Source organism: Sorghum bicolor, chromosome 1 (assembly GCF_000003195.3).
Source record: "Sorghum bicolor cultivar BTx623 chromosome 1, Sorghum_bicolor_NCBIv3, whole genome shotgun sequence".
Lineage (NCBI taxonomy): Eukaryota > Viridiplantae > Streptophyta > Magnoliopsida > Poales > Poaceae > Sorghum > Sorghum bicolor.
Window position 1 is genome coordinate 66,077,660 of NC_012870.2, and position 68,850 is coordinate 66,146,509.

The window sequence follows — 68,850 nt, forward strand, 5'->3', positions numbered from 1 at the left end:
TTCCCTCATCCTCACCATGATGATATTCGATCAATGCCATCGTGTTGTTTTTGTGTAACCATTGTATGGACATTATGAAAATCTAACGAGCTACAGTGAAACAACTTTATAATGGTTGTCTCGAGACGCATTACCAAAATGAAACATGTGCTATTGTTCCAAATCATGCTAAGGCTTTGTTTAGTTGCCCATCTAAAAAGTTTTTACTCATCGCATCGAATATTTAAATAAAAAATAAACTAATTACATAGTTTGATTGAAAATCACGACATGAATATTTTAAGCCTAATTAGTTTACGATTACCTGCTGTACAGTAACCCACATGTATCAACGACAGATTAATTAGGTTTAATAAATTCGTCTCGTAGTTTCTAGACGAGTTATGTAATTAGTTTTTTATTAGTATCCGAATACCCATTTCAAGATCTTATGAAACATTTGATGTGAAAAAAAAACTTTTCCCTCCCCAACTAAACAAAGCGTAAGCTTATGTTCCATCCATCAAACGAACAATGTAATAAGGCCTTGTTTAGTTCCCAGAAAATTTTGCAAAATTTTTCACATTCCCCGTCACATCGAATCTTTAGACGTATGCATGGAGTATTAAATATAGACGAAAATAAAAACTAATTACACAGTTTGGTCGAAATTGATGAAACGAATCTTTTGAGCCTAGTTAGTCCATGATTGGACAATATTTGTCAAATACAAACGAAAGTGCTACAGTGTCGATTTTGCAAAACTTTTCAGAACTAAGGCCTTGTTTAGATGCACCCAAAATTTCAAAAGTTTACAAGATTTCTCATCGCATCAAATCTTTAAACGTATGCATGAAACATTAAATATAGATAAAAAATAATTAATTACATAATTTGTTCATAATCTGTGAGATGAATACTTTAAACCTAGTTAATATAGGGTTAGACAATTGCGCCTTGTTCGTTTGGGTGATAAGTAATGACAAAAAGTATTGTTGATTAATTTGTAATGTGAGAAAAACACTACTAAATGACTGATAAATTCAACTGATAAACTCAATCAAACTAGCAGTTTAAGAACTTTTGATATCTAGGCCTTGTTTAGTTCAATTTTTTTGCGAAATCGACACCGTAGCACTTTCGTTTGTATTTCACAGATATTATCCAATTATGGACTAACTAGGCTTAAAGATTCGTCTCGTTAATTCTGACCAAACTGTGCAATTAATTTTTATTTTCATCTACATTTAGTGCACTCACAATGCAAGACTCTATCATAGAGTCCAAGACAATTAATTACATATTATTTATAGTATTTTGCTGATGTGGCAGCATATTTATTGAAGAAAGAGGTAGAAAAAATAAGACTCCAAGTCTTATTTAGACTCTAAGTCTATATTATTCGAGGTAATAAATAACTTTAGACTCTACGATAGAGTCTGTATTGTGAGTGCCCTTAATACTTCGTACATGCGTTTAAAAATTATATGTGATGGAGAATCTGTTATATGTAAAGCACTCGTCAGCTCGAGAAGGATTTCTTCTGGCCTTGTTTAGTTCTAAAATTTTTTGCAAAATGAGCACTGTATCACTTTCGTTTGTATTTGATACTCAATGCATACGTTTAAAGATTCGATGTGATGGGGAATCTGAAAAATTTTGCAAACTTTTCTGGGAAGTAAACAAGGCCTCTGTTTCGTGATTCCGACCCAGCAGGCCAGCACGCAGCACAAGTCCCGGTAACCTAAAACCCCAGACTAAACCATCCAACGGTCCAGCGTCACGGTCCCGCTCAGCCAACGGCCAGATGGGCCATCGAGGCCCTTTGTCCTCTCCGATATATTGCTCCAGACCCAAGCCCTAGCGGAGCTAAAACCCTTGCGGCGGCTACCTTTCCCCCACCCCCCTCTCGCCTCGCGGCCGCCGCAGGCGAACCCCCCCTCGTCGCCTCGCGCCGTGCTGTCCACCGCCGAATCCTCCCCAGGTCCGAGGTTTGCTGCCGTCTCAACAGCTCGATTCGGTTGGCGCACGTGTTCCTCTCTCTGATTTGGCTCCGTGGACGATCGTTCGATGCAGGTCAGAGGAGGGGTGGGTATCTGTTGTTTCAGCTGAGTTATCGGGGGACTGGTTGTGGGCGGAGATGTTGGTGCTCTTCGAGACCCCCGCGGGGTTCGCCCTGTTCAAGGTACTCGACGAGGGGAAGCTCGACAAAGTCGAGGTGAGTGACCGCCGCTGCAATTTCTAGAGTCTGGTTTTGATTGGGTTCGTTAAATTTGGTCTGCTCCGTGCATCTCTATTGAACCGCCAGTGCTAATGTGCCATGACTCTGTGTTCTTGTTGTTGCCAGGATCTATGGAAGGAGTTCACGACGTCGGATTCAGCGAGAAAGGTTTGTGATTCTCTTAACCTTCAGAAGTTTGGAGCACAAACAGTTTTTATGTTTCCATAGTCCCAGCGTAGGATATGTCACGTTATGGCATTCTGCGTCTGTCGTTTTGAAGAAATGGCATCAATTTAACTCATTTATTTCGTTGGAACACTGTGGTTATAGCCACTAGGATATGAACTTTTTACAGCCTAGGGATTTTGCACGCTCTCTTATGCTGATACCCATTATAAGCACATAATGGATGATGGTCATTTGGAAATCATTCATACTGTGTCTCCTAACAGACTTGCTGTTTCCCTTCAAATGCAAAAGTAAGAAAAGAAGAAGAAAACATGAAGAGTCATCCTAGCTGTATTCTTCGCATCACCTTTATTAGCTTTCTGTTCTGACTAATAACAGTGGACTTTCTTGTAGGTGGTTGAGCTGAAGGCTTTCAACAAGTTTGAGAACACATCTGATGCCCTATCCGCGGCAACCCTGATTATTGATAGCAAGCCTAGCAAGGGTCTGCGCAAGTTCTTGCAGAAACATTGTGAGGGTGAAACATTGGCAGTTGCTGATTCTAAGCTTGGAAATGCTATAAAAGAAAAGCTGGTCAGTAGTATTTCTCAATTTGTTACTTTTTGTGAATGACCAGCCCTCATTACATTTTTATTGCGTTGCAGAAAATTGACTGCCTTCACAATAGTGCTGTGATGGAGCTGATGAGAGGGCTGAGAAATCAGCTCACCGAGCTTATAACTGGGTTGGGTGCACAAGACCTTGGTCCAATGAGCTTGGGATTGTCCCACAGCTTGTCTAGGTATAAGCTGAAGTTCAGTCCCGAGAAGGTCAGTCTTATATGGGTGCTACTGGCAATCTTATCTACCATGTTGTTATATACTCTGTTTCTGGCTTTTATTGTGTCGTCATCATTTGTGCTTGGCATGTAAATACCATTTTCCATATTGTACTCATCCATATTTATCCTTTGATTGCCTGTTGGTGTTTTTATGTTATCTTACTTTAGCAACATTCATAATATGTAACATCTTGCAAGTTTTGACTATTGAAGATTCTTCTAGATCTTTGTTATTAAAGAAACAATTTTGATCTGTTAAGTGTTTTTTGTTTTGTTTCTGTAACACAGGTTGATACCATGATCATTCAAGCCATTGGATTATTGGATGATCTTGACAAGGAGCTTAACACTTACGCCATGAGAGTTCGTGAATGGTATGGCTGGCACTTTCCAGAACTCACCAAAATAGTTACAGATAATATACAGTATGCCAAAGTTGTGAAGATGATGGGCAACAGAACTAATGCAGTCGACCTTGACTTTTCTGAGGTGATTATTGACATCTAAATATGATTTACAATTCCTATTAAGGAAATTGTTGAGTAAGAAGCTCTGTTGTTTTCAGATATTGTCAGATGAAGAGATAGAAACACAGCTAAAGGAGGCAGCAGTAATATCCATGGGAACAGAAGTTAGTGACCTTGACTTGTCAAATATCAAAGAGCTATGTGATCAAGTGTTGGCCCTTTCTGAGTACAGAGCCCAGCTGTATGACTATTTAAAAAGCAGGATGAACACCATAGCACCAAATCTGACAGCACTGGTGGGCGAATTAGTTGGTGCTCGCCTTATTGCGCATGGTGGAAGTTTGCTAAATTTGGCTAAGCAGCCTGGTAGCACAATTCAGATACTCGGTGCAGAGAAGGTTTGTTTACCTGTGGATGGATGATTCTGGAAACTATGTTTGTCAATTCCCGCATCTTTTATGTGCAACAACGCCTCATATGGCATACATGAACATTATTTGTTTACGTTGTCTGCTAGAATTATCTAACATTTCGCGAAACATGTCAATTTCTTGTTTCATACTTTCATGACCTCTTTTTTTTCAAAAAATGTTTATTCTCTATAGTGTCTTAGTGATCTCAATTGATGGCATGTGTTAACATTATTTAGTTGCTAGAATTTGCTTTCTTCGCTAAGAACTAAAGATTGTGTTTCTCTCCAGGCTTTATTCAGAGCTCTAAAGACAAAGCATTCTACACCAAAGTATGGCCTCATCTACCATGCATCCTTAATTGGGAAGGCTTCTCAAAAGCACAAGGGAAAAATCTCTCGTTCTCTTGCTGCAAAAACTGCTCTGGCCATCCGATATGATGCCCTTGGTGATGGTGAGGACAACTCCATTGGCACTGAGAGTCGACTCAAGGTATAAGCACTGTGGAAATGATTTTGCTTTTCATTATTAGTATATGATATACACTGCCTTGTGACACATGACAATTGAACAGCTTGAGACACGGCTTCAAGTTCTTGAGAATAGAGAACTTGGGAAATCTGCTGGTTCTATAAAGGGGAAGCCCAAGATAGAAGTGTATGAAAAGGACCGGAAGAAGGGTGCTGGGGCTTTAACAACTCCTGCTAAGGTAAGCAGTGTTATGACTTGTGACATCTTGCTCCCCATGAAAAAAAATCTGAAAAGGGTTACTGGTGGGGCTGAAAACTTGCCCATCTCTTCAAGAAATATACGGTTGGGCTGAAACTTGCCCAGCCCTTCAAGAAATATGTGTCAGAACCTTGGAATGTTCTAGTTTTGACAGTTTTAACTAGTTATCATAAAAAGGTCTCCCATTGGTTTTGCTTGAAATATCCTTAGGCAAACACTCCTTTGGTTACAGTAGGTTTACTTTATATTTTTCTCTATAAATACATGATCTTGTTTTGACTTGATGCTTTGATTTTGTTTTAGACATACAACCCTGCAGCTGATCTGGTACTTACCGAAGAAACACCAAAGAAGTCCGAATTGGCTTCAAAGAAGAGGAAACATCATGAGGTGAAAACTGAACCATCAGCAGTGCCTGCAGAGGAAGCAATTCAAGAGGATGGTGACCAGGAGGATCGGAAGAAGAAGAAGAAAAAGAAGTCCAAGGAAAGCGAGGAGGCTCCTGCTGTTGAAGGTGATGGTGAGAAGAAAAAGAAAAAGAAGTCCAAGGAGGCCCAGGAAGAGCCTGCCGTGGCTGCTGCCTCAGAAGGTGAGAAGAAGAAGAAGAAAAAGAAGTCTGATGCCGATGGTGAGGATGTTGCAATGCAAACCGAAGAGTCTGGTAAGAAAGATAAGAAGAAAAAGAAGAAAAAGCATGCTGATGATGAGTGAGGCATTCACCGGTAGAGAATGTACGGGTACCAAAGGCTGGGCCGTAGCTGTTCTGTAAAATGGTTATCACGGAGGTTAGAAACCATATTGAGATCAGCTTCTTTTTTTGGGGGGGGACCCGGCTTGTATTCAAGTACTTGCTTGATCTGGAGGATGATGGAATTTAAATTTTGATGTTGCAACTTCATAAATTAGTATGATGATTGTTCATGGTAACTGTGCAGCTGAGAGACCTTTCATGCTGACCTGAACGTGTTTTCGTAATTCCTAGTGTAATGTTGTAGAGATGCAACATGCAAATCTTTTATGTACCCCTGCAGTCCTGGGGAGGTCTAATGCCTGCTCAAAACTGGCAGACACAAATACAGTGGCTGATAATTTAGCAAAAAAGCAAGGTTTTGATTCTTTGTTCTTGCATGTTCTATTGTGAGTCTTGGACCCATTCTAGAAACTATACTGTTCAGATGGCTCGGAAAACTTTCAATGGGGGTTTCCCCATCTATATAATCTGTATTAAGGTTGATAAATGAAATTTACCCTTGCAAAATATAAAAAAGAAAAAAAAAAGAGAAGAGGCAAGTTTTCTATGTACCCCTGCTAGTCTGGAGAGGTCTAAGCTAATTTCGCAGCAACAGCATTGCGACCCCTGCTGCTTGATGGCAGTAATTCGCCACCATTCTTGTTGTTAGTTGATCTGGTGGTACATAGTTTTTTGACCCATCGCCACTAATCATTGGAGTAGAGCATTCGTCTAGCATGTGCTGCGTAAAACCGAAAACCATTTAACTAGGTTGCCTCCTAGTACTCCTATGTGATGTTTGAATCATCTACCTAAGCTCCAACGTGTGGTCGCATCAAAGCTAACAAAAAGTTGGAAACCAACTTTGCATTGCACCATTAAACAACCCGATCATCGTTGATTTGTTGTGGAATGTTAGATGAATGAATGATTCCCCAGCGCAACAGTGTGTTACTTTGAGATTTTTTGTCCCAAGAAAAATACAGTTCTATATTTGAACAAAATCAAATGTTTTCAAATTTAAATAAATTTATAGAAGATACTATCAATCCGATTGTTTTATAATTATTTTAATGGTTTTTATGTGCGCCCGTGCCGCAGGAGAAGATTGGCAGGCCGGGGGGGGGGGGGGGGGGGGGCTTTTTATGGCGCAGCACAGCGGCATCTTGTCCGGAAAAGTTTGCATCAGCTGTTTCTGCCCGCTGGAAAGGGCGACGATCCCGTCAGCAGGTAAAACAAACAAACAGATAGACGCGCATGGTTGACGTCAAAAAGAGGAGACAGATGCTCATGGTCAAAGCAACGAGCCATGGCAAGCAAAGCCAAAGCTTGTGTGAGCAGCCCAAGCAACATGGAGAGAGAGGTACTGAGCGACCGACCGACCCACGGCCACTCCCAATGCAAACTACATATAATTTCTATATCTACTAATTTTTATAGGCACTATATATATAGAAACTATGATTTCAATAAATAATTTTTATAAAATATTTTTTATCCAATTACATTAATTTTTTCTCCATTCTCAGTTAATCATATCACTTCATGTCTTATATTTTGTGTAGACATGATTTCTAACTTAGACCTAGTTTCTATAATTTTTACTCTCTCTTTAATAACTAATTTGTCACATCAGCAAAATACTTAGATGATACTATAATTAATGTATATAAAAACTATAATGCTTTCTGCATTGACCAAACGAGCAAGGAAGGGTTGGTAGTCTAGCTACTCTGGTAGCACGGAGACCAGACCAGAGAGTTCACCCGTCGTGGCCTCTTGTGCTACGACTTTCCCACCCTCTGTTAAAAAATGGAGAGACCTTTTTTTTTGTTATTAAAATAAATAATAGAAGACGGAGAATTAGGGACGTGCGCTATGAATCTTGAAGCAACAATCGTTACGATTTACAAAACTTAGAGCATCTCTAAGAGTATTTACAAATCTCACTTTCGAAATCATCATTTAGACAATTATTTTTATAAAAATCACTTTCTATATGTTTTACTCTTCAACAACTTTTCTATCTCTCATGCACACTCTGGAAAGTCATTCTCATTTTCTATTTTTAGCTAGTGAAAAATCTAGAATAGAAGGTGAATATATTTATATAACCATTTAGACAAACTGTTGGAGGACACCAAAATCTCTATTCTTAGTATTTAAAGATTTAGAAAGTCTCTTTGTGAGCTATCTGCAAACTCGTAAATAGACTTAGTTTCAAAACAAGTTATTTCGTATAGTACAATTTTTGTAGCATCTTGGACTATACTTTTTGTTTTTTGCCTTTTCAAATAGGTGGAAATGGAGGGATGTTTCGTAGCTGTTTTAAGAGAGAGAAGGTAAATTTTGTAGTTGTTTCAATCAAACAATTTATTACGTTTTTTCACAATACTATATACTCAATCCATCCTAAATTGTAAGTCGTTCGACTTTTTTAATATCAAGTTTGACCACTCGTCTTATTCAAAGTTTTGTATAAAATATCACTTTTATTTGTTGTGTATTGGTTTATTAATAAAAGTTCTTCAAGAATGATTTAAATTTGACTATATTTGTACAAATTTTTTGAATAAGACGAGTGGTCAAATTTGAGGTAAAAAAAGTCAAACGGCTTACAATTTGAGATGGAGGAAGTATAAGACAAGAGATATCCTTTTGTTCATAAGGGCACTCACAATGCAAGACTCTATCATAGAGTCCAAGACAATTAATTACATATTATTTATGGTATTTTGCTGATGTGGCAGCATATTTATTGAAGAAAGAGGTAGAAAAAACAAGACTCCAAGTCTTATTTAGACTCTAAGTCCACATTGTTCGAGGTAATAAATAACTTTAGACTCTATGATAGAGTCTGCATTGTGAGTGCCCTAAGAGTACCTTTTATGACTTCATATTTGAGCTACCTAACACTACTGGCATTGCTATTTGCAAATGTACAGAAGGCGAACCATTTGTCCCTTGCGCTTTCCGGATAAAAAGAAGTCGAGCAAAGTTGAGACCCAAAGCCGTGCAGAAAAACACAAAAAAAAAACCAAACCAAAGTCTAAATAATAACCTAGCTAAAACTAAAATCAACGAGCTATTTTATGGGTAAAAAAAAAGGTAATCCATCCGTTCGTTCCGGCAAAAAAGTCTGTCCATGTTTTCACTCTAGCCTCACATGGCATGGCCCGATGGCGGATCGGCCGCATGAGCACATCCACATCATGTCCAGGCGAGGCGAGCGAGTCATGATCCGGACGGACACCGGAGACAAAACGAGAGAGAGACCCATCAGCTTTCAGCAGCTGAGAGAGAGTCAAACCCTCCTCCTCCGGAGTTCGGAGCAGAGCACGGGGCACAGCAAAGCACAGCCACCTCTCGCCTCTCGGTCTCGGTCTCGGTCCCCTCCCCGGTCCACACTCCCTCGCGGCCGCTCCACTCCACTCCACTCCCCTCCCCCTCTCCAGTCCCCACCCCCCCAGCCCCATGAGCCGCCGCCGGTGACCAGCAACACCCCCCATGGGCTGCGTCCACGGCCGCCCCTCCGCGCCCAGCCCCGACCACCCGCCCGAGCCGCCGGCCCCCGCGGCGGCGGTGGTGCAGGAGGCCGCCGGGAATAAGGCCGAGCAGTCGGCGGCGCCAGCCGAGAAGCCGGCCCGGCGGGAGAGGCGCTCCCGCTCGTCGCGCAGCGGCCCCGGCCCCGGCCCCAGCTTCGCCAACAGGGCGCGCGGGGAGCAGGTCGCCGCCGGCTGGCCCGCCTGGCTCTCCGCCGTCGCCGGCGAGGCCATCGACGGATGGACCCCGCGCCGCGCCGACTCCTTCGAGAAGATTGACAAGGTACGCTCGCTCGCGCGCCCCCTCCCATTCCCCCGTTCCCCCGCCCGCGGTTCGTGGTGCCGCCATTGGGGGCTGACTGACAAAAGCTTTGTTTGCGTCTCTGTGGGGGATGCTGCGCCGCCGGGCAGATCGGCCAGGGCACGTACAGCAACGTGTACAAGGCGCGCGACACGGTGAGCGGCAAGATCGTGGCGCTCAAGAAGGTGCGCTTCGACAACCTCGAGCCCGAGAGCGTCCGCTTCATGGCCCGCGAGATCCTCATCCTCCGGCGCCTCGACCACCCCAACGTCGTCAAGCTCGACGGCCTCGTCACCTCCCGCATGTCCTGCAGCCTCTACCTCGTCTTCGAGTACATGGAGCACGACCTCGCGGGCCTCGCCGCCAGCCCGGAAATCAAGTTCACTGAGCCACAGGTCCCCGACCCCGAGATCCCCAACCACCGTTCCCCGCACTGCATCCGCTGGGTGCCCCCGGCTTCACGCGCTCACTGCGTATGGGTGGAATGCAGGTTAAGTGCTATATGCATCAGTTGCTGTCGGGTCTGGAGCACTGCCACGACCGGGGCGTGCTGCACCGCGACATCAAGGGCTCGAATCTGCTCTTGGACAACAATGGCATGCTGAAGATTGCAGATTTTGGTCTCGCGTCCTTCTTCGACCCAGACCGTAAACAGCCCATGACGAGCCGGGTGGTGACCCTATGGTACCGGCCACCCGAGCTGCTTCTCGGCGCAACAGATTACGAGGTGGGTGTGGACCTGTGGAGCGCAGGGTGTATCCTGGCCGAGTTGCTCGCTGGGAGGCCAATTATGCCAGGACGAACAGAGGTTAGCATAGCTTTCTTAACTGCACAATATCTCAATTGGATATGCTTTACATCTGGCTGAATTCCAGTGAAAAATAGCTTACCTCAGACTCAGTTCAGGATTGAGTGTAGTTCTGTTGTAGGTTTCGAGAAAAAAAAAATCCATTTTGACTTTTGAGTTTGCCGATTCTGGTATGATCGGTGATGGGGCTGCAGTGAGTTGGTTAGTTTGCTTCCCATTCCTCACCCATGTTCAATAGCAGGCAAGAGGAGGTGAAAACCGAAAATACCCTTGTTCATCATAGTACTGTGACTTGTGAGGAGGACCGAGAAGAAACCACAGGAGGAAGATTCCTTTTTTGTTTTTTTTTTAATTTTGTGTATTTCTTTGTGAAACATCTCCTCTGTACTTTCTTTTGTATAACAAGCAACTCTAACTGCATCACGTTAGCATATAAAATGTCTGTCCAGCAATATCTCTCGTGAAAAGTTTATCTTCCCTGAATTCTGATGAAGTTGCCACATGCTTCAGCATTCATTTCCATGCTTTCTGTCCATTTTCTTTTTGAAAATTTCCATGCTTTGTTTCATTTTGCATCCAGTTTTCTGCATCTGATTCAATTATGACCTGTTGCACTGTTTGTGCACTTAATGTTGTCCATACCATCCAACCCGATGAATAGCAACCGCCTTTATCTTCCATGTTTCACTGATCTTGTCATGTCTGCCACTTTTAGGTGGAACAGCTGCATAAAATTTTTAAGTTGTGTGGCTCACCAACAGAAGAATATTGGAAAAAGTCAAAGCTGCCTCATGCTACAATATTTAAGCCTCAACAACCGTACAAAAGGCGAATAAGAGAGACGTTTAAGGATTTTCCACAATCAGCACTGCAGTTGATCGAGACACTACTTGCAATTGATCCAGCAGATCGGTTAACAGCAACTTCTGCATTGAGAAGCGATGTAAGTTGGTTATCATTTCTCACTATCCTATCTCCATTTGAGGGCACAAAACATTTTAAATTCTTTATTTGTGTTGAAGTCTTCACTAATTTTCATGAACACAATACTTGATGTTTAACAAATTAATGAGAATATTTCTTTTGCTGGCACAAAACGATGTATCCACTGGTCAAAATTTAGGTGTATCACATATCCAAAGAACAAATAATTTGTTTTTGTGCAATATGAGGAAATTTAGACCATGATTCTCAATTTTTCACGATTCCATTTGGACTAAAGAATCATATGGTTAATTTCAGAAACAACATAACACTACATGAATCTAGGTTAGCAGATATTGTAGGGGTTTCTAGCGCCAGATATGATAGCATTATAGCACGTAGATTCCCATCCATCCTTGTCACACATTTGGTTTTTGCAGCAATTTTTTTGGTCTTGTGTATTAATGCCTTCTGTTAACTTTCTATGTGTGCAGTTCTTTACAACCGAACCTCTTGCATGCGAACCATCGAGTCTTCCAAAATATCCTCCAAGCAAAGAAATAGATGCGAAACGAAGAGACGAAGAAGCCAGACGGTTTGTCACCTTGCCACTCATTTCATTAGTTAGGAATTAGGATGATCCACTGTGTCTGTGTGTCATAGACTTATCTGCTTTGAGTGTACAGTAACAAATCTTGTTGCTCTACAAATCCACACTATAGTCGGAAAACAAAAACAAAAACAAAAAAAACAACAACAACAACAAATGCACACTATGAGCGTAGCAACTGCCGCCTATAATTGTGTTTCATGGGGGTAACATTACTATCCTTACACACACAAAAGAAAAAATCATGAACCAGCAAGATCAATTAGGTTTTATGAATGCTTCCTATTTTATCTTCTGTTTTTCTTGTGGTCTGAAACCGCAATTGTTTCATCTACATTTGCCTCACTAACCTAAAAAATATGCATTTTTACATTTTTTATATTTGAAAATGTTCATATAAGATATTTCGTAGAAATAATACCTTAGTATGATAATGTAGGGTCCCATGCTTAGCGATTGCTTACTGTGTTGGCAAGAAAAAGACTTGAGTGCACATTATTAGAAGGTTTTGTGAACACTTGCTTTGTCTAGTATCTGAAAAGAACAAACATGTTATTAGCTTATTAGGCATTGGATCTTTGGATCTATCCAGGTACTCGATAGTCACCACGAGTCATTAACATTGAAACAGAACTTGAACAACAACACTGTCATGATTTAGTAAATGTAAATGACATTTCCCTCCTTTCAGCTCCTGTTAAACATGAGTGCTAAAGAGTGAGCTACTCAAATTGACCAGAACTTTTCTGGTATTTTAATGTTAATGCCTATGTCCTTTATAAGTTGAAAAAAGGGAAAACGAGAGAATGTGACTAAAGGGACTCTTGGTGTACTAGTTTTATGCTTCCATTACTATACAATACAAAAGCAAAAAGTATCTCTTCTCTAAGAAAACTTTTTAGTTAAATTTAGTGCTAACTGTGCTAAAAGCTCCTGGATTTCTGTAATTTGTTGAATATGTTTTAGACCTCATAATTGAGTCAAAGGACAACTAATGCCTCATTTTTCTCACTGAGTTTTCACTCTTTGCATGTCCCCATATCTGCAACTAGCTAAATATCCTAGTGCTACCCTTGAGGCCTTGACCCATCTCCCCGTTCGTGGTCTCATGCCAGTTCAGTTGATCACTTATCCACTACATGATGCTACCTGACTTGTCTACCATTTTCAACAGTTTAAGAGCTGCTGGTGGTAGAGCTAATGGTGATGGAGCCAAGAAGACAAGAACACGTGATCGACCTAAGGCAGTTCCAGCTCCAGAGGCAAATGCTGAACTTCAAGTAAATATCGATGTATGTTGAATGAACTTGTTACTTTTGGTACAATTTGTTACTGTGAGCTGGTCTTTTTAGAGGTTAACAAGATAAGGTTAGGATAGAGTTGTTCAATGTTCTGAGGCGGCGGCGCAGCCACTGCTTTGTCTCAGCCCACCCTTTCAGTCTTTCACATAAACCCTACATTTGTAAAATACATCCTACATCCAAGCAGACTTCACGATAGGTCCTCTGCGTCTTATTAGCCATGATCCAAAGGGAAGCCCTTGCTATAAAACATACTTTGCAGTATCGCTGACTTGTGCTTATCCTTTTTTTCCTGATTACAGAAAAGAAGGTTCATTACTCATGCAAATGCTAAGAGCAAGAGTGAAAAGTTCCCTCCCCCACATCAAGATGGTGCGGTTGGTGTCCCTTTGGATACTTCAAATCATATGGACCCGCTATACGAACCTCCAGACCCGTCTTCCTTCAGCACTGTGTTCACATACGAGAAAGGTGGTGTGCCCACTTGGTCTGGACCATTGGTTGATCCTGCTGCAGTGGTGAACCAAAAGCGGAAGCACAAGTCTGGGCGCTCATCAAAACAACCGGCCACTGCCCGTGCTCGGTAAGATCCTAAGGATCAATATTTACAGGTAAAAAAATGAGACTTCAACATGGGGGAAATACTCCATGGTGGTACCTGCACGCTGTTTTGCAAACAAGGCATGCAATGATAAAGCCGTTTGTTGGTTACCTGTTGTCATGTGAGTGATTTTTTCTAGACATCATGTATAGGCTGGGGAGGGAGTTGAAGTAGTCACTTCTGTACATTAGGTTTTCTTTCCTGCTCTTCAAGCAGCTGCATTTTATGTTAGATTCATTTGAATGGAAGCTTAGATCTCTAGAGTTTCACTACACCCCCTTGGCCCCTTCCATTGTAACAGTCTGTTGCCTGCATAATCAGTTCTTATCAATTCAATGGAAATTTTCAATCGGAAGTTTTGGTGAAGAGTTGATGGGTTCATGAACCGTGACATGTGTCCCATTGGAAGCTGGAGCAATATTCCTGAATTTCTGATTTTGTATTGTTGCTTGGATGATTGAATTTGAAGTTTATATCTTGCTGATAACATCAGGTTGCGCATAACTTGTAGATAGGTGGTGGTGTGGAGCTTTGGTGACTCGAGCCTCCTCATGGCTACAGTAGGTTTGTTTTGCATCTATTGAATTGGTGCTCTCGAAACTCCACCTTTTCTTTTAAGCAGAGTTTGTGGAAACGTGGAGCGAAACTAAAAACAATATGGAGCAGAGCAGTCCCAAAGAGCAGTCCCAAACAAGTTAGGGTCTTGTTTAGTTGGCAAAAATTTTGGATTTTGGTGTAGCACTTTTGTTTGTATTTGGTAATTATTGTCCAATCATGGACTAACTAGGTTTAAAAGATTCGTCTCGTAAACTATAGATAAATTGTGTAATTAGTTTTTATTTTTGTCTATATTTAATACTCTATGTATGTGCCGCAAGATTCGATGTGACGAGAAATCTTGAATTTTTTTAACTAAACAAGGAGGCCTAATTGTTCGAGAGAATAGAAATTAGAAACAAAAAAATAGAAAAATAGGGCATGTAAGAAGCTATTTTAGATAGTATACCCTATGTTCTAAAATAAGAGATTCTCCAAGAATCTTGGCCTCGTTTGATATCAAGCCAGCTCGGCTCGTTATAGCTTGGCTCGTTATGACTCGGCTCGTTATAGCTCGTTATACAAACGAGCTAGAAGACTGGCTTGGCTCGGCTCGTTAGTGAGCTCGAGCAGCTCGTTTGGCTCGCGAGCCAAAACATAAAAATACAGTACAAAGAGACTATAAATTTATAAAAGCAATTGATCAACAAATACATCACATACATACTTAAAATAAACTAAACAAAGTACTTATAGCTTTAACAATTCAACAAAACAAACTAGAATTTTGTCCAGTCAGTCTACTACGATCACGACCGTGGCTATATGATAGTCATACTTATACAGTTTAAGCATCATCTATTGACGGATAAAGATAGAAATTTACGAATGAGCTAGGTCGAGCTACTGAGAAATATTTAGGTATATAGCCGAGATAATTTTAGTTGCTAACATGATAATTGTCCGCCTCGTTATGGCTCGCGAGCAGCTCATGAGCCGGCTCGTTATAAAATGAGCTGGCTCATTATAAAACGAGTTGGCTCATTATAAAACGAGTCGAGCTCGAGTCAAGCTATTAACGAGCGAGTCGAGCGAGCTAGCGAGTTACCAGTTTTTGTCCAGCCTTAGTTGCAGCTGCGGCTGTGGCGGATTGCAGAAGCAAACCAAACGCTTGCCTCGTCTACGACGTGAAAAATGTGGCACGGTGCCGTGCAGTGCGGTTTTGTAACCAACCAACACGCACTCAAATTCTCTTTCTAAATCATTATTTAAAAAGTCATTTACGTTAAAGTTAATTTTTATATATTTTTACTTTCTAGCAACTTTACAACTTTATTGTATCTTGTGTACACTCTAAAGAGCTATTTTTGCTATTTATTTTTGGCTAGCAAGAAATCCAGAATAAACAATGACTATATTTGACCATTTTAAAAAAAAACTGTTGGAGAGTAATCAAAATCTATATTCCTAACAATTAGAAAGGAATTATCTCAAAAAAAAGGAAAGATATTGAGAGTCTCTTGGAGTTGCTCTATCTTGTATTTTGAGAAGTTAATTGATCCTAAGTTTAATTAAGTACACAAAAATATCAATCTGTATGATGATAAGAGAGTGCTTGGATATAAGGGCTAACTGCTAACTATCTAAAAAATAGCCTAAATTAGCTCTAGTGCATCCAAATAGAAGGGCTAATATATAGGCTAATTTTTAGACAAGTTTTCACCTAGTTGTTAACCAACCATAGCTGGTTTAGACTAATCTTTAGCCCAGCTAGTAACTACCATAAATATTGTGAGATTAACCACATAATCTATTTTTATAATAAACCTATTTAGAGATACAAATGTTAATACTATTTTCTATAAATCTAATTAAATTTAAGATTGATAGATTCTACAAAGTATGAGATAAAGCATTTGTTTTAGGATGATAAGTAGAGTACTGCTAGATTGACCATTTTCATATTTTTAGGATTTATTTAGGCTTTGTAGATAGCCATAAACAAGATGACTATTAATAAAATGTTTCCTTAAGCTCCAACTGATATTATATACACATTGTGTTGTTGTTGCTGTAGAAGTGGGTCGCCAAGCTTAAGGAGAAAGATTAGGATCGGATCATCAAGATAAAAGCTCCCGTCACAAGTTGGCTCAAAGTTTCAAGCCCTAGCTCGGTTAATCTGGCTGATGTAGTGGAAATCTAGTCTTGAAGTAGAGGATGATCTTTTTTCTGTGTTACTTTGCTTTGAACTGGTAACCCCAATCTAGCCCTGTTTAGTTTGCGAATTTTTTAAGGTCCTGTAGCACATGTGTAACTATAGCAATTAGTGTCTAATCATAGACTAATTAAATTTAAAAGATTCATCTTGTAAAATACATGCAAACTATACAATTAATTATTATATATATATTTAACGCTCTATGCATGTTTTCAAATATTTAATGGATGAGGTGAAAAGTTTTCTAGGTGAGAACTAAACAAGGCCTGATATAACAACAATTTTCTCCAAAAATCCGCAAGAGCCTAGATCTACAGCGGGCTAAAATGGGCCTACGCTAGGCACGTTGTACGTCTATTAGACTCAAGCCCAACAGTCCGACTCCACAGCCCAAGGCTGGCTACAAGCGATGCGCGTGACCCCAGCTCAGCCCAGCAGCCATTTCAGCAGAACGCTCCACCGCTTTCTCCGAAAAGGCAAAAACCCCACAGCTCGAGCGCCGCGCCGGAAGCCTCCGCCCTCGAAACCACGAGCGAAAACCCTTCCGTAGTCCGGCGGTGATGGCCGGCGTCGGCGGCAGCGGCAGCGGCGGTGGAGCTGGGGGCGACGCGGAGATGGGCGGTTGGACGGGGCTTCTGCACTCCTCCACGAAGCTCCTCGAGCAGGCGGCGCCCACCCCGCACTTCCCTCCCCTTCAGGTGCGCGCCCGACGCCGTTCCCCTTTCCTTCCTCGCAGCTTCTCTCCCTTCCTCGCTGCCGGCGCCGGCTACACTTGTTCCCTTCCGCCCCTGAAGCGTTCGTTTCTGGCCCCTGCAGAGGAACCTGGACCAGCTCGAGGCGCTCTCCACCAAGCTCAAGGCCAAGACCATCCGCGCTGAGGCTCCGTCCCAGTCGCTCTCCGCCACCAGGTAGACAAATCTCCGGAACCCACTTGATTAGCATGGGGAGCCTTTCTGTGCATTCTCTATTTTGCCTGAATTGCAAGTGCGGCTTCTATAATTTTGTGGGGGACTTAGGGTTTGGGCTGTACTTCTGCAGATTGCTAGCGCGCGAAGGGATCAATGCCGAACAGCTCGCCAGGGACCTCAAGTCATTCGAACTCAAGGTAATGGATGAGCGTGCCTACTGGGCCAGAAATAGTGCATTGAGGGCCACATTTCATATAGTGATATGACTAGTTTCAGTAGTGTTGAAAAATCAAGCAATTGATTTGGTTTAATAGAGGATTTAGGTTTGATTGAAGCAGAATAGGATATGTAATTTACAGAAGCATTGTCATGATATACATGACTATCTGGTTGTACTGGAAGCTGCTACCTAGGATCCTACTAGTTTGAAAATACATCACACATTTTTATTGTGATGTGACAAATTACAATCCACCCTTACTTCTCTCGTATACTAGTTATTTACTTATTACAGTAAGAAGACTCATCCTTTATTCCTTATCAGTTGTTAACTTGTTATACAAAACATGATTTACTAATAAAGAAATAAGTCATCAAACATAGCCACAGCCCTTATATCTCTCCAACCATTTTGGTTAAGAAAAAAAAAGTCACTTGGCGTTTTGTGCATCAATTACATCACGGAGAACAAGGACCTTCTTGATGAATTACATGGTGCTACAGTCTTTTCTAAGATTGACCTCCACACCATTTTGGTTCCAGTAAAACCTTAATGTGCATGTGTATGTCGTGGCACATTTGCCAAATAGATGCCTAATTGATCAGAAAAGAACTCAATTTGTCATTTTCTGCTGTGCTTCTATATGCGCCTTTTATTGTAGATTTTCAGCTTCTAAATATCACTCGCTGCACAACTAATGTATGTTATTCTTATCTGGCCAAATTTGATGTTTTGCAGACAACCTTTGAGGATGTTTTTCCATCTGAAGCAACTACTGTTGAGGAGTACTTGCAGCAGGTGAACACTTAACTATCGCTCTGATTAGATACTCACCAGAATTTCACGGAGTATAAACACAGTATTATGTTTTCAGCTTCATGAAATGGCCATAGTTTCATCCATCCAAGAAGCTCAAAAGGACAACTTAAGGAGTTTTAACAATTATATGATGCAAGTTCTTGAGGTTGGTTTGCTTCTTCCATCTATTCCGTTCAATTAATATTTAATCAGGACTAATAGTTGCAGAATCAACTTGGTGTATGTTTGATTAGCTATTCAAGTTTCTTTTCATCTGAATTTAGATTTGTGTTTGGACAACTTTTACGTTCTGATAACAACCTTGGTTAATCTGGTACAATTTAAATAATACTTTACTTTTACCATTTAGAGAGTTAATATTTCTACACTTTTTTCATTGCCACAATGGACATTAGCACTTTAGCCTGTGTCTTCATGCATTTTTTTTCAGTGATTTCACTCTGTAGTTCGATAACTGTATATTATGTCTCCTGTAGGATGACTGGCAGAAAGAGAAGAGAGACTTCTTGCAGAGTCTAAGCCGGCTTTCTACATTACCCAAGAGAAACACTAATCTCTCGACTAGTGGGCTGGCTCGCCCTGCTTTAATGCCACCATCAACTTCCAATCTTCATGCTCCATCAGGCCTGCCTTCTGCAGAAGTCATGCCTATACCGAACAAGACTATTATCGAAAAAAAATCTTCAGTTTATGCTGGGGTTGTGAGGGACCTCAACGATGCTAGAGGACGCAGTCTACCTTTTAATGTATGCTCTCTACATCTATGTTAAGATTATGCATATTATCATCCATAAGAAATTAGAAATTTAAACCATTGAAAGTTCATTATCCAAGAATTCAATTTTGATTAATAGCTTAAGTTTCTATTATGTATGCTCTTCTATATATTATCATCATACCATGACAAATTTCTCTTGATGCTCCATCTTAACTCTGCTTGAGCTCATTAATGTCGTATTTGTGTAGCCTGCTACGGCGTTTAGGTCTGCTTATGAGTCCTTGTCTGTTGATGCTGTTGGCACAAAGTCAGTGACTATGCAGAAAGTGTGGCATCTAATTCAGGTACTAAAATTGACTTAATTGTTGTAAATTTATTTATACCATAATCTGTTAATTTCTGCTTATATTTGAATTTTTTTGTCCCTTATTCTACCATTACTTAATGATTGGTGTTTCTGTTGCTTATTATCTAATTCAGGCATTAGTTGGGGAAGGGTCGACTCATCGAAATGGTTCAAGAAAAATGTCACTAGTGGCAGGTGCAAGGCGTCATCTTGAATGGGGTCATGAGAAGTACATACTTGACACCATCAGCAGCCATCCAGCTCTTGTGAGTATAAATAGTTTTACTTATCTTTGTTTGAACTACTGGCGCTTGCTTAGCACATGAGTCTGTTTCCTTATGGAAGCCAAGTACCTTTCAAATCCAGTTATGTAAGGTTTATAGTTAACAACTCAGTAAACTTCGTTAAGTGAAACATTTGACATCAGATCCATCAACTCACCTAATACTGTTAGGCCTTGTTTGGATGTAGTCGGATTTGCATCAATCCACATGTGTTGGGGTGGATTGGTGTCAAACTTGAACTAAAATCCACCCCAATCCACCCCAATCCAAACAAAGCCCTATGTGGATACCATTGGTGGCTTAGGAGTGTATTTTTGCAGAAACCTCTTGGCTCTATTCTCATCCACCTTCAACTTTTTTTCCTTCTCTATACTCTTTACACTGGTGTGTCGTTTTAGGAGCCTTGCGCCCTTATGCCATAGCCATCATGTGCACAGTCCCCGTTGCATTGGTGACTAGTCATGCCCGCCCACCACCGCATCCAACAGTCACAACCAATTGCCCTAGCATGGCAGCTGAAGTTTTCTGCCCTTCTTGTATTTACCAATCAACTTGAGGTAATGCTTGAGAAATGGTTGTGAATTTGCTAGTTGCATGTGTGCACCCAGTTGTTGCATTGCAACTCATGCTCGAAGTCTAGGACTGCTCCATAATGGTTCCATCATGCACTACCCTGCTCTCAATAGCTTCCAGAACATTTTTTTGGCTACATCTGCTGCTGTTTCACACTGCTGGGTCCTGCCTTCAGTTGGTGCCCATGCGACTGCAAACTCTCGCATTCGCAATGAAAAATCACCATGAAATCTGTTACGGGATCACCAAGGAGGGAATCCAACACAGAAGTCCAATCATTCACAGTTGCATCCCTCATGGCATCCACATAAGCAGGGATAGGCAAGTTGGCGCATGCGTGATGTGCAAAATAAGCACATAACAAGTTTTAGTGTCATCTTAGTCTAGTTTGTAAGATGACTTACCTAATTGCACGTAGAGGGCAAGTTTCATTAACACCAATGCGATTTACTCTGTATTCTTGGTCGTGGCATGTCCCATTCTGGGTCATGAAATATCACTTGATTGACAGCATATGCTCAGAAGTCACATAATTACTTTGTTAGCGCCTTACGGTCATGTCAAATCATTCCTTCAAGCTCTATTTGTTCATCTTTCTACAAATAAACCAAATCTCCACTGCAATTAGTTCTTATAGTGATTTACATTTTACCTTATGGCGCCCTATTGTTTTTCACATTTGGATTTTTTTTCCTGGGTGCGAATGCTTCCCCATTGCATTGTATAATAATGAATCATGCTTTGCATTTTGATTTGTTGTTTTAGGCTGCTCTTGGTGGATCTGTTGGCAATCTTCAGAAGATCCGAGCATTTCTTCGGGTTGGTTTTGAATTGATGCTATTTTGCTCTATTCCTGTTGCTTTTGCACTAGTATGTTGTATGTATGCTCCAATGCATGCTTTTGTCCACTTGACCTGACAGGTAAGGCTGCGGGATCAAGGTGTGCTAGACTTTGACGCAACCGATCTACGCAGACAGCCTCCAGTGGATACAACCTGGCAGCAGGTTATTTTTGTTTGTTCACTTCTATTGCTGAAAAGAACTCTGTACTTAACATCAGTGTTTCCATCTGTTAATGGCATGTTGAAATCTGTAACTAGCTATCTGTTAGTTCAGCTGCAACTGCAGCTTCATGTGAAATGAAAGCTGTAGTCAATGGGTTATTTGTAGACTTATTGAATCTAATTGTGAGTTCTTTCTTCTTATAATAGGTATTCTCATTTTTAGAGCACTGCTGCTAGATAAAATGTCCTGTGATTGGGTTTATTACCTTTCTTGAATTAACCTTCCAATAGCAAATCCATGTTCTTTACTGTTCATTTTTGTAGAACTTTAGTAATTTGAATTGTTGTCCACTTATCTTCGAAGCTTCACATATTGCACTCCTACAGATTTATTTCTGCTTGAGAACCGGATACTATGATGAAGCAAGACAAGTTGCCCAATCATCTCGTACTGCGTATAACTTCGCTCCCCTGGTAAACTTTCTATGATCATGAATTCATGATGGATCCTTCTTGTTCAGAACAAGGGACTCAGCGATAAATATGTTCTTCCACAGCTTGCAGATTGGATTTCTACCAATGGTGCTGTATCACCAGAGACTGCTCTGGCAGCTTCTGAGGAATGTGATAAAATGCTCAGAATGGGTGATCGGCCAGGGCGTCCTGGTTACGACAGGAAGAAGTTGCTGCTTTATGCCATAATTTGTGGTTGTCGGCGGCAAATTGAAAGGCTGCTAAAAGACCTACCAACACTTTTTAACACTATAGAGGATTTCTTGTGGTTTAAGTTGTCAGCTCTGCGGGAATACACCAATGCATCTTCTTCTAATCTTATGAATGAAGGCTTGGTGCCTTATACGCTGGATGACCTGCAAAGTTACTTGAATAAATTCGAGCCATCATATTATACAAAGAGTGGGAAAGATCCCCTAGTCTATCCCTACATTCTGTTCTTAAGCATCCAATTACTCCCAGCAATTCTTTATTTGTCTAAAGAAGTTGGAGAGGATGGATACCATGTTGACGCTGTGCATATTTCAATCGCTTTAGCTGACCATAGTGTTCTCCCTGACGGTATTGGATCAGGCCAGAAAATTGGCGTCATGGATGCCTGTGCAGAGGCTGCAAGCATAATACGGCAGTATGGCTCTATATACTTGCGTAATGGTAATATTGATCTAGCCTTGGAATATTATGCACAAGCTGCTGCTGCCATGGGTGGAGGTGAGTTATCGTGGATGGGTGAAGGGCAAGCTGATAAGCAGCGACAACGAAGTTTGATGTTGAAGCAACTACTGACGGAGATATTACTAAGGGATGGTGGTATTCAACTTTTGCTTGGTCCAAATGGAATGGGAGAAGAAGGAGAGCTGAAAAAGTATATGATGGATTGGAGAAGTAGGCAGCAATTCTTACTTGAAGCTGCCCATCGGTGTCAAGAGGCTGGGCTCTATGACAAAGTAAGTAAATTTATTTTGTTGAACCTAAGTGTTTGTATTTGTTTTTGTTCTCGTGCTTCTGGATCATTTTATTTTTGCGTGTTCACTTTGGAAATAAGGTTCGTAGAAGGCAGCAGGCAGAAGCACTGACTCATCTTTATTGTTCTGTAGATCAGTGCCATGTATTCATGATAGGATTATTATTTTTTGAATTTCTTGCATGCTTATTATTGACTGAAAGAGTTAGACTTAGACTCTGCTTGGCATAGTAGTAGCTTTTCAAAAGCACCTTTTTTTTTGTTATTGTTTTGGAGCCATGACAGTAAAACATTCTAAAGTGCTTCACATGTCATGAACCCCAAACTGACCCTCAGCTTCTAGCTTCTGTGAGACTTACTATCTGATTCATTCTAGCTACTGATTTGCATTTTAAACTTCACCAGTCCATCCATTTCCCTGCCATAAAACTACTTGTGTAAACCTTATTAATTTTGCTCTAATACTGCCGTGCAAGAGACATGGCCAACCATATATGTACCATTAAGCTGCTACAGTGTTATTGAGCTTAATTATGCTTAGTGGATCAAATAGGACATGTCTATTTTCTGCACTTCAGCGTTCATTAGCATCTATATTCTGATATGATCTGCTTTGTGATGAAATTGATTCTTGAAAAGAGCTACCAGTGTATTTATTGTATATAACTGTATTAATTCAATTTTTGATTTGTATTCATATGAAACAGGCTGTGGAAATTCACAAAAGAGTAGGAGCCTTTGCCATGGCTCTTCAGACAATAAACAAGTGCCTGTCCGATGCAGTCTGTGCCATGGCACGGAGTATGCTAGATGGCGAGAGTCATGCTGCTGCCCTAATTCATTCTGGCAATGAAATTTTGGAGACAGCTAGATATTCTTCTGAAGCCAGGTTATTTTCCTCTTCTACTCTGGCCCTGGTAGAATGCTGGTTATTTTGCTGATTGAATCTGTTTTAATTTGTTTACTGAAACTTGCTTGCAGCACTCAAGAGAAGGATCTCATTTCTGAACAACAAACTGTGCTGAGACAGCTTGAAGCTATTCTCCATATTTATAGGCTAGCTCGAGCTGGACAGACTGTAGATGCTTTGAGGGAAACCATCAGGCTACCCTTCCTTCATTTGGGCACTCAGGCTCCAAATGTGACTGTTGACATTTTCAGGAACTTGTCACCCCATGTTCAAGCTTGCGTGCCAGATCTCCTGAAGGTTGCTCTAAATTGCATTGACAATGTTAGAGATACTGATGGGACCTTGCGTGCTGTCAAATCAAAGGTATTATCTGTTTCATATGTGTATCATTGGATTATCGCCACAAATTTGTCAGACATGACAGCTTACATCTTGCTGCTGTGGTACTTTTCACTACACTTAATTTGGCAATAACCGAAGGGTTAATCTCTTGCAATCTTGTCGGAGGCCTTATAAAGAGGGATTACATTATTGATTGTAATATAGTTTGGATTGGTTGAGAATGATGTTGTGGGAAAAATGAAGGAATATATCAATATATTTGTTCTTCTGTAGCACTGCCCATTTGTAATGTAAAACATGCATTTCTGAACCTTATCTTTTGCTGGTGTACTCAGCTTTAAATAATGCCTTTGCTAAACATAAATCCTGTCCTTCTGACGTTTTCTGATGCATTTTTCATTCATAATTTGCAGATTGCAAACCTTGTAGCAAGCAACATGAGCCGGAATTGGCCACAGGATTTGTATCAGAAGGTGGCACAGTGCATATGAAGTGGCTTGTGTTTTGAGCTGGTCAGGAATCTGGACTAATCTGTATCAGAACTCTGAAGCTTTCAAACAATTTGGTGTTGGCTGCTTGGGCGCACCATAGTTGTCATCCCATCTTGTGTTTAATGGGCGACAAATGTAAAATGTTTATTTGAAAAAGAAAATTCCACTGATATCCGTTTTTGTTGTGGGAAAATGGAGCACACGGTACAGATGCCTTCAGGTTTTAAGGTGGCTATTGCTATTTTTGCCTTTTTTTAAAGATTTTTTCTTCATAATCCTTATTGAACATTTAAGATTTCTGTGAAGTCTGTTTAGAATTAAACAGCGAATTCTCTAAGCATTGCTCCTGAGTAAATTTCTTTATGTGGTGAATTTTCACAAATCACAAGTGGTCAAGTGCACATGCGTCGATTAGGATCTTTATCAGTTGTTGGCAACTTGGCAAGCCTCTGGCTGATTGCAGAAGTGCACGGAGTGGCCCTTATCGCCCTGTCGGAGCCAGATAATTGTAACGGAGGTACTTACTCTGTACTCAAAGGATAATGATATGGTCTTTAAAACCTGACTTTAACTTTTTATTTTTATAAAGATATTATTAAAAAGTGGTATAGGTATATTTTTATAAAATTAATTTTTTAAGACAATTCTATTTATATGGTTTTTATATTTCCAAACTCAACAATTTAAAAGTTATTTATGATTTATATTTTCAAGTTTGATCAACACCTTGTCCAAAACAATTTTCTTTTGAGTAAAATGACTTCCTATGCTGGGGGAGTAAGCATACATGTACATTTGTAAGTTCCTGTTGAAAATGTCTTCGAAGGCTTCTACGATAGTCGATAGTATCACTGTTTCTTATGGAACCTCACCATTACGAACTCCGTATGTTGTCTGTTGTTTCGAATGCAAAACTTCACGTGACTTTTTACGTTTATTCGAATGGTAAAATCTCGTGCTACGGTTTGGACTTCAACTAGTGTAAACGTAGCGGAAGATGACGTCACAATAAAAACAGGATCTTGTTTGTAGCAGTAAGCAATAAATAATTAAGATGGAGAAATATGCAAAACAAAAAATAATAATAAGGTTACAATAAATCTCAAGTAACATGGCGTAACCTAGGAGTTTGTCTCAGCGGTGCGGTGTAGATCGCGGGGAAGATTCTACAAAAGGTGGGTCATCACTCATCAGGAAAACCTAAGTTTCAGCGGCAAGCTCCTAGTTGTTTGTGGCCTAAAAGAAGCCAAGATTTTTAGGTTGGTGCAGCACTTTCACGTGAGTGCTGTGATCTCCCTCCGTCGCTGTCTTCAATAAATCAATTTAAAACGTTGTTTTGCAATCAAATAATTTTGACTAAACTATTTAAAAAAAATTAAAATTTATAACATCAAATTAGCATGGTTAGATGCATTATAAACTACTATATTTTCATTGTGATGCGGTCCTATAACTCGGTTAAACATAAACTTCTTTTTGACTTAAAAGATAACTTAGAAATTAATTTATTCAGGCGCGAGGAGTAATGCAGCGATCTGAGGGGAGCGAACTACTTCCTCTGTTCCATAGAAAATGTAATTTTTAACTTTTTGACTTCTTTGTTCGTCTTATTTAAAATTCTTATATAAACATTATTTATTTTATTATAATTTATTTTGTCAATAAAAATACTTTGACAATAATTTATTTATTTTATTGTTTATATATAAAATAATTAAAATTAATGGTGAATGATATTCTTAACGAGACAAAGGAGTAGGTGTAACTGCGTAAGTGACTTCAGGAGGCTTTGGAGTTTGGACTGCTACAGGAGAAATCCTGCACAAAGGGTACCGGTAGCAGCTGCAGCGTGCAGGTATGGAAGAAGCATCAAGTCAATGGTATGAATGAATGCATGCAACACTTTTAGTTCTTAAAAAATTTTATAAAATTTTTTAGATTTTTTATCACATCGAATCTTTAGACGCATGTATGGAGTATTAAATATAGATAAAAATAAAAACTAATTGCACAGTTTGGTCGGAATTGATGAGACAAATCTTTTGAGCCTAGTTATTTTATGATTGGACAATATTTATCAAATACAAACGTCAAATTTTTTTGGATTACTTCCCAAAATTTTTTGCAAAACTTTTCAGATTCACCGTCACATCGAATCTTTAGACACATACATAGAGTATTAAATATAGACAAAAATAAAAATTAATTGCACAGTTTGGTCGGAATTAACGAGATAAATCTTTTGAGTCTAGTTAGTATATAATTGATAATATTTATCAAATACAATAAAAAATACTATAGTGTCGATTTTCCAAAAATTTTTGAACTAAACGAGGCCTAGGCCTCACGCACGCCCAGCCGGCAGGAGGCAGCCGGGGCCCGGAAGCATTCAACTTGGGCCTTGTTTAGTTAGGAAAAGTGAAATTTTTTTGGTACTGTAGTATTTTCGTTTGTTTGTGACAAATATTATCTAATCATGGACTAACTAGGATTAAAAGATTCGTATCGTGATTTACAGCTAAACTGTGTAATTAGTTTTTGTTTCCGTCTATATTTAATGTTTCATGCATGTGCCACAAGATTTGATGTGACGGGAAATCTTGAAAACTTTTTGGTTTTCAGGGTGAAGTAAACAAGGCCTTGCATGTACTAGCAGTAGCACACCTTATCCTGAGGATTACTTTATCTATACTCCACTCCACCCTGTTGAGTGTTGACTGTTGAGTGTTGAATGTTTCACCTGATCACTTCCAAGCCCGGGGATCCACATCTCTGCACCGAAAGGTCAGGCGATTGGGCTTTGACAGCAGAAAAACACAAAACTAGTCGCGTCTGTTGGCCTGGGATCGGAGCTTAGTAACCATCTGTTTTAAAATAAGTTTTGCGTGATGCGATCGAGTGCCGAACCCACTGATTGGTTTGGTTGGTCAGATATTGAGATAGATAAGCACGGAGATGGATTGAGGCTTTGAGGTGACGCCGCTTGCGAGGTCGCCGTTCCAACGCTGACTGCGGCCGGATGGCAAGCTGAACTGATAGAGTACACGTTTTTTTTTCCCAGATCATGTGGCCATGTTTGGTTAGATGAAAAGTTATGACAGAAAAAGTATGGTTCGGTGATTCGTTACGAGATAAAAATATTGTTAAATACCTAACAAATTTGTACGATAAGAAGAAGAAGTTTGTACCACAACATGAGATGGTATGCTGCGTAAGTTGCGGAGCTGAACCAACAGGGAGCACAGGAATCGCCGTCGTCACTCACTCGCGAGATGATGCAAGCAGCAGGATCAGGAGTTGCTTTGGTTTGCCGGCACGCCTCCCCTGCGCCTCGGAAAGCAAAGGAAAGGAAAAGAAAGGAAACGGGAAGGCGCTGGACACCTGGATGGATCTTGATTTCTTACTCCTACTTTTAGGCCCTGTTTAGATAAATGGGAGGAGTGGAGGGGGTGTGGTGGGGTACACTTCTGACTCCTACTTTTAGGCTCTGTTTAGGTTGAAGATGAAATTTTTTTTATATCATATCAGATATGTCGGAAGGATGTTATAAGAGGTTTTTAGAAACTAATAAAAAACAATTATATAGCTCATCTGAAAACTACAACACAAATCTATTAAGTATAATTAATCTGTCATTAACACATGTGAGTTATTGTAGCACTTAAGGTTAATCATGGACTAACTAGACTTAGAAGATTCGTCTCACGATTTTCAACCAAACTGTGTAATTAATTTATTTTTTATCTACATTTAATGTTCTATTTATATATTCAAAAATTTGATGGATAAAAATTTTTTAGACGGGGAACTAAACAGGGCCAGGTCTCTGCCACTGCCGTGGTCGGCTACCTAGCTCTTGTGCAACTACTAGCACGAGTGATGGCATTGAAGACTCGCTGCCGGGCGGCCAACAAGAGATACTACTGTACGTAGGAGTACAAGAACCCCAGAGACGATGCTACCACTACCATTAAATTACTTGCTCCGGAGTACTCCGTCTCGAAAAAAATAATATTTTTCTTACTTCTAGACAGACCATTTATTTTATTAAAAAAAGTTCTATATATTATAAAATAAACAAATAATTATTAAAGTATATTTAATGATAAAATAAATCATAATAAGATAGATGATATTAGATAAAAAATTCGAATAAAATAAATAATCAATAAGATGTCTAAAAGTAAACGGAGTAGGCAGTACCACAGCAGCAGCACAGTGCCCAGACGCAGCTGCACATATATAAATAATAATAAGTATATAAATAAATAAAAATAAAAGAATAGGAAGAAGAAGAAGAAGCTTTCCTTTTACGGCCCCAGCCCCCAGGACAGAATCACTGAGGCGGACAGCGCAGGGCGCCGACCCAATCCACGACGCCCATTTCCGATTCTTTCCGTTTTCAGGCAGGCAGGCAGGCAGTCACTTTACCACCACTAGGCACCGGCGCTAGCAGCAGGCAGCGCCCCGGCCCAGCACTAGTATAAAATATACTACTCTGCTGCTCCGCCACCACCGCGCCGCGGCAGCCCAAGCCGTCCTCATCCTCCTCGGTCCTCAGATCTCATCGCGGCGCTCCTCCCCGCCTCCACACACGTCGTCGTCGCCGCCGTCCATGGAGCTCGACGCCGAGGCGCGCCGCGGGTTCGCCAGGATGGGCTTCGGGTCCGTGCTGCTCTGTTTGCACAGCTGAAGCTGCTGCTGCTTCTTTTGCTCGCCGTTCGTTTGCTCACCGGGACCGTTGCTGAAGCTGCAGGTGCAAGCACTACCGGAGGCGGTGCCGGATCCGCGCGCCCTGCTGCGGCGACGTCTTCCACTGCCGCCATTGCCACAACGAATCCACGGTGCCCGTCATCCTAATATATATATATATATATATATATATTCTTCTTCTTCTTCCCTCACCACCTCACGGTTGATGCTGACCTTTGCTGCTCTGTTTCTTTCGTCCTTTTCTTTTTCCCCCCCTTTTCACATATCCTGCTGATGCTGCTCCTCGTTGGATCTTGGTCCGGATGATTGATTGGATTGGATTGGGCGCAGAAAGACGGGCACGAGCTGGATCGGCACGCCGTCCAATCGGTGCACTTGTTTACCATTTCTTCCTTCCTGCTCCCGATGCTTACGTACTACTACTACTACTACCCGGCTTCTTCTTGGGCTGACTTCTCTTCTTCCCCTCCCATCCCACACAGGTCATCTGCCTCGTCTGTGACACCGAGCAGCCGGTCAGTACTCACTATTCATACTCACTGCATGACCTTGTGTTTCACTTTCACCTCCGTTTCTCAATGACTCGTGGGACCGGCCCTACATTGACCGCGAAAATGATGATAGTGTTAGGACGCCGAAAATCTATCTATGGAGTGGAATGGTTTACTATCAGTTATCATTACCTCCGTCTTTCCTGGCTATTACAGATCGCGCAGGTGTGCTGCAACTGCGGCGTCTGCATGGGGGAGTACTTCTGCAGAAAGTGCAACTTCTTGGACGATGACGTGAGATGCAGCCGTAGACTGTTTTATTTACTACCTGATCTGCTGACTCTGCTGGTAAATAAATGAGATGGTGCTGCCTGTCTCTTTGTGTGTGTAGGTTGACAAGGAGCAGTTCCATTGCGACGATTGCGGCATCTGCAGGTGTGTGTGTGCGCCTCCCCTTTTTTCCATTGCACGATCTGAATCGCTGTGCAACCTGCCATTGTGTGCTTGAGTGCTTCAACTATTCGTAACTTTGTAACTTGGTCCAGTTTCGTTTGCGATCGATCATGATAAGTGCCAACGTTGGTGCAGAATCCAAATCTTCTTCTTCTTCTTTTTGTTGGCATACTTTGCAGTGAAGTGAAACTTGCAGTCACAATTTTGCTAGGAACCTCTGAAACTATATATCGCTCTCGTTTGGAAAGCTGACTGAAACTGTGATCCATTTTATTTGAACAGAGTCGGTGGAAAGGACAACTTCTTCCACTGCCAAAAGTGTGGTAAATACACTTGCATCGCGTTCCACGGCCGTCTACTGATTCTTGCGTTCCCATCATGAAACGGTTGTCACACGCAGGATCCTGCTACTCGACGACCCTGCGCGACAAGCACTGCTGCATCGAGAACTCGATGAAGAACAACTGCCCCATCTGCTACGAGGTGTGCTTGCTGTGCCTGTGCCTGTGCCTTGCTTCTTCTGTCTCTCTGCCTGCTGCTGCAAACTGCACTCCTCGATCTGCAGAGCAGTGGTGCTCATCGTTTGAGACATTTTTGCTGTTGTTGCAAGGCAGTACATGTTTGATTCGCTGAGGGAGACGTCGGTGCTCCGGTGTGGCCACACCATGCACCTCCACTGCTTCCACGAGATGTTGAAGCACGACAAGTAAGTGCCCATGCATTGCCCTGCTTTATAGTGCTTTTGCTGGCGCCAGGTCGGCGGCGTCTCTTTCGTTTCGTTCCGTGTGGCCTTCTTCTTCTTCCTTGGATGGATAACAACGCTGTCCATGTGTAGGTTCTCGTGTCCCATATGCGCGACGTCCATCTTTGACATGGACAAGTTCTTCAAGGCCCTGGACGCAGAGGTATTACGCCAATAATCTCTGCCTCACTCTCGGCAATTAAAGCTTCTTAGCGTGTTCAGATTGGCGTCTAGAGTCTTTCTTTTGATTGACTGCAAGAAAATGCTCTGGTTTCTAGTCTGGAACGCGACATGCTCTAGAGTCCAGATTCCAGAACAAGCACAGGCACAGCAGTTGAAATGATATGTTGAGAAAACTAGTTTGGATAGATCATAACAATTGACAGTTGTAGATGATTATATTTCAACAACACGTGGCAAAGGTTGTCTGAGTACTGAAAGTGGTTTGTTTCTTTCAAACTCTGCAGATGGAGGCAAGCTACTTCTACATGGGAAAGGTCAGTGCCTAACTGCCAATGCTGATATGACCCACACCCAACCATCCTTCTCTATCCTAAATCTCTGGACCAGATTCTGCTCTGCAGCTCTTCTGGAAAGCAAAGTGTCCTCTCGTATAAATCAAGCCATTAACCACAAATTCAGGGAGAAAAACTGAACATAACAAGAAGTAGTAAAATAACTGCCACAAATTCAGAGAGAAAACCTAGAAACGGCTGCAGAGCAGAGATGCCCAGACGCAACTCGGCAGCAAGATCCGATCGATGCAGTATCAGTGCCCATGCCAATGCCATGCTGATGGAGTGATGGGTCTCGCTCATGCTTGTGTGTGTGTGGTTTTGTGTTGGTGCAGGGCTGGATCGTGTGCAACGATTGCAGGGACACGACGCAGGTCTTCTCCGGCGTGGCGGGCCACAAGTGCTGCCACTGCCAGTCCCACAACACCTGCCGTGTGGCTCCGCCTGTCCTCCCGTAGCCACATCTCCCATCTCTTGTTGGAGTTGGATACAAGGCTCATCCGTCCATGGTATCAGCAGCCAAGATACCCAGCTACACTACACATATATTGCTATTTATACCGGTAGCATTTTTATACACCAGTCCATTCCAGTCCGAGATGAACTGCATATAATTTCGTGATATGCAGAGTTAGCGTATGTATATGTACCTACACTGTTATTGCAGATCGGAAGATTGTCCGACTCTGGACGCATTTGTACCACGACGACTAAAACTATCATGTGATACCAAATTTGGATAGAAAAAAAAAACTATTTTTAGGACCTTGGAAATTACTAACTTGGGACGAGTGGTATTTCGTTGGAGTGCATAATACTTAATAGTTCAAATCCAATCTCTCTTTCTAAGCTGAGAATGATAAGAGGCTTGCGTTTCACGTGCATTTTGACGTAATAAAAGAAGAAACTTCAAACTTCATGTGAAAACGCAGGTGCACATTTGTAGTTTGTTGTAATTTTGTTTTTTCTGTCCTGACAGATTTGTTATAAATTATAGAAAAATTTGTTATAAATTATAGAAAGATTTAACCAATAAAAAGTACAGAAATAAAACGTATACAGCCATGTGGACCCTATCCGGCCGATAGGGGTATCATCCGGCTCCTATTAGGGCACTCACAATGCAGACTCTATCATAGAGTCTAAAGTTATTTATTACCTCGAACGATGTTGACTTGGAGTCTAAATAAGACTTGGAGTCTTATTTTTTCTACCTCTTTTTTCAATAAATATGCTGCCACATCAGCAAAATGCCATAAATAATATGTAATTAATTGTCTTGGACTCTGTGATAGAGTATTGTATTGGGAGTGCCCTTAATCACCGTCGAGGACCAGTCACACGTCTCTGCAATGTTGGAGTGATGATGGAGGAGCACGGGTTGGCTGGGAACAGTTGAGGAGATGTTTGAGACTACTCCACAAACTTCACTTTGGAACTACTCTCTCCATTCCAAACTGTAAGTCATTCCAAGAATCTTGGAGAGTCAAATTTTTCTAAGTTCGACCAGATTTATATGATAAAATAATAATTATTATGATACCAACTAAATATCATTAGATTATTCCTTAATTATATTTTCATAGTATACTCACTTTACGTTACAAATTTTAGTATTTCTCTCTATAATTTTGGTCAAACGTGAAAATACTTTGACTCTCCAAGATTCTTGGGATGACTTACAATTTGGAATGAGGGAGTACTTTACAAAAAAAAACTGATTTGTGAAACATCTCTTTAAATACTCTCATAACTTCATCTTTTTTTTAAGTAGGATTATGTGAAGCTGCACTTGTTTGGCTAAGAAAAATATGAGTGGACCAAACACCCCCGTAATAACGGGAGTTGCAATTTTTCCTTTTGGTTTCTCGGCCCATGGCAGACGGCAGCCCGTTTAGTTCCTTGGTCAGTTGGGCCCGAGACCCGTGGCAGAGCCCGTTTCGTTTCCTCTTCGTTTTCTGGTCGCGGGTCCTGCAAGCGGCGAGGGAGGGGAGCCTCCTCCTGGTCCAGGAATCGTCAAGACGCCCCGCGCGCCATTACAGTCTGACAGTGACCCCTACAGGCTCAGGCCTCAGTCCTCCTGTCGCTGTCCCCGTTCATGAACCGGGCAAGCCAACGACTACGCACCGAGCGAACGGATGAGGATTTCCTGTTTCGATTTCCCTTCCTCTTCCCCTGCCTCTGCCTCTGCCTCGGGGTAACCATTAATCTCACTTTCACACTGACTCGCGTTCCAGCTCTCCCCTTCCCTTTGTTCCTCCAGCCTAGTAGAATTAAGTAGCTTCTTGCTCTGCAGTTTGCCAGTTTTGTGTTCCTGATCGATCGAATCCTCGAATCGTGCGTGTTTGCGCTGGGTGCCCTGGGTTTCGTCCTGGCGCAGGCGCTCTTTATAGCCCGACCGACCACATGGATCGGCGGAGATGGATCGGCAAAGCGGCGGCGGCGGCTGCTGTTGCTGTTGCGCTCTTGCTGCTGTCGACCCCTCCTCCTGGAGGAGCAAGGAGAGGTACCTCGATTCGGTCTCACTCGTGTCAGATTCCCTGTGGAAGCCCAGCGGAATCCGTGCGCCTCCGGACGGGCTCTGATTAGCTATTTTGCTCCCAGATTGGGGCTTTTCCGTTCCCCATTTGCCTTTCTGCCTTCTCCCAGCCGTATCTCGCTACTGTGTGTTTGTTAAAGAGAAGTAAGAAATGCTTTGGAGTTTCTTCACTGCCTTGTGTAAACCAACTGCTCTAATTACTATCACAGAACCCCACGTCAACAACAATGGGCGGAGTTTTGTTTTTAACTATACTCTGGCCAAGGCTGTTGTGGAATATGCTGCAGCTGTAAGTTATTTCAACCCCCCTTCATTTTAGCTAAATGTGCCATATATACTAGTACTATTTTTTTTTTCATATATCGTTTCCCCCATCTTTTTCCAAAGAGTCAGCGAGTTAAGCGTTTTATCGTTTCAGTTTATTATCATTCATATAGTTTCAATTTTTTTACTTTATATTTTAGTGTTGTCAAAATAAAGAGATCCCCATTTTTTCTTCTTCTGGTTCACAGGTATATATGACAGATCTGACGGCTCTATATACATGGACATGCTCAAGATGCAATGACTTGACTCGAGTAAGATTATCTAGGAGTATGGTGTTTACTGAATAGTTCAATGTGATCTGTTTCTGTTGAAGTACAACAAAGATACGTTTTTTCACTGACTTTGCCATGGTTACCTATTTTTTTTACAAAACAGGGCTTTGAGATGACTTGTATAATTGTTGATGTCCAGAATTGCTTGCAGGTCTCTATGCTACTTCCTTTCTCTCATAAGCCATAAGTGCTTTATTATCAATTTCCTTTAACTAAAAAACAATGCTACTCGTGATTGAACAATCAATATCGCAGGCATTCATCGGTGTTGATCACAATCTCAATGCTATCATTGTTTCAATCAGGGGAACTCAAGAGAACAGGTTCTGAAATAATTTGCAAACTTGTACTGATCTTTTTTTAAGTAAAATTCTTGGTGTTGCCATCTCATGTTATCCCACTTCTTAAATTTCCTGATCAGTGTACAGAATTGGATTAAGGACATAATATGGAAGCAGGTTAATCTTAATGATCCAAACATGCCCAATGCTAAGGTTTGTGGCGTTATCCATCTGATGTAATTTTACTGCTCTTTTCAACACTAAGACATGGCTTAACTTTCCTCCAGTTCTTTTTTCCTGATGAGATTTCTCCTATGATTAAAGGTCCACTTTGGGTTTTACTCTTCTTACAATAATACAGTTTTACGTTCAGCCATCACGAATGCTGTTCGCAAGGCAAGGAAGCTACATGGACATAGTGACATAATTGTAACAGGGCATTCGATGGGTGGAGCAATAGCTTCTTTTTGTGCGCTTGATCTTGCCGTAAGTACCAGATACTAGACATATATTTCTTGGCACAAGGTTCTATCTTTACTGCACAAGAGATTACCATCGGTGGACAAGAAATGTTTTTTTTTCCTCCATGATCTCTGAAACGTTTCCCTTATTTACAGATGAGCTTTGGCAGTAACAATGTTCATCTGATGACTTTTGGGCAACCACGCGTTGGCAATGCTGCTTTTGCCTCCTACTTCGCTAAGTATGTGCCAAACACAATGCGAATGACACATGAACATGATATTGTACCTCATCTGCCACCTTATTACTTCTTCCTCCCAAAACTGACGTACAAGCACTTCCCCAGAGAGGTATGCTCCTGAACAAACCTAAATGCACTGTGCTGAATACTAAACACCTGTCCAAATTTTCTCATTATATGGTTGTCCTTACCTCTCGGGATTGAGCTAAAAAGGTTGAACCCGATGACTTTGCTTGGCAGCATTTGAATTTGAGTGAACACCAATTGCTTCCGAAATGATATGGGCATCCTCATAATATGTTAACACAATAAAAATGTAACCTAGCTTTCAGTTCTTGAACGAATTGTTGCAAACTGTCATTCTCTATTTCTGAGTTGATTAATTTGTCACGCGGTTGAGCCCACTTGAAGAACCTGCAGCATGTGCTGTTTTGTCTTGAATCTTATCTGAGCTAAATTCTGAAGTGTTTTCTTACTGATGAAAACATACACATCTTTGAAACGTCATCCTAAACTCTTTTCATGTGCTATTAGGTGTGGGAACACGAAGTCGATGGCAACACAACCTATCAAGTCTGCGATGGCAGTGGTGAAGACCCAAATTGTTCCAGGTGGGCGCCTGTTTCAACTTGGAACTGGTAGCTTCAGTTTGTTGTTGCCTAGCTAGCTCAACACTTAAATCTTATATACGTCATAATAGGGCTCTCTGTTTTGCTTTTGCCTTTCCTCCTCCAGGAGCGTGTTTGTGCTGCTCTGGAGCGCTTCTGACCACTTGACCTACATGGGAGTTGAGATAGCGGCCGACGACTGGAGCACCTGCAGGATCGTCCTGGGGCGAAGCGTCGAGCAGCTCAAAGGGAGCCTTGCCAGCGACATTGTGATGTCCGGACTGTCCGTCGAAGTTGTCATCGCGGATGATAGCGTGCAAGTTGAGTGACGCGGTTCAGAGTAGTCGTTCGTAGTGATGAATTTATAGGAGGCTGTGGCATATGCTTCAAGAGCAAACGGAAGGCTTTTTCCTCTTCCTTTTTGTTCTTTGGTTCTTTCAGGCATCTGTGTAGCTTGAGTGAGATGTACAGAAGCTGGCACGTTCCTTGGCTTCATACTGTATATATTACAAGGATTGATTTTTTTTTTACAGGAACAAGGATCATGCATGTGTGTTTTGGCCCTCGTAAAAAAAATTGTGCGTTTTGCATCGGATGGACTATTCAGGGTTTGAGACCAATCGGTCAGTGTATGCGTCGCAGCGCTTGTACATGCTGTCCATTATATTCCTCGCGCAAGGTTGCACCTTCTCCGACAACGCCATCGGGGGCTTCCCGTCTAGAGATCCTTCGACGATGTCCATCCATGCTTCATGGATTACCCCTCTGAGCTTCCCTTTGGCTTGCTCCACTGTGACACCGTGCTCGTTCATGCAAGCTTGCACCGTGGAAATCACATGCTTCCACGTTTGCTCTCGCTTCAATGCAAACAAAACATTTGTCAGCAGGGGACGGCTAACACTGATACATTCAGTGTAAGTAGTCTACTAATGTACTATGTACATGATGTTTTTCGTTCCAATGCCAAAATGAGTTCAGAAGAAACTAGACTACTTTCGCTCTAGTTTTTTTTAGTGGCAACAAAAAAAGAAGTATCGACTTGCCAAATGGAGCATACTTTGGCAACCAAAGAAATAGGGGGATTAGGAATTCATGATATAGAGATTAAAAACATTGCGCTGCTTAGTAAATGGCTTTTCAAGTTATTTACATTAGATGGGACATGACAACAAATGATTGGAAATAAGTATCTTGGATCTAAGACATTATCTTTGACCTATTGGAAAAAATGGCGGCTCACATTTTTTAGGCTGGTCCTATGAAAATGAAACATGATTTTCTTCATTTTGGACCCTTCATAATTAAAGACACGGGTCCCAAGTGAGATTTTGGTAGGATAAGTGGTTGGGAACCTTACCATTAAGAGAGCAACATCCTTGTTTATACAACATTGCTAGACACAAGCAGAATACTGTAGCTGAGGTCTTTAGTACATCACCTCTAAACATTTTGTGGAGATGTGATTTGATTAGACCCAAATTAGTAGGTTGGAATGACCTTCTCCCCAGCATTGCTAATATATAGCTTTTGTTATGCACTTAGATAATGTCTAGATGTAGAGTAAAAATAATGCATTTAGAAAAGACAAAACGTCTTATAATTTGCAATGGATTGAATTGTAACTAGTAAGGTTCCTCCATGTGAGACACCGTGTCATCTGGCTTACAAATAAATGTCGGCAGTGCTTCCCACTGTTTTTCCTTTCAACCATATCTTTGGGCAAGTCTGATCGAGTCTACGCCACTGTTGCTTTGTCAGCTCATCATATTGATCACTGCACTAGAAGCAACTTGGCAATGTAATCACTGCTGGTGGCCGCAATGAACTCAGCGAGTTGGGTTGCGGCGGATAAGAGTTTTTTCGATGCACGTGGCCTTGTTCGTTTGAGTTTATTAGCCGAATCTGTTAACTATTCAGCAGTATTTTTCTCTCACAATAAATCAGTCAACAATACTTTTTGCCATAACTTATCAGCCAAACGAACAAATTTCTAGAGCTACTAAGATTCACAATGCAAGCTATTACTCCCCAGTCCCTCTAGTACTGCTTTATTGTACTGGCAATACACACATTTTTTCTAAAAAAACTGCAGTCCTTGGCTCCCTAGCATGCGTCTCTACAACGCGGTCTCCCATCGGTGCCTTGCTCTTTTGTTAGGCGAAGACGTGATGGCTTCTGCAAGCTTCTCTGACCGGCTGTGGGGCTATCAGTTAAGGTGACATGGAACATCACTGTTGAGCTGGGCAATAGAGCGGTACGCCATGCTGTAGCGTTGGGAAAGTCCTAATAAATTATTCCAAAGACCATGACAACGTCAATGGCACGGCAGATTCCCTTTCTGCCACATTTGAAACACTTAGCAGCCGTCATTTATATCGATGACTGTTGAAAATTAATTCCTTTGATCATAACTATAAGTCGGCTTGAGTGTTAGCGTAGTTAATTAGTTAGAATAATCTGAAGCACTTATTTGTATGCACTCTTATCCATCTCATGCTATATGTGTTTGGGTGGATTTAGGACGTAAGTCAGTTTCATTTCTGTTGTACTCGAATGCACTCAATATATATGAATTGAGGTGGATAAGAGTGCAGCCAAACAAGTCCGAAGTTAATTCAAATTCAAATATAACACCCCGAACTATGTGTTGGATTTTAATAATCTAATCACCTAGTAGAATTAATATATAATCATGTAATCTCCCTCCAACCTACTATTTTGAGATCATATAGGCTTTTTGTAGTGAAGCTAACAATACTGCACCTCTATAATCTAGAGATCCCAACGGTCTAAATTACTACAATCCACAATCTAAATTATATCATTCATAATCTAGATTACTATAATTCAATTAGATTCGAACAAGCCCAAATGATTATTATTTTCTTAGTTGAAGTTGCAAAAATTGACTAGTAGAAATCCTAGTACTACTCCCCCATGTTCCAAATTATAAGACGTTTTGGCTTTTGTAGATACAACTTTAACTATGTATCTAGACAATGTATATATAAGTTTATAACAAAAGTTATGTATCTTGAAAAGCCAAAATGTCTTATATTTTGGAACGAAGGGAGTAATATATAAACAAAGCTTACATTTACAATTAGAGACATGTGGATAACCTATAAACAAACATGATCTTGTTTTGTTATATGTTTCTCCATCTTTAAATAAAAAGATAAGTCATTGTTAATTTTCCAAAAGTAGCACTCGACTGCAGTAAGTAACTTCGCAGCAATCAATATCAACATAAATGATGTATAGTGGTAGACTTAATAGAAGGCTAAGTTTGCGCTTTTCTAAATAATGAAGCAGGCACCAGGCAGCCAGTTCAGGGCTCCGGGCGTCAGTCAAAAAAAAAAAAAAAAAAAGGCTCCGGGCGTCTATATAAGCCCATGCATTGTTGCCCTTTCTTCCAAGCGCACCACCACTACTACTACATCTTGAGATCATCAAGTGGTAGATATATACACATAGAAATGGCATCTGATAATGCTAATATTCCAGAGAGGGCATCTGGTTTTCGTCCTACAGTATGGGGTGATTTCTTCATCAGCTACAGCCCAAAACCGTTACAGGCATGGCTATATATGTATAATTTCCCTTTAATTTATAGCTATAATAAATATAGAAAGGCTATGTTCCATCATATTTATATTATATATATTTGTTTCAGTTTTTTATTTTGTGATTCTGTAACCTAGGGTTTTTTCTAGCTCTGGTTGTCTCTATGTTCTCACAAGCGCATGTGTAAGTTTTTGTATTTTAGAGTGGTGTGGTGTATGCTGCACGAGGCTTCTTTCTTTTTTTTCTTATTAATATAATAAAGCGTAGTTCTCCTCCGTTTTCGACAATTTTTTTTATGTTTTGTGTATATAAAGATTACCTCAAGTCCTGAGATGTTCTATGATACTGTTTGCATGGCCATGACCTCCTACAAGAAGGTGTGTCTCATCACCTTTGGTTTATAGTTGGACTCCCAACCACATGGCAAATTAGGCATGACTCTTCATAGAGCTGCCACGAATGCAAGCTCCGCAAGATTTGAGGAAAATTTTGAATTGTAGGCACGCTTGATCGCTTGATGTTTTAGCAGAATCAAAGTCCATTGCTATTACTTTATTTATACGTAAATAAAATAAAAGAAGTGATTTTGCCCACATCCAGGAAAAACAAAGCACATGCACTTCTGGGCTAAAATACTCCGTGGACACATTTGGGCCACATGGGGTGGAACGTTATTTCTGCATTTGGGGGGTGGGGGGGCAGTTCGGCCCAGCTCGTTCATCTCTTGTCCAGAATTTTTTTTTTATTTTTAGCCCAAATTTAAAACAAAATACAAATTTGACCCTGGAAAGTATTTGCAAATCTAGGTCGTTTGGCCCCGCCTCCATGCATGGCGGGGCAAATACACAGGACCCCGCCATGCATGGCGGCGAGGTGCACTGGTGACGTGGCGTCTGGCTGGCGGGGCACGCTGACGTGTACCCCGCTATGACCGATGGCGGGTTTGAGCACCCCGCCGTGGATCATAGCGGGGCACGCCCAGGCTCACCAAAAGCCACCGCGCCTCTCTCTCTCCCTCTGTCCTACCCCACCCGCACTTGCACCTGCACCTTGTTTAGTTTCAAAAAATTTTAGGAAATCGGTACTGTAGCACTTTCGTTTGTATTTGACAAATATTGTCCAATCATGGACTAACTATAGTCAAAAGATTCATCTCGTCAATTTCGACTAAACTTTACAATTAGTAAAGATTTGATATATAAAAATTTGATATAACAAAAAAATCTCGAAAAATTTTAGATTTTTTAAAGGGTCCAGCTCCTGGCAATGCCCAGCAGCAGGCAATGCCCAGCTCCTGGCGATGCCCAGCAGGCGATGGGCAGGCACCAGCAGCAGTAGGCGCCCAGCTGCAGCAGCAGGCAATGCCCCAGCAGGCGATGGCAGGCCATGTTTAGTTTTCAAAAGATGAAATTTTTCAGATTTTTCATTATATCGAATCTTTAAACGCATGCATTAAGTATTAAATATAGACGAAAATAAAAATTAATTGTAAAGTTTGGTCAAAATTTACGAGGCGAATATTTTAAGCCTAATTAGTCCATAGTTGGACAATAATTAACACAAACAAACGAAAATACTACAGTATCGATTTTCCACAGACGACGGACGGAGGTGGACCTTCCCTCGGAGGAGGACGGAGGTGGACGGAGCCGAACTGACGCGAACGACGACGACGGCGACGAACGACGAACACGCCCTGGGCTGGGCGGCGACCGGCGCGAAGACCTCGGCTGGGCGGCAACTGGCGGTGACCTGGCCTGGGCGGCGACTGGCACGCACAACATACATCAAAATGGCACGAAGGAAAAAAAAACGCGCGGGCGCGATCGGTGAAAAAAATTTCAGAGGTGGGCTTCACACTTTGGGTTTGCCAAGTCTAAATGCAAAGTTTCTTGGAGTTGGACTATTTTTAGACTTTGTAAATGAGTTTGAGACTTTGCAAACAACACCAAATGCAAAATTCATTTGCAAAGTCCCTTGGAGATGCTCTAAATAAGGTGCCATCGCCTGCTGCGCATCGCCTGGCTGCTGGGCATTGCCTGCTGCTGCAGCTGGGCGCCTACTGCTGCTGGTCTACGGCCTTGTTGTGTTTCTTTAAAAAACCTAAAATTTTTCAAGATTTTTTGTTACATCAAATTTTTATATATCAAATCTTTACTAATTGTAAAGTTTAGTCAAAATTGACGAGATGAATATTTTGATCCTAGTTAGTCCATGATTGGATAATATTTGTCAAATACAAACGAAAGTGCTGCAGTACCAATTTTCCAAAATTTTTTGAAACTAAACAAGGTGCGGGTGCAAGTGCAAATGGGGTAGGACAGAGGGAGAGACAGAGGAGCCGTGGCTTTTGGTGGGCCGGTCATGGCGGGGTACACGTCAGCGTGCCCCGCCAGCCAGACGCCACATCACCGGTGCACCTCGCTGTCATGCATGGCGGGGTCCTGTGTATTTGCCCCGCCATGTATGGGGGCGGGGCCAAACGGCCTAGATTTGCAAATACTTTCCAAATAAGATCAAATTTGTATTTTGTTTTAAATTTAGGCTAAAAATAAAAAAAATTCCTTGTCCACACCCTGCCGTAGTGAAATGGGCGGAAAGGTTGCCGCAAGCAGGCGGCTGCTCCAGACAGTGGGATACCAAACGCACACGATCGATAGTATATCCTCATCAGTTAGGGCCTGTTTAGATTGAGAACGAAAATTTTTTGGGTGTCACATCGGATGTGTCGGAAGGATGTCGGGAGGGGTTTTTAGAAACTAATAAAAAAACAAATTACATAGCTCGTCAGGAAACTGCAAGACAAATTTATTAAGCATAATTAATCTGTCATTAGCATATGTGGGTTACTGTAGCACTTAAGGCTAATCATGGAGTAACTAGGCTTAAAAGATTCGTCTCGCGATTCTCAACTAAACTGTGTAATTAGTTTATTTTTTATCTACATTTAATGTTCCATGCATGTGTCCAAAGATTCGATGGGATGGATGAAAAATTTTTGGGTGGGAAACTAAACAGGGCTTTAGTATATTATCAGAAGGTACACACTACACACCCAAAGGCAGATACATATATACAAAGCTCTCTCTCCTCCCATATATAGTGTTGTTGCCATTCGCAAGCTAAGCGTACGGCAGCTAGACAGCAGATCAAGAGTGAGCGTGTACATGGCATCTTGCAATGCTAATGTTCCAGAGATGGCAGCTGGTTTTCATCCCACTGTATGGGGTGACTGACTGACTTCTTCGTCAACTACAGTCCAGAGCCATCACAGGCATGCCTATATTACAGCTAGCAGAGCAGCAGTGATGCAAAATATTATTTATGTTTCTTCCAATTTATGTTTTTTGGGATCTGTTTGAACATGACATTCGGCGTGGCCTGTAAATACCTAAAGATTATTGCAGCATTTCCTCGGGTTCCATTTCCATGCCTGCTAACAGATACACTATACATATCATTGTTTCTTTTCTCAACATGCAACCACATGCATGCTTTACACATATATAAGTTTCCTTGCTGCTTATAGGATCCCCACAATAATGATATTTATCGATCTATGAATGTAGAAGTCGGAGGAATGGACAGCAGAGAGGGTGAACCAACTAAAAGAGAAAATAAGTGGGCTATTTGAAGCTTGCACAACTACAGTTGAGCAACTCAACTTAGTGGACACACTCCAACATCTTAGTATAGACCATCATTTCAACAACCAGATTAACTCCGTTTTGACTAGCACCCATGGTGCGGAGTTCAACAGCACCTGTCTCCATGATGTTGCCCTTCGATTCCGCCTACTGAGGCAGCACGGGTTTTGGATATCTCCAGGTACAAAATGAAAAGGAATGCTCCTGATATAGCCATGTGGCTTTTGTATACATGCTTCTTGATTTTCTTCCAAATGATTCTCAATCTTTGGCAATTTTATTAGACATACATAACATGTGCCTTCTTATAGTTCTGAAATACATAAAAATTCATATCATAGAAATCTTGTGTGCACAACAATAAAATATACATACAGAGATATATAATATGATTGTCGATCTTGCAGATGAATTCAACAGGTTCAAAGACAAAAATGGGAACTTTGATGTTGACATAACAAATGATGCAAGGGGACTACTAAGTTTATACAATGCAGCTTACCTTTTCACACATGGAGAGGCAGAACTTGAGGAGGCTATTTTATTTGCCAGACAACATCTTGAATCGATGAGAAATAACCTTGAATACCCATTGGCTCAGCTAGTGAACCGAGCCCTTCACCTGCCACTGCCACGGACCTTCAGAAGAGTTGAGGCTCTACATTATATCTCAGAGTACAAAGGAACTCCAACGCATAACCCCTCCCTTCTGGAGTTTGCCCAGCTGGATTTTGACCTCTTGCAACGTCTCCACTTGAAGGAGCTCAAGGCTCTTTCTAGGTATATATAATCAGTATCTGGCTATCCGTGTCATCAAAAGAGACGAGAGGTCTTACCAACTTTGGGTCTTAATAAAACTCCCTTCAACCTTTGGATACTGAAACCTCTAAGTAGTGTCAAACTTCAAGCATAAATAGGTTTGGCTGCTCAAACCATCAAAAGTTTGTGCACATTATTAGTTTCAAACCGTGTCCTATTGGACATCCATAAGGATCTATTAATCTTCCAAATTAAAAACTTGTTTGCATGGTATAAATTTGATATAACTGTCCTAAGTATAAATTGGAAAGAGATTATAGTATGCATAAACTACTTGAATAAGCATCATTATATAATTCTATGAGATAACCTCCAGAAAAGAAATTACGACTTACAACCTTATAGCTTAAGATACCTACAATCTAGCACTTCTAAACTCTAATGATGTTTAGTTTTATCTGCTAAACCAGAAAGGGATGGATTATTTTGCACAAAAATCTTTATATTTTCATCTAAAATTTTAAAATAACATCTTGAAACAATTTTCTCATAAAACAAACCTCATTTTCTTTAATTTATATGTGCCATAGTTAACAACCTAAGTTAATCTCAGATGGTGGAAAGATCTTTACAATGAAGGGGAATTGACCTACTCACGGGATCGTGTGGTTGAATGCTACTTGTGGTCTTATACAGCATACTTTGAGAAAGAACACACAAGGGCAAGGATGATCCTTGCTAAGATAATCGCACTAATAATCTTGACAGACGATACTTACGATGTTCGTGCTACTTTGGAGGAGTGTCGAAAATTCAATGAAGCAATACAAAGGTTGGAGTGCTCCAACTTAATCTTATCAATTTGAGCTAGGAAAGCAGTAGTTCATATAATATTTGTACTCAAAGTTGTAACTATTTATTTTTTTACTGCAGATGGGAAGAGAGTGCTATCTCTCTTCTACCAGATTACCTGAAGAAATTCTACCTCAAGCTGATGAACATCTTTAAGGAGTTTGAGGACGAATTGGAACCACATGAGAAGTACAGAGTCGCTTTTAGTAGAAAAGCGGTACAAGCGCACACACACACCCTCTTTTTTTTAGAAAACTTATCTTCCTCATAACTTCAGTGAGCTTGATCTTTGAAGTTGAAGTTTTTGCAAAGATTCATACATCATACATATACTGGATATGTATGATGTATGAATCCTCATATGTTTAAGCTGAACTATATATTTCAACATCAAATGCTAATTAGGATAAGAAACTCATTGCCGATATGTATGTTCTACCAGTTTGTTATTTCTATTATGCATATATGAAATCTGCTCTTATATATATGCAATATTGTAATTGTACACTATCATATATATCTGCATTCATAGTTTCATACAGTGACCTCATAGGTTAATATTTCCTTCGTCAGAACTATTAGATTGTTTCACCGGAAGTAAGAGGAAGATTTATACTTTTCTTTCTTTTTTCCATCTGCAGTTTCAAATATTATCAAGTAATTATCTCCAAGAAGCGGAATGGTTTCATGGTGGTTACAAGCCAACATTTAAAGACCAAGTGAAGATATCTACTGTGTGCTCAGGTGCTCCATTTGCATCTGTTGGGTTACTAGTTGGCATGGGAGATGATGTAGCAACCAAGGAGGCACTTGAGTGGGCAATCAGTTGCACAGATGCTGTCAAGGCTTTCGCAGAGGTGACTCGCTTCATGAATGACCTTGCTTCGTTTAAGGTATGACGAATTATACATGTCTCCAATCAAGGTTAAAGATCACAAGTGTTTTTGCCCAGTGATGGATGTGTTTTCCACAGCGTGGAAAGAACAAAAATGATGTGGACAGCTCGGTGGAATGCTACATCAGTGAGCATGGCGTTACAACTGAGGTTGCCTTTGCAAAGATAAATTCCCTGATTGAAGAAGCATGGAAAACTATAAACAGAGCACGCTTTGAGAGCAAGGAACTACTTCCAGCAGTGCAACGAGTTGCCAACATAACTGCCAGCATGCCGTTAATGTACGGTGATAACAAGGATGCATTCACATTCAGCGACGGTCTCAAGGGTGTCATCAAGCGCCTGTTTCTCAAACCTATCCTGCTATAGACAATATGAGTGTACTAGTAAGCACCTAAATAAGCAGTTTGTGTCTCCTTGGGAGTTCGTCTCTAAGCTTCTCGAATCTATCATACAGGTATAAGCACATGCCGTACAACCCACAGACAGACAGGAGACTGTCTCTAAGCTGTTTAATGCTTTGCATGTATCTAAGATCAATTATAAATAAATTTTTGTATACCATTATGTGGTTATTTGATAGAAAATATATCAATGATAAATAAGAACAACATGATTATAATATTTTTTATCATCAGTATAATAATTATGTTATATATAGTTGTGACGTCTTTCGTATAATCTCCTTTGTTTTCACAGTCATCTAATACACAAGTACAAAAGGAAGATAGCTAACACAGCCATTGCTAAGTTCAGTAATCATAGACTATACGAGTACACAGGGAAACATCTAATTGTACACAGGGAAGCAGAATGAGACTGAGTGCAAATGGACCCAAAAAAAGGACAGATTGCTGAATAATCTGAACTTTAGCACCATGCTGAATCCGGCCACAACACAACTAGCGAGGCCAAAACAAGTTGCTGCGTCCTTGCCGAACTTGACCGACTGCGTAGCTCAGTCAATCTTCCCCGTGACCTGCCGCTCCGTCGCACCTGCCTCCACTGCTGCTGGCTGCGGATCCGATAGAAACTCCTCCACTGTCACCGGCCATGACTCCGACAGCTCCACTGCCACCGGCCATGGCTCCGCTGTCGGCGCCACCTCCGTGGCACCCGCGACCACCCATCCACTAAACGATTTGATGCCACAAATCCATCTCACCCGAGTCACGAAATTCACGCACGTGCACAGGATCGATCCGCAGCCGGTGCTGAAGCCGTCGACTAGACCTCGGAGCACGAAGTCTGTAGGCTTTAATTTACTGAGGTGTTTCTTACAAAAGAGACCCGTTGTACATGCTCTAAGAGCACCTTCAACGGTTTTTGTAAGCCCACGCTCTAAATTCTCGGTTAGAGAGCCATTCCAATAAAATTAGCATTTTATATCTCTTCACACTCATACTACTCTATATCTTATTCAACACTTCGGAAAGTTAGCTCTATTCTCTATCTTTGACGAGCAAGAAACTAGAAATAAATGATGACAATATTTAGAGATCTAGTTAAAGATGTCAGAAAAGATTTTCTTTTTTCTTTTTACCAAAAATCTCTTTCCTTAACAATACCGAAAGATATAAACTCTTAAAGTTGCTCTACTTATCCATGAAGGCGGTTGCCATATAGCCGGATAGCACATATCTTGAGTTGTACTTGCAATCTAGACTAAGTGGCAAGAACAACCTCCTAGGATTTCTCAACCTTGTAAAGCCATAGTGGATTATTATTGTTATCTATATCCTCTGATTTCTCACAAAACTAGGGAGACAATGAACACTTGTCCCATACGATCACAACTTTAGGTAGCCACAGAAGGCTTATCTTTTTTAAACACAGGTATAGTGGATTCCAAATAGTAAAACAAAGTGGATTGTTCGGAGTAGTAAAACACAACTTTTATTTTCTAGTTCCATAGTCCTGCGGCACCTTCTCACTACAAAAAATTCTATGTGTCCGAGAACGACATCCTGAGCAAACCATTCTCAACTTCTAATTTGTGTCAATTTTGATTGTCAACATAAAGCATTTTGCTTAACAAGCCAAGAGGTGTGCTGAAAGAGTAGTTCCCTGATAAGCAGACTCTAGTCATCGTTAGTCTGAATATCATGTGATCTCAGAAGTTTATACTTCTGATCTGCATTTGACAATCTTGCCGCCTCTGTCAAACCCCTGGTGGCCACCATCTTCAGAATATTGACACCCTCTCTTATGGCTGAATCAATCTAGGTTGTAGCAAAACATGCAATCATGATAAGCTTTGCTTGTTACAGTACATCAAATAAAGATAATATAACTTGTCCCAGTATGGGACTTAAATGGTGGTCCATAAAATTTGTAGAATTTAAATATTATTTGCAGTACAATGATAATAAATTCTTATCTGATGTTTGTGACAATTGCATTAGTATAATGAGTCCATGATCATCACTTGTAAAAGCTCAGCAGTATGACTGAGTTTTTTTTTATTTCCCAACCTTCCATGCTTGGCAAGCTGTGTCCAACTTCAAATCTTTCCATGACATGGTAGCATTAACTTGGACAGAAAGGAAACTCAAGGCCCACAGTTTTCAAGAGGTTGGCTCAGATTTAGCTCAAGCCCGACTCTCTAAATGACAATCTCAACCTTGATTTTAACTGACACCAAATTCAACCAGAATACAAGGCTAAATCAATCTTCTCAACACACAAATCAAACAAGCATCACCATATTCCATATACTGTGGTTGCTTCCTTTGAAACTATTCAGGAATGTTCAACCAGACTGCTTGTAAGAAACAGCACCCACCAAATTAAAAATTTTCCAGCATCAATAAGGTGCTCCTATCGCAGAAGGTTTTGTTGAAGTTTATACCAAAACTAAAGTTTGCAGCATGCTTACATATACATACAAGTTTGCTGGAATAGTGGAATCAATATTGTATGGTCTATCTGTCAGAGATTTTTTTTTTTTTAAACTGTCAGAGAAATTTCAAAATGTGGTAATGTGAATCTACAGATAAAAGATTAACAATATAACTAATGTGGTAATGTGAATCTTACCTAGTTCATTAATAGCTACAGCAGAGTTCAGATACTATTAAAACAAATAGCATAACATGAAACAATAACAACAGAAGCACAAATTACTAGTGAGATGTTTACCCGTTCACGGCCAGTCCTATTGAACTTCTGAAGAACAAAGGCTTTAGGATCCATCTGGCCAGGTGGCCGTCCAATTCCTAAATAAGTCAAGATGAATTCTTGTCCAGCAAAATTAAACAAATTCTAAATGGCAAGAGTGTAGAAAGTACCAATCCTTAATCGGCAAAATTCTCGATTCTTACGAAAGTGGTATATAACACTCTTCAACCTGGTAAACTAAAAGGGTAAATGTTTATTGTCAAGATCAGATAGATCTTTTATCAGCCAACATCCAATAGATATCATATAGCTAATGGTTTATTTTCATACCAACCAAAGAAAAAAAATTCCAAAAATCAACACAAGGTAATGTGCTGTTACAAAGATTAAGAATGCTGTAAAGTAATGGATAGCCGTTTCAGATAACTAATTAGATGCCCCCTCCCTCCCCCCCCCCCCCCCCCAAGTTATGAAAATGGAAAGGAGAGCAAGCCAGATGTGTGAACACCACACCGATAGAAAAAAAAAGAAATAGCTACAGAACTTCAAAAATATTCTTTGAGTGTCTCCTAAAGGCATGCCAACAACCCAGACTAAGGGACTAAAACAATGGCCAAGTTAGTGATGATAAAGTGGTTACAATTGCTGATATATGCATTTAAACATAGCGAAAGATGTTTTTCCTTTCAAAATATAAACTTCTTTTGTCAGGTGGAAGATGCTCCCACAAAACAAATAAAAAATAAAGCCTACATACCCATTGTGCCGTCCAAAGCCTCCTTTTGGCTGTAAGCGGAGAACTCCACATGGCAAGTCCATATCATCAAACGCCTGAAATTCACATACCAGAGAAGTCATATTTCCCAATAACATGGCTCTAGCAAAGTTTAGAAACAAACACCTACCACTAGGACACGATTAAGTGGCAGTTTATAATAGGCAGCAAGTGGACCAACCTGCAAGTGAAAACAGAGACTGATCACTAGTAGTCATCAAACAAGAATTGTGTAAACAATTTTGTATGTCCAGTTAAAGACAATAATACATAATCAAAAACCCATAATGCATCAAGATTACTATCATTAAACAGAACTAGCATGGTTATGTTTACATGTTGTGCGATGGTATCTCAAATTCAAGAGGTAGCAGGTGAAACATCTGATAGTATTTAGTTGCATCAACCAAATTAAAACTCCATATCACAGAAAATCAGAGAAAGAAACAAAGTATGCAAGAATAAAACAGTAAGGCAGGAGAACTAGGAAACATGCCCAGAAGTGTAGCTTACAGATTCTCCACTGAGATTCATATAAGTCTGGGGCTTGGCAATAAGAACAGGGACTCCATCAACCATCCCTAAATCAATGGTGAGGACAACACATTCATTTAACCATTTGTGCTAAGAAACAAAAACATGCACCACAAAATATGAGGAGTGATATTCTTTCTCAGGATGTGTAAATGGTGCCAAACCTTCACCAAAGAGTGCTTTGAAGTAATGTGTAGTCAGGGGTATACCCTGGGATTGCGCAAATGCATCTATCATATCAAAACCCACCTGTGAGGAAACAAATTGCAAGAAAAATACGAGAATAAGTACCAAGAGATTGAGAAATTTTGAAATACAAGATGAGATGTGCAACTTACGTTGTGCCTGGTGGATTGATACTTCTCACCAGGGTTGCCAAGACCGACAAATAACCATGGTTGTATCGGGGACAAGGACGAGGAAAAAGATGAATATGATGGGGATGTCTGAATGGTAGAAGTACAACATTTTGAAAGGAAGGGCGTGAATCTATTCCAGGGCATCTCCTTTGTGGTTTATTCAATCAGAGCCATCCAGAAATCTAATGGGTCAAAATCAGATGTCAATGTCTGCAAAGTAAGACACATTTGTTCTTGAAATACACCACAGTGAACCAGACAGGAACATAAAAATATGAATTCAACACCTAGCACATCCAACACTGCCTTATACATGCCAGAACAAGATCGACTTAAAACTTGCAGTGCAGCAGAAGATCAGAAATTTATAACTGAATGTGGCATCTAATCTAGGTTAGGCATTTCATTGAACACCTCCAGAGAACTTGGCACGCTAGTGCTGCACTGCTGCTCCCATCTTCTAGATTCGTACAAGCGCTTGCAATCACGAATCGCCTAAACTTTACATGCCAGAGCAGAGGCAGTATGAGCCTCATGACATGCTCGCCAGAACGAGAACAAGGTAGCAATAATACAGAGCCTTGTGATAATACATTAAGACAAGACGAAGGAAGAAAACAGGCCACAAACATGGAGCGCATTTTGGACTCTAACCACTTGACACTGGTGAAGCAAGGATTTTGGAATTGGCTATTCCCATTTTGCAAGAACAAAAAAAACTCCACTCCAAAGTACATAAAAGTTCACCACAAAACTAACATATGACGAAATTAAGGCAAATGACATAATCCATAAAAAAAGAAAATTACTATTTAACTTTGCGCTAGCTGTTATGATATCACTATCCTTAGAAATTAGTACCAATTGATTTCTTCTTTCATTTTGCAAAGCACTACGATCCTGAGTCAGTAACTAAAAACCAGTATGAACCATGCTACAAAATCAGAAATAGCCAAATAGGAATTAGGAAAGGAAAATTCAATCAGTCCTTACCCCTGCTGCCGCCCTTGGCACAGCTTGGTGCACTGCAGGGCGGCTGCAGTGCTGCGCCGGACCGCCTTCTCCTGACCTCCTATGCTAAGTTGATGTTTGCGGCAGGTCGGCCCCTGGCCTGGGAAGTCGCGCACAGGCGGACCGCTGATTGGCCACAGGGGCGCCGCCACACGGCCACCTAGCTACCTAGAACTTCGCCAGAATCGTCGCTCGCCGTTAGGCCCAGTTTGGCAGCGCTCCAAACCGCTTCCGCTCCCGTAGCTCCGACCCCACTCGCTCCCCGTACCGCGATTAGAGCGTTTGTTAGGCCTCCTCGTCGGCTCCAGCCGGGTCGGCGCGGAGAGCGAAGAGGAGCGCGGTGGATGGGAGCAAGAGTGGCGGCGCGGGAAGAAGGGGCCCGGCGGATGGGGGCGGCGCGGCGTGGCGCGGGGAGAGGGGCCGTGCGTAGCAGCGGAGAGGGACGCGGTTGTGGGCCGCTCGGCCTGTGGTCTATGCGTGATTTGGGCTTCTGTCGTAGCCTGTCAGCTGTGGGCGTGGCCAGTGGGCCGGCCTAGGGGTGGGGCTCACGGTAACTGTGGGCTGTGTGGTCTGCGCGGTGCTGTCCGCAGCTCATGAGGCATGGAGCACTTTGTACCGTCCTACGGGGCCATGGTGCAGCGTCGTCGGATCAGAATCAAATGGTGGCGATGGAGTTTCAGAAAGAGAAGATAGCGGGTGATTAGGGACAAGGGTTTTTGTTTGTGCCCACCGGCAAGCATTAAGGATGAGTGGTAGCAACTCTCTCCCCTCTCGCTCCTAGTTATATAAGGGCACTCACAATGCAGACTCTATCATAGAGTCTAAAGTTATTTATTACTTCGAACAATGTGGACTTAGAGTCTAAATAAGACTTGAAGTCTTATTTTTTCTACCTCTTTCTTCAATAAATATGCTGCCACATCAGCAAAATACCATAAATAATATGTAATTAATTGTCTTGGACTCTGTGATAGAGTCTTGCATTGTGAGTGTCCTAAGAACTAGCAGCAATCAGCGACATGTGATTCATACGGCTAATTAACGGTTAACGCTCTGTTTAGATCTGGCCAGATCATGGGGGGGGGGGGGGGGCGAAGAATATGATAAAAAAATATCAGAATTCCGTAATCCCATTCAAATAGACCATGATTTTGAAGCATTTCAACCCATAGCTTCCTATAGCTAGAACGTACCCTTACCCCTCCCAAACGCCACCTACTATGATCAGTACGAGATAAAATGCATGTACGTCAGTGGTGGTGCACACGAGGAGGAAGCAGCCATGGATCGGAGGAGGGCTCATGCATGGCCGGCCATGCGTGCACCGGACCTTTGCTTCCATCAACTATCAGCTCTAGATAGATACTGTAGGTCTCAGTTCTCCCATAGCTCTCGCTAGCTGTTTGCTTCCCCTTTGGACGGAATGGCAGCCAAAAAGTTGAAATCATTCATGTGCGCAGCACAGCCGTGGCTATGATTAGCTTAGCTCTAAAGCCCAAAGTGTCTCGCGCAGACCACGTTCTCCCCTCAAACCCAAAGCAAGCAAGCAAGCGCCTAATTCTGATCCTCCTTTTGCGCTACCAAGCAATATAATGCAAGCAGCTGCCAACGACGCTTCTACCTCGCTTTTCCCAGCAACAAAGGCCTTGTTTAGTTCCAAAATATTTTGCAAAATTGACACGGTAGATCTTTCGTTTGTATTTGACAAATATTGTCCAATTATGGACTAACTAGGCTCAAAAGATTCGTCTCGTCAATTTCGATTAAACTGTGCAATTAGTTTTTATTTTTGTCTATATTTAATACTTCATGCATGTGTCTAAAGATTCGATTTGACGGAGAATCTGAAAAAATTTGCAAAATTTTTTGGGAACTAAACAAAGCCAAAATGTTTGTATAAGCTAATAAGCATCGGCCCGCTGATCGGCACCGCCCATGATGAGCTCAGAAAGCTAATCATCACTCATTGCCGCGTTGTTTTTTTTTTTTGGTTAAATCCTGCTTTAATTTGTGAATGGGACTCCCTGTAAGAACACATAACACTAACGTCGAAACGGACAGTCGCTGTAGCCTATATGAACACATTACACAAGCATTCTCTGGTCGTAGCACTACTTAAGAACGATCATCAGAATTCAGAACTCACTTTTAATTCGCAGTTTCAGATAAAATTGGGCCGATAAAGCGTCAGCTTTGAGGGAGAAGATTATGATTGCATCAGAATAGAGACGAGGCGAGGAGGCGATCGATGGATCTGCGAGTCCAAGCAAGGATGATGAGTTCGTTAATTGCTTGCTGCTTTAATTTCTTCTGGTCTGACATCACCACGACGAGGGCCAGGGCAGGCACTTGGTCTCGATCCCTTCCCTACGCCGCCGCCTACCAGCGGCGTCCCGTGAAAATAGGAGGCCCAGTTCAAAACGGCAAGTGAAGGCCTACCCAAACAAAAAACTAATGATAAATATCAATTAATATATTACTTATGTCACAAAGTATTGTAGCATAAATAAAACATTTATAGCTGTTGTATAACTATCGCTTGGAAAGCAATATTCTTTTAGCATTCTTTGAAATGAAATCTTCAATAATATGTTCATAATCAATGTTCTTCGGTATGCCACTCTCAAGTGCTATTAACGCTAGTACATTAAGTCTTTCTTGTTTCGTTGTAGTTCACAAGTAGATCTTCAATAGTTTCAATTTAACATGATTTGCAAGTTCAAACAATATCAATTAACTAAATAAAATTGGGGTTGGTCATGGAATTTACCAGGCGATCCCCGTCTTCAATATAGCACAAGATTGAGATTATGTCTCGAACGACAGCGTCGGCGAGGGCGAGGAATAGGTGAATAGCAAGTCCACAAAAATCGAATTCACTGGTGTCCAGGTCCGTAACTCCAGCCAGCGGCCGCACAGTATAGCGCGTATCTCCGATCCCACAAGGAAGTTAAAATCGTGCCCAATGGCTCCATACTAGCATATAGCAAGTCACGATTGTGGACAGTAGGCCTTGGCCCAAAAAAACTAATGATCGCTGATCGTGGACATCAGGCCACGTTTTTGTTCCAAAATAGCTAGCAATGGCTGATTTTCTATTTAAAATAAAGACTAAAAGTATTATACATATATAGGAGAGTTAGTATTTTTGGAGGCCCATGATTTTCGGAGGCCCTGTTCCGTCGCACAGCCCGCACGGGCCTAAGGACGCCCCTGCGCCTACTAATGATTCCAAGCGCCAGCTTCCACCGGTGCGCTAGCTGTGTGCCAAGACAAGAAACCTTGTTCGGCTACCTGGAGTAGCTAACCACGCACTGCTCTGTCATGTGTGTGCTCGGCTACTTGCTGCGTGTCCAGTCGCTTCGGCTTCGGCTTCGGCTTCATCTCATCTTCTCCCAGAATTTCAGGTATCTGCCGGCCGGTCGTCAGTTGCAGCAGCTAGACAGACTTGGAAACCTGTCTGCCCGTCTCTGTCCTCTAAAGCAATCCGACAAAATGTTAGTCGCCGTCAGCTTCCATCAATCACAGGCTGCAGCTTCGGCTACTCAAATTTTGTCAGTTATTAAGCAAACAGTCAGTGCTGTCGTTTCTGTACAGTATATAGACTTAGTTTGGTTCCGCCACCATTTCCCACGCCACAGATGTGGCTGGCACATACACAAGGTTGTTGGTTGGTGTTTGGTTTATGTATAGGCTATGGCAGCCATAAGCTTTCTTAGTGACAATTCTCGCCACAACTGTGGCGACCATTTTCTTCATCTTGCCCTCGGCGACGCCGCAACTGCTGTGGCAGGCGATGGCCATAAACCAAAAAAAACATCTTCAACAGTTTGGTAAATTATTAGAGATAAAATCTTTTTTTCTCTTTATATTATTTTAAGAGTTGATAAACAACAAGATTTGAAAAACGAAAATTTGGTGCAGTCCCACTTGCTCTGGTGCCGGAGGCGCACCGGAACCGGTACATAGTCTAAGTAAAAGCTCTACAGTTATATATAGCATACACATAGGTTTAAGTTTTTTAGAAAATTATATGTCCACATCACATTTATTCTATAAATACACATACGTAAACTCTACGAACATGTCTGAAGAACTGATCTGACATATCTTGATTTGATATTTTAATTTTACATGTATACAACATGCACTTAGCAGCAGTTTCGAATTCAAAAGATCATTCGGCATTTTTTTTTCTTTTTTCTTTTTTTGGCGAGGCAGAGAGCACCCAGCTAGCTAGGAAGAGAGGACTTGTGACTGTCTTCGTAATCACCTAGCATCATTATTATGCATCCCTTAGCCAGTTTGGTAACTAAGCGATAGAATAGGACTTAAGATAATATATAAGATCCTTTTGTTACAAAAATAATATATTTATATGGACACGAGCGAATCGAATAGATAGATAGAGAAACTAAAAGCAAGCATCTCTGTGTTGCCCATGTCCTTTGTCAAAAACACCAAGATGCTTCTGCACTTTTGCCATCTCTCCTATGATTTCCTGTCTGACCCCGGCAGACACTTTACACTCACACTCTGTGAAGTGGAATAATCACCGATAGCTAGTAGGCACATAGTATATCCTATTATATTAATTATTAGGCAGTTATGAAGTTACCAACTGGTAGGTGAAGGATTTGTGTAGCAATGCAGATCAGCATGCACATAGAAAGATGGCCAAGTAGCCCAATACAACGCTGGCATGCTAAGCTTTCCAGGCAATTTGCATGCCAAAAAATACTGAATCTCTCTCTCTCTCTCTCTCTCGTTAATTTGCTCATGTTAACTATATAATAGTCGTCTTTGCTTCTTCTCTTTCGCCTCAAGCCCCTCCTTTTGATCCCTCCTTGCGCTTAATAAAATCCATGGCTTAGCACCCGCCATCATGCATAGATCGAGCTTTTCACTTTCTTATATGAACAACAATGCTGCTGGCCGGTCGTCCAAGGGAATCCAGCTAGTCATTGCATGCAACAACTAAGATATCAATCTTATTCTGCGAAAACATAAAATAAGAAACCAAAATATAGGCCCTCTTTAGCACAGCTTCACCAACAACTCTTTCGTAAACTATTGTGAGTTTGACAAATGGGTCTTTTGAAAATAAGTTTGTTTATAAAGCTCATTAAATCGTGCTCTCACATGGAAATAAGGTGGCATGCATTTAAGCTGAAAATAGTAATTTTTGACACACTTGTGGACCATGTATAGAATTATGTGAGTGCATATTTAAAAAAATCTACATGGAGAGTTGTTTTGCCAAACAGGTATCAAAACAATATTTTACCTTTACCGAGAAAGCTGCTCATCAAGTTGACCCAGAAAACAACTTCACTAGTAAAGCTAACCTATGCCAAATAGGACCATAATCTCGACCCTCCAAATAAGATTAAAATCTCGGCCCAGGGCTTAATAAGATTAATAGAATACTCATACTAATAAGTTGTAACTTTTTTTCGGAAGCCTATCTTCAAATAACTCTAAAGTTAAACGTGCTTGAACGAAAGAAATTTAGGGATGGGTGACCGACTGAGAAGTTTTTCTCGGGTGCGTACGAGTGAGGATAAAGTACGCAGAAAAGACTGGTGTTGGTCTGTGAGGGCAATCTATGTTCTACAAAAGCTACCAAATATAAGCGGGTCCGACTGGCCTGTGAGAAAAGATGTGTACGAGTGAGGATAAAGTGTGCAGAAAAGACTGGTGTTGGTGACAGTCTATGTTGTACAAAAGCCGCCAAATGTGGTGTTGGTATGTGAGGGCAATCTATTTTCTACAAAAGCTGTCAAATGTAAGTGCGTACGAGTGAGGATAAAGTGCGCAGAAAAGACTGATGTTGGTCTGTGAGGACAATCTATGTTCTATAAAAGTTGTCAGATGTAAACGGGCCCGGCTGTTCTGTGAGGACAGTCCATGTTCTACAAAAGCTGCCAGATGTAAGCGAGTCCGGCCTTATGGAGAGGGGACGTTTTGTCGGATAATAATCTTTAAACTGATATTTTTACCTTGGTAGTGAAAATGTGGGGCGTTATAAAAACTAAAAGATATATATGGATTTTCATCAACCAATATAGTATTCTCTTCTTCCCCATTTCTTGTTTGTTGTAGTAGGCCATCTCTATCTCTCTCAAAGTGGAGTCAAGATTCTTTGTTGTGACTAGTGATGGAAATTCATCGTCACCTTCTTCTTTAACATTTTAAACTTCAATAATCATCTTATGCTTTTGCATGGACCGTTCTTTTGTGTTTCATCGAATCTTTCCTTGTTTAGTCGTCCAAGGCGCTACTAACTTTCCTAGTGCTCTTTCAGCCCTATTACATTACACACATCTCTAGCTCTGAGATCTACGTTGGATCTGTAATTTATGGACTAGATAAAAATGGTTTAAATATTTATATTTAATCTAATAAATTATAAACGAATAGGTCATGTAAAATGCACTTAACATATGCCTCCAGCTCTCCATAGAACATAGGTACCCAACAGGAAATTCATAGATTTTTTATTTAAAGGATAGATTTTGTCTTGGATAGATTTGACCAACTGAAATGACTGGGTAGTAGGAAAAAGTTAGTTCATTTATTATATGGTTATTTGCATACATGGCTTACTTGAGAGGAGTAATTTGGATTTTCCCGCTCCCCTCCGGCCCCCCCCCAACATGTGTCATATACACTGTTCATATTTGTTGAGTGTCAAAAAAAATAATGATGACCTTCACATATTCTTTCCATGTCATGTCCATATTAAAAAATTTGTAACACAAGGTTTATAGAAAACAAGCTTTGACGTGTGGCAGAAGCCCATATGAGAGAATGACATCTATATGTTTGTAGAACAACCATAATGTGTGTCATAAGGTAGTCCATATGATTAAAATAATTACTATCAGGTAACTGAAACATTATGACACTAGTTCGAGTTCATAGCAAAAGGTACCCATAAATTTATGGACTACCCATAGGAAATAAAAAATGTTAACTTTTTTCTCACTCCTCTCTCTCTTTCTTGGCTTTGCACATGATTGTAAAGAGAATAATTTTTTATCTTATATGAGACATACCTTATGGACTAGTTGTTGGCTGACATGTTGTGGAGACAGCAATAGCTATTGTTTATTGACACAAAAACTGCTTATATGGACTATTTAATCTATATACATTGTGGCTAAGGCCCGTAAACAAACAGCCACACTGCCACAAATGATTTTGCACCGCCTCGCAAGGCACCTATTCATCAGCCAGACAAAGCTTTTAGATGAAAAGGGAGAATGGCAGAACGCACAACTCGTGCAATACTATATCCAAAAGGTGACCAGCATTTGCACAGGGATCCCCGGCCCACAAAGGCTTAATTAAAATTAGTATCAGGATGTGGTAGTAGTAATACAGACAGCATCACAACAGCGATCTGATAGCATAGCATGCGGATCAACGTTCAAGATTTAACCATATATAGACGAGGTGGAGACATGCATGTGCATCATAGGTCCATCACTTCATGGCAGGGGGTCCAAATCTAAAATCCTATCAGGTGTGCCGCCAATCTGTAGGACATACGAAATTCGCAGTCTTAATCATGATGAAAACAAGGGCAGTAAATTCTCCCATTGTCAAGAACAAGTCAGCCAGATTCAGAGTTTCAGACACTGGCACTCATATATAGCATTATCTCCGCCAAAGTGATAATAGCAGTTCTCTGAGCCTGTTCCCCAGTTTCACAGTTTTATGCCACACACGCTTTTTATACTGTCATATGGAGAGAGAATTAATGAAACTATTCTTACAATGTACTCTCTCCATTTCCAAATATCTAGGATTCAACTTAGTCAAACTTTGTAAAGTTTAAGCAACAATTGCATGTTCAAATTATGCGTACAGTTTTGTAGATAAATCTGTATAACTAGATTCACGTCCCAAACATATTCAAATAAAAACTGATTTTGTAGCAAATTGATGATATATTATTGTAAGAATAAGAATAACTGACAGTGAGAATACACTTGCAAATACTTCTCCAAATGGTTGTCTTTACTACTCCTAATGGTAGGAAAATGGTGATGGTATATAAAGACTTGTAAACCAACACATGGATATGGGTTTTAGGAGCCGGCGGCGGTGCAAATGAGGTATTCTATTCTATAGTAATATGGGGGTTTTTGAGCTAAATCCTTGTCAAGGACCGGAATATAAAGAGAGTGAACTCTTGCACATTTTACTGATACGCATGTTTCCACTCTCATCCCAAACACACAATTGGGTTGAATGAACCGCATGATTACAGCTCTCCCGGCAGCTCGCCCCAGCAGGCAGCAGCATCATCAGGAAGCGGTCGTTAGGAGAACGTAAAAGCCTACGCTACGAGCATGATAACATCTCAAGAGAAAAAAGGGCCTATGTGAATATGTATGATGCTCCCTGTCCCCCCTTCTTCACATTTTTAATAACCATGGACTCCTAACTCATGGCTTTGCTGCCCCTGCCGAATGGCTTTGCAGTCCGCGCCGTCATCATCAGACCTCCGTTCCATTTCCAAATGTGTGTGATCCATGGCTAGCCTAGCTAGCCGTAGTATTTTGCCAGCGAGAGAGCCTTCTGAATTGAACTGCGGTGCGGCCATGGCCATCAGATTTGGACTGCCTTTCTTTCTGCACGCACTCCCACACCACACACTCGCCACCACTGTCTTAAAAAGCACTAGTCCTACAAATAAGCTGCACTGTCCTCTGTCCTGACGCCCACGTAAACATATTTAGGCGTGCATCCCTTTGCAGTGTCTGCTTGCTTGCTTGCTTCATTGGAGAGAGAAAGAGAGCGAGGGAAAGAAGAGGACTCGAGGAGAGAGCGAGAGACAGACAGACAGACAGAGAGATGGGCGTGGCGACGGTGACAGAGCTGAAGCAGAGCATCTCCGGGAAGAGGACATTCCGGCCGAGCCTCATCAGCCGCCACGCCAATGAGTGGTAACTCATTTCATTCTGCTTCCTTCCTCGGATCCTGTGCTCCCATCCTGTCATCAACTCTCAACTCAGTTCTCTGTGTACGTCTCGCAGGCCTCCGACCGACGTCTCCAGCGACCTCACCGTCGAGGTGGGCACCTCCAGCTTCGCGCTCCACAAGGTGAGAGACCGAGAGCTCCCTGCCCTTGACACGGGAGAAACGCGGCAGAAAAATGAAAAACGATGTGCTAACGCCGGCGGCATAGCTGTTCGCGCAGTTCCCGCTGGTGTCCCGGAGCGGCAAGATCCGGCGGCTCGTGGCGGAGGCCAAGGACGCGAAGCTGGCGCGGCTCAGCCTGCACGGCACCCCGGGGGGCGCGCCGGCGTTCGAGCTCGCCGCCAAGTTCTGCTACGGCGTGCACGTGGACGTGACCGTCGCCAACGTCGCCATGCTGCGCTGCGCCGCGCACTACCTGCAGATCACCGACGACTTCTCCGACAAGAGCCTGGAGCTCCGCGCCGAGTCCTTCCTCCGCGACGCCGTGCTCCCCAGCATCGCCAGCTCCGTCGCCGTGCTCCGCAGCTGCGAGGCGCTGCTCCCGGCCGCCGAGGACGTCGGCCTCGTGCCCCGCCTCATCGCCGCCATCGCCACCAACGTGTGCAAGGAGCAGCTCACCTCGGGGCTGTCCAAGCTGGACCAGTGCGCCGCGCAGCTGAAGCCCGCCGCGGCGTTCGCCGCCGACCTCGACTCGCCGGGCCCGGGCGACTGGTGGGGCAAGTCCGTGGCCGCGCTCGGCCTCGACTTCTTCCAGCGGCTGCTCTCCGCGGTGAAGGCCAAGGGGCTCAAGCAGGAGACGGTGACCAGGATCCTCATCAACTACGCGCAGAACTCGCTGCACGGGCTCATGGCCAGGGACGTGCACAGATGCGGCGCCGCGGACGCCGACGCCGTCAAGAAGCAGCGCGCCGTCGTGGAGGCCATCGTGGGCCTGCTCCCGGCGCAGTCCAAGAAGAGCCCCGTGCCCATGGCCTTCCTCTCGGGCCTCCTCAAGACGGCGATGGCGGTGTCCGCGTCCAGCATCTGCAGGGCCGACCTGGAGAAGCGGATCGGCATGCAGCTGGACCAGGCCATCCTCGAGGACATCCTCATCGCCGCCGGCGCGGGCGCTGGCGCGGCCACGCCGGCCGGGCACGGGCAGCAGCACGCGCTGTACGACACGGACGTGGTGGCGCGCATCTTCTCGGTGTTCCTCAACCTCGACGACGACCACAACGAGGAGGACGCCGCCGCGTTCGACTACGACAGCCCGCGGTCGCCCAAGCAGAGCCTCCTGGTGAAGGCCGCCAAGCTCCTGGACAGCTACCTCGCGGAGGTGGCGCTCGACTCCAACATCCTCCCGTCCAAGTTCATCTCCCTCGCCGAGCTGCTCCCCGACCACGCTCGCGTCGTCACCGACGGCCTCTACCGCGCCGTCGACATCTTCCTCAAGGCAAGCACCGATTGCTCAGCCTGCTTTTTAATCTCCTCAACGTGATGTGATCTGACGACGACTGCGTGCAAATGCTGCAATGCATACAGGTGCACCCGAACATCAAGGAGGCGGAGCGGTACCGGCTGTGCAAGGCGATCGACTGCCAGCGGCTGACGCCGGACGCGTGCAGCCACGCGGCGCAGAACGAGCGGCTCCCGGTGCAGATGGCGGTGCAGGTGCTCTACTTCGAGCAGCTGCGGCTGCGGAGCGCGATCCAGGCCAGCGGGGGCGGCGGCAGCATGGGCGGGCACGACGCGGCGCTCTTCTTCGGGTGCGCCGCGGCCGCCGCCGCGTCGTCGGTGTCGGTGCAGGGCAGCGTGAACATGCGCTCCGGCAGCGGCGTGGGCAGCGGCGCAATGTCGCCGCGGGACAACTACGCGTCGGTGCGGCGGGAGAACCGGGAGCTCAAGCTGGAGGTGGCGCGGATGCGGATGCGGCTCACGGACCTGGAGAAGGACCACGTGAGCATGAAGCGGGAGCTGGTGCGGGTCGGCCCGGCCAACCGCCTGCTCCGGGGCTTCGCTCGCAGCCTCAGCAGGCTCTTCCGCATGCGACCCGCCGCCGAGCCGGGGCTGCAGCAGCTCGGCGCCAAGGCCACCGCCGACGCCAAGGTGCTCTTCCAGCGCCGCCGCCGACACTCCATCTCATGATCAACGGAGAGGTGGAGGTGCCCGGGCCCGGACCCAGCGGCGACGCGACGCTGCCCATCGAGCTTGCTCGCGAGGATGAGTGGGTGGCCAATAAGCTCCTGCTCCTGCTGTACGTACAGCAAAGTTCGCGTGTGCAACTGTGCATAGCATACAAGAAGAGAGATTGGTTTGAGTGAGTGCAGTGCAGTGCAGTGCAGATTTACTTCTTTCCCGGATTTCGTGCAGCCATCGCATGGTCTTCTGCTGATGAAAGTCATGGCGTTCGACACAGCATGCGATGCGATGCATGTATATGGATGGTTGGACGGATTATGGAAAGGTTTCGACTTTCGAGTGGTGTATGTATCATTGAGTGTCCAGAGTATCTGAGTATGGAGAAATTGGGTTCAGAGGAGACATGGTTATTGTTTTCTCTGTAGTTTGGGGGCCAAATTCTGTTCAGACGAGCGATTTCAATTTCTTCTTTCAGCGAAATTGGGCTTTGTTTAGTTTCACCCAAATACCCAAAATTTTTCAAGATTCCCCGTCACATCGAATCTTTAGACACATGTATGAAATATTAAATGTAGACGAAAATAAAAACTAATTGCACAGTTTAGTCGAAATTTACGAGACAAATCTTTTGAGCCTAGTTAGTCCATGATTGGACAATAATTAACACAAACAAACGAAAGTGCTACAGTGTCACAAAATTTTTTCCTAAACCAACTAAACACGGCCCTTAGCAAATAAGTTCAGAAAAGGAAATTGGTCCGCAAAATAGACCGCGATTTTCGTCCTTCTCTTATGAAATTGGTTAATTTTTTTACGGTGAAACCTGCCTACCTAAGTTCAAATTTTTAACTTTAACATGGATGTTCGTATTTTTCTAGACTTATTTTAGGATTTAACAACGTTATGGTTTTAGTGGTAAGCAACATTTTTGTTGGCAGTGAGGTATTTGTGCTGACTTCACTAATCTCGAGCTATGTCGTGACGCAAGGTCTTTCAAAGGTGCTCATAGAGGTAAAGTTTACGTACAGGTGAGTGTGCATGCGTGTTAAGTGTCTGCGTATGTACTTATGCAATTCACAAAAAAAAGTAGATTTTTTCAAAAAAGGGCAAAATTGTTCAGCAAAGTAGGAACTTGAAAAATTCTTCATGAGCTTAACGCTTTGTACACAAACTTCTTTTTTCTTAATTACAAACGTGCAAAATATTTTGCATGTTCGAGAAAAAATTTCTTCCTAAAGACAAACGGTTCAGTAAAGTAGAAAAAAAATGTAGGCCTTGTTTAGTTTCGAAAACATTTTGTTTTTCGGAACTGTAGCACTTTCGTTTTTATTTGACAAATATTGTTCAATTATGGAGTAACTAGGCTTAAAAGATTTATCTCGTGATTTATAGGTAAACTGTGCAATTAGTTTTTATTTTCGTCTATATTTAGTACTCCATGCATGTGTGTCGGCGTCTAGATTCGTGGTCTAGGCACTAACAAGTATAAGTCTGCGTGACCGACTGAGCTTGGATGGTGATGCAAGTGAGACACAGGGAGTTTATACTGGTTCGAACCAAGAATGCCCTACGTCCAGTGCGATCGAGGGTCCTGTATAACCTTGCACCCAAGGGTGCTTGTAGTAGGGGGTACAAGCAGATTGCGAGAGAGGGGTAAGCCCCAGGTCTCGGCTTGGTGATGGACAGAGTGTGGATTGCTGCTCTATGAAAGAGTGTTGTGCGTGTGAGTGTATGTGTGTGTGTGTTCTGGACCTGTGCGTCTCATCCAGTTGTGAACCCTGGCTCCCCTTTTATAGTCTCAAGGGGAAGACAGGTTTTTACAAGAGTAGATTTCTTCTGTTGAATGGTGAAACCACAGTCCCGACCCTGTTGAGGCTGGTCCATCTCGTCCTTGAGGGATGGTTGACGGCATGGTTGTTCCTGTATAGGGTTACCGAGCCCTGTAGGGGTCGCGGGGGTCGGATCGCCAGCACTGCGGCACATCCCGTCAAATAGTGGGAAAAGACCTCAAACAGTGGTGCTGATTTTACCTCTCCCATCCCCTTTTTACTGTGCGACAGTATGCTACAGCGAAAGAGGTATGGATGTACAGTGACAGAGGTAAGGCCACAGTGACCGGGGTGGTTGGAACAGTTATCGCCTTGCACTGCTGCGGTATGGAAGCCGTCGCGTCTGTCATGTCGTGGGTACGGGCGCCGGGCGGTGGAAGTCTTGCTGCCCAGGCAGAGTGGGGTCCGGCGCCCGAGCCTGGACGGGGTCGGGCGAGCCGGAAACTGCGTTCGAGGCCCTGAGGGGTCGGGCGAGTCGGAACTTACGTTCGAGGCCCTGAGGGGTCGGGCGAGTCGGAACTTACGTTCGAGGCCCTGAGGGGTCGGGCGAGCCGAAACTTACGTCCGAGGCCCTGAGGGGTCGGGCGAGTCGGAACTTGCGTCCGAGGCCCTGATGATTGTGGTTAGTACGTTCCTTTGCGTTTTTTGTTGCTCTGATTTGGGTATCCCTTATTATGGTACCCAACAGTAGCCCCCGAGCCTCTGAAGGGGTGAGGTCACCTCTTTAGAGGTTCTCTTCCCACGAACTGTAGTCGACTCGGAGCCTTTTACTTTTTTCCGGGGGGTGCGCGCGAGCGCACCCGCCGGGTGTAGCCCCCGAGCCTTTTGGAGGAATGATGTTATTCCTTCAAAGGCTTTCACCCCTTGACATCTTTAGTCTGGAGTGTTTCAAGGAAAAGGTTGCGTGTTCTTTACACGTAGTGCCTGTTCTCGTGGTGCGAGGAAGCCCCCGAGCCCTTTCCCCGCAAGGGTCGATCAGGTTCTTTCTCGTCTTGTAATTTCGTCCCTCATTCTTCCTTTCGCTCGGAGGAGGGGTGGGTCGTGCCGTACTACCCTCGGTGGGCGAGTGACGACACTTCCCGGGAGCTGCAGGTGGGTAGATCCGAGTGGATGTCCGAGTCCCGTTCGATAGGGGTCGGCTAGTGGCCTTATGGGCACATCTCAAAAAGTACCCGAGGGCAGTCACGGTGGATGTCGGAACCGTTCGTTAGGTCCCGAGGGCTCGATGCCTCCCTCGATGGGATCCCACTCTCGTGACACACGCATGGGTCTCGGATATGACTTGCAAAGATGCGCCGACTCCCTGTAGGGTTCGGACATTGGCCTCTATTGTGCTCATCTCCAGTCATCCCTCACTCAGTTATCCTGAGGCGACTGTTTGAACCTGTGTCGCAGGTCAGTCTCGCAACCTCGGGAACGTAGGTGGCCATGGCCTGGGGATTTTGGGCCTTGAAAGGCTTTCTTTAGACTCGTTCTTTCGCGTCGGGGTCGGGCGAGACGGAATCTGACGCCCGACTGAGACCTCCATGCGACGCTTGGTCAGCGGGGGGTCGGGCGCCGCGTCCCTTGGAAGGAACCGCCCTTTTGAGGCGCTCCTTTTGAGGCGCGGCGCGTGGGGACTCGAAACGGCTGTGCCGTCTCGCCCCGGTTTGGACGGGACGTTTCGCCTGCGAATTTAATGCGCGCGTGCGGTGGGCGCGGGAATCGGAGGGAGTTGGCGCTTCGAGTTTTTCACCTGAGTGGGCGACGGTTGCTCTCTCCCCGCTTGGCCTTCTTCGTAGGGGCGTGGTCGTGGCTCGCCCCTCCTATAAAAGCGGCTGCTGGGGGCTCGATTTCTCTCCTCTCGCTCCTGCGCCATCAAGCCTTTGCCTTCTGCCCCTTCTCCTGCTGCCGTCTCTTCCACCTTCATCGCGCAGACTCTCCTCTTCCTCGCGGAGCCATGGCTGGTGTCGAGGCGTGGCCACCCAGCAATGTGACCAAGTCCGCGCTGGAGGCACGCGTGAAGGCCGGGATTCTCCGTCCCCTTAAGGATGTCGGGTTCCCGGAGTGGATTGTTCCCTCAGCGAACGACAGGGAGCCAAACCCGCCACCGGGCTACGTGGTTTGCTTCCTGTCGTTCTTAGACCGGGGGTTCGGGGTTCCGGCGGGCCGCCTGATCAGGGCCATCCTCCACTACTACGAGGTGGAGCTGCACAACCTGAATCCCAACTCAGTGATGCAGGCTGCCGTCTTCACCACGGTTTGCGAGGGGTTCCTGGGGGTTCCGGTCAACTGGAATCTCTGGCTTCACCTCTTCAAGGCGGAGATGTCGGCCCGCTATGTGGGGAAGGAGAAATTCCCCCTGCGGGCCGGTGGCTGCACACTGCAGCTTCGTCAGCAGCGGGCCGGGCTGTACATATGGAGCTCGATGCCTTCGTCGAACCGGGGGTGGCAGAGCGGGTGGTTCTACCTCCGGAACGACGGCGGCCTGCTCCCGAAGTTCACCGGGAAGATGGTGACGGAGGTTCCCATGAAGTGGGCGTGGGGCGCTCCGACCGAGGAGCAGAAGAGGCTCGCCCCGCTTCTCGCGGGGCTTCAGAAGTTGTGAGATGCCGAAGTCACCGCGGCCACGGTGGCGACTGCCTTCCACAAGAGGAGTTTGCTTCCGCTGGCGCAGCGGCGAGTGCCCATGTTCGAGATGACCCGGGGGGTCCCCTGGGCAGGGACGAGGATGTTGGCCGAGCCGCTATCGGCCTCGGACATCGCCGCCCGGGTCGAGAAGACGACGCACCCAGAGATGAAGAATTCTCGGGTGGTGCCGATGCGCCCTGAAAAGGGCTACATTTCCCTGGTGAGTATGGATTTTTTGCGCCTTCTTTTCATTTCCTTCTTGCCTTTTCTTTGACTCCTGATCGTTCGCAGAGGATGGGGGTCGTCAAGGATTCCCTGCCCCCAGTCCCAGAGGACAAGGAGATCCGGGCTAAGAATCGGGCCCGGAACGAGGAGCAGAAGAAAGCCAAGGAGGACAAGAAAGCCAAGGCAGCGCGAAAAGCGCAGCGGCGGGAGATCTCTACCAAAAATCATCGTGAAGCCGAAAAGGCGGGGGTCGCCCTGCCTCCGTCTCCCGAGACTTCGGTCTCGGAGATAGAGGGCGGAGGAAACAACACCGACTGGCTCGACGAGCTGGCGGAGGAGGATGATGTTATCCCTCCGGCCGGCGGAGGAATCGAGGCCCCGGAGGGGTCGAAAGCCCGAGGGGGGTCGGAGGCCCCCCAGGGGGCCCAAGCGCCGGGGGGCGGACAGGCTGCCCCCCACATTATTGTGGTTGATGAGGACAGCGCCGCTCGTGAGGGTTCAGGCCTGGTGGGTCCTCAAGAAGGGGAGAAGGCGTTGGAGGTCGGATCCGAGGCGCTACCTCAACCGGTAGTGCCAGAGGCTCCGGCCGAGCCCGCCCCAGCGACCGGGGCGGGAACTGATGCCTCGGTGGAGGCGTCGCAGGCTGAGACCGCCGTGGTATCTCCTGCGCCGTCGGCAGGCGAGGCCGAGGTCAGACCGGCGGCCCCTGGCGCCGCGGGAGGCCCCTTAGGAGCTCCGAGCTCCCAGAAGAAGTCTGCTCCCCGAGCGAGGTACGCATAGGATTTCTGATTCCTCAGCTGATTTTTTGTTTTTCTCTTTCTTCTAACTTGATGTTGTTCCCCCAGCCGTAAGCAGAAGGCGCCTTCAGTGGCGCTGCCCCCCTGAAGGCCGTGAAGAGGGGGGCTCAGTCGACTCCCGGGTCGGCTAGGCCTGCGTCGCCGCCGCCTCCAGGCTACGAGGAGGCAGGGCGCCACCAGGGGCAAGACACGGGGGCGCCAAAGCCCCAAGGATCGGAGGACGCTGACCTCGGGGGTGCGGCCCGGCCTGCGTGCGCTGAGGCAAGCCGAGCCATCGTGGCGTCCAGCGTGGCGCCCGAGGCCCACGCGGCGGGAAGGGAGGAGGAAGCTGGATGGGGCAAGAGCCCCATAATCTGGCCCAACGTCGGCGATGCCGAGGGGGGAGCCAGATTTGTCCTGGATGATCCGTCAGAGAATTACCTCTGGCAGGGTCTGGATGCGTGTGGGCGCGCCGGGGTCGAGGCCCTTAACCGAGCTACCCAGCTCGTGGGTCGCGACATGTTTAATTTGGCTCAGGTAAGATTTTTACCCGTGTCGTAAAGTAGTTTTGTCCTTACTTTTGCGGTATTAACTCCCTGTGTGACCTCTGACCTTGCAGGCGCTCAAGGCCACCTCCCAGGAGAAGTCGGTATTTC

At 43.3% G+C, this 68,850-nt stretch overlaps 7 protein-coding genes across 10 annotated transcripts; 6 read left to right on the top strand and 1 right to left on the bottom strand.

Moving 5' to 3' along the window:
• On the top strand, window positions 1,820-5,848 carry LOC110431124 (probable nucleolar protein 5-2). Of its 2 annotated transcripts, none has more exons than XM_021449837.1 (10): window positions 1,820-1,970; window positions 2,056-2,197; window positions 2,327-2,368; window positions 2,783-2,962; window positions 3,034-3,198; window positions 3,498-3,698; window positions 3,775-4,074; window positions 4,378-4,578; window positions 4,661-4,795; window positions 5,119-5,848. In XM_021449837.1, exons 2-10 carry the CDS (start codon window positions 2,120-2,122, stop codon window positions 5,524-5,526), a joined length of 1,710 nt encoding a protein of 569 aa, XP_021305512.1. In that variant the 5' UTR covers window positions 1,820-1,970; window positions 2,056-2,119; the 3' UTR covers window positions 5,527-5,848. The 2 variants fall into 2 exon arrangements, with proteins under 2 accessions (XP_021305512.1, XP_021305507.1); XM_021449832.1 differs by having other exon boundaries at window positions 1,827-1,963.
• On the top strand, window positions 8,820-13,998 carry LOC8082295 (probable serine/threonine-protein kinase At1g54610). Its single transcript, XM_002465230.2, has 7 exons — window positions 8,820-9,370; window positions 9,499-9,783; window positions 9,879-10,196; window positions 10,912-11,139; window positions 11,615-11,715; window positions 12,905-13,022; window positions 13,334-13,998. Exons 1-7 carry the CDS (start codon window positions 9,053-9,055, stop codon window positions 13,616-13,618), a joined length of 1,653 nt encoding a protein of 550 aa, XP_002465275.2. The 5' UTR covers window positions 8,820-9,052; the 3' UTR covers window positions 13,619-13,998.
• LOC8082655 (nuclear pore complex protein NUP93A) lies at window positions 16,829-24,706 on the top strand. The gene is made up of 15 exons (XM_002465231.2): window positions 16,829-17,085; window positions 17,204-17,295; window positions 17,426-17,492; window positions 18,254-18,313; window positions 18,390-18,479; window positions 18,811-19,080; window positions 19,301-19,396; window positions 19,533-19,664; window positions 21,021-21,074; window positions 21,177-21,260; window positions 21,647-21,733; window positions 21,817-22,719; window positions 23,444-23,625; window positions 23,718-24,009; window positions 24,402-24,706. The coding sequence occupies exons 1-15, from the start codon at window positions 16,948-16,950 to the stop codon at window positions 24,477-24,479; spliced, it is 2,625 nt and encodes an 874-aa protein (XP_002465276.1). The 5' UTR covers window positions 16,829-16,947; the 3' UTR covers window positions 24,480-24,706.
• LOC8082656 (lipase) lies at window positions 28,881-36,713 on the top strand. The gene is made up of 19 exons (XM_021450807.1): window positions 28,881-29,144; window positions 29,236-29,323; window positions 29,523-29,561; window positions 29,675-29,707; window positions 29,900-29,977; window positions 30,075-30,118; window positions 30,419-30,459; window positions 30,537-30,619; window positions 30,751-30,842; window positions 30,972-31,041; window positions 31,346-31,375; window positions 34,445-34,510; window positions 34,635-34,682; window positions 34,787-34,854; window positions 34,953-35,025; window positions 35,137-35,298; window positions 35,430-35,624; window positions 36,050-36,126; window positions 36,251-36,713. Exons 1-19 carry the CDS (start codon window positions 29,095-29,097, stop codon window positions 36,450-36,452), a joined length of 1,539 nt encoding a protein of 512 aa, XP_021306482.1. The 5' UTR covers window positions 28,881-29,094; the 3' UTR covers window positions 36,453-36,713.
• LOC8082657 (alpha-humulene synthase) lies at window positions 39,558-46,278 on the top strand. The gene is made up of 7 exons (XM_021451745.1): window positions 39,558-39,701; window positions 43,260-43,518; window positions 43,745-44,117; window positions 44,710-44,928; window positions 45,030-45,165; window positions 45,590-45,841; window positions 45,922-46,278. Exons 1-7 carry the CDS (start codon window positions 39,603-39,605, stop codon window positions 46,210-46,212), a joined length of 1,629 nt encoding a protein of 542 aa, XP_021307420.1. The 5' UTR covers window positions 39,558-39,602; the 3' UTR covers window positions 46,213-46,278.
• On the bottom strand, window positions 47,697-52,098 carry LOC8082658 (CRS2-like protein, chloroplastic). 2 transcript variants are annotated; one of them, XM_021455983.1, is made up of 9 exons: window positions 51,625-52,098; window positions 50,611-50,813; window positions 50,437-50,521; window positions 50,252-50,319; window positions 49,869-49,919; window positions 49,721-49,794; window positions 49,134-49,192; window positions 48,985-49,061; window positions 47,697-48,065 (listed from the first exon to the last, which is right to left on the bottom strand). In XM_021455983.1, the coding sequence occupies exons 2-9, from the start codon at window positions 50,773-50,775 to the stop codon at window positions 47,925-47,927; spliced, it is 720 nt and encodes a 239-aa protein (XP_021311658.1). In that variant the 5' UTR covers window positions 50,776-50,813; window positions 51,625-52,098; the 3' UTR covers window positions 47,697-47,924. The 2 variants fall into 2 exon arrangements, with proteins under 2 accessions (XP_021311658.1, XP_021311653.1); XM_021455978.1 differs by having other exon boundaries at window positions 50,611-50,841.
• LOC8082296 (BTB/POZ domain-containing protein At1g03010) lies at window positions 60,093-63,289 on the top strand. 2 transcript variants are annotated; one of them, XM_002465234.2, is made up of 4 exons: window positions 60,093-60,602; window positions 60,693-60,759; window positions 60,845-62,068; window positions 62,158-63,289. In XM_002465234.2, exons 1-4 carry the CDS (start codon window positions 60,511-60,513, stop codon window positions 62,758-62,760), a joined length of 1,986 nt encoding a protein of 661 aa, XP_002465279.1. In that variant the 5' UTR covers window positions 60,093-60,510; the 3' UTR covers window positions 62,761-63,289. The 2 variants fall into 2 exon arrangements, with proteins under 2 accessions (XP_002465279.1, XP_021315833.1); XM_021460158.1 differs by having other exon boundaries at window positions 60,094-60,602; window positions 60,857-62,068.

Bases quoted from the DNA above. Each gene is read 5' to 3' on its own strand.
- LOC110431124 (XM_021449837.1), top strand. From the start codon at position 2,120: ATGTTGGTGCTCTTCGAGACCCCCGCGGGGTTCGCCCTGTTCAAGGTA. The intron at 2,963-3,033 runs GTCAGTAGTATT...ATTGCGTTGCAG, and splicing joins ATGCTATAAAAGAAAAGCTG to AAAATTGACTGCCTTCACAA. The intron at 3,199-3,497 runs GTCAGTCTTATA...TCTGTAACACAG, and splicing joins TGAAGTTCAGTCCCGAGAAG to GTTGATACCATGATCATTCA.
- LOC8082295 (XM_002465230.2), top strand. From the start codon at position 9,053: ATGGGCTGCGTCCACGGCCGCCCCTCCGCGCCCAGCCCCGACCACCCG. The intron at 11,140-11,614 runs GTAAGTTGGTTA...CTATGTGTGCAG, and splicing joins CTTCTGCATTGAGAAGCGAT to TTCTTTACAACCGAACCTCT. The intron at 13,023-13,333 runs GTATGTTGAATG...TCCTGATTACAG, and splicing joins AACTTCAAGTAAATATCGAT to AAAAGAAGGTTCATTACTCA.
- LOC8082655 (XM_002465231.2), top strand. From the start codon at position 16,948: ATGGCCGGCGTCGGCGGCAGCGGCAGCGGCGGTGGAGCTGGGGGCGAC. The intron at 17,086-17,203 runs GTGCGCGCCCGA...TGGCCCCTGCAG, and splicing joins CGCACTTCCCTCCCCTTCAG to AGGAACCTGGACCAGCTCGA. The intron at 19,665-21,020 runs GTGAGTATAAAT...TTGTTGTTTTAG, and splicing joins TCAGCAGCCATCCAGCTCTT to GCTGCTCTTGGTGGATCTGT.
- LOC8082656 (XM_021450807.1), top strand. From the start codon at position 29,095: ATGGAGCTCGACGCCGAGGCGCGCCGCGGGTTCGCCAGGATGGGCTTC. The intron at 30,119-30,418 runs GTGTGTGTGTGC...TTATTTGAACAG, and splicing joins GACGATTGCGGCATCTGCAG to AGTCGGTGGAAAGGACAACT. The intron at 34,683-34,786 runs GTCTCTATGCTA...TCAATATCGCAG, and splicing joins ATGTCCAGAATTGCTTGCAG to GCATTCATCGGTGTTGATCA.
- LOC8082657 (XM_021451745.1), top strand. From the start codon at position 39,603: ATGGCATCTGATAATGCTAATATTCCAGAGAGGGCATCTGGTTTTCGT. The intron at 39,702-43,259 runs GCATGGCTATAT...CTATGAATGTAG, and splicing joins ACAGCCCAAAACCGTTACAG to AAGTCGGAGGAATGGACAGC. The intron at 43,519-43,744 runs GTACAAAATGAA...TCGATCTTGCAG, and splicing joins CGGGTTTTGGATATCTCCAG to ATGAATTCAACAGGTTCAAA.
- LOC8082658 (XM_021455983.1), bottom strand. From the start codon at position 50,775: ATGCCCTGGAATAGATTCACGCCCTTCCTTTCAAAATGTTGTACTTCT. The intron at 49,062-49,133 runs GTACTTTCTACA...TGACTTATTTAG, and splicing joins ATTTTGCCGATTAAGGATTG to GAATTGGACGGCCACCTGGC. The intron at 48,066-48,984 runs GTAAACATCTCA...GCTACAACCTAG, and splicing joins ATAGGACTGGCCGTGAACGG to ATTGATTCAGCCATAAGAGA.
- LOC8082296 (XM_002465234.2), top strand. From the start codon at position 60,511: ATGGGCGTGGCGACGGTGACAGAGCTGAAGCAGAGCATCTCCGGGAAG. The intron at 60,760-60,844 runs GTGAGAGACCGA...CCGGCGGCATAG, and splicing joins CCAGCTTCGCGCTCCACAAG to CTGTTCGCGCAGTTCCCGCT. The intron at 62,069-62,157 runs GCAAGCACCGAT...CAATGCATACAG, and splicing joins CCGTCGACATCTTCCTCAAG to GTGCACCCGAACATCAAGGA.